General features: G+C 51.1%; 1 protein-coding gene and 2 long non-coding RNA genes across 5 annotated transcripts in view; all 3 read right to left on the bottom strand.

Moving 5' to 3' along the window:
- Positions 1-10,238, bottom strand: part of LOC128311084 (uncharacterized) — an 11,554-nt gene extending 1,316 nt beyond the window's left edge. Inside the window, exons 1-2 of the long non-coding RNA XR_008289027.1 lie at positions 9,405-10,238; positions 8,311-8,405 (exon numbers count right to left, since the gene is read on the bottom strand). This is a non-coding gene — a long non-coding RNA (uncharacterized LOC128311084). The remainder of the gene's footprint in view (positions 1-8,310; positions 8,406-9,404) is intronic.
- A 12,758-nt stretch (positions 10,239-22,996) lies between these two features.
- Positions 22,997-50,382, bottom strand: CTCFL (CCCTC-binding factor like). Of its 2 annotated transcripts, none has more exons than XM_027046714.2 (11): positions 50,072-50,382; positions 48,922-49,469; positions 47,995-48,220; positions 44,164-44,334; positions 43,712-43,845; positions 40,837-40,957; positions 39,334-39,483; positions 37,022-37,182; positions 34,027-34,209; positions 28,310-28,433; positions 22,997-23,576 (listed from the first exon to the last, which is right to left on the bottom strand). In XM_027046714.2, the coding sequence occupies exons 2-11, from the start codon at positions 49,456-49,458 to the stop codon at positions 23,422-23,424; spliced, it is 1,962 nt and encodes a 653-aa protein (XP_026902515.1). In that variant the 5' UTR covers positions 49,459-49,469; positions 50,072-50,382; the 3' UTR covers positions 22,997-23,421. The 2 variants fall into 2 exon arrangements, with proteins under 2 accessions (XP_026902515.1, XP_053055761.1); XM_053199786.1 differs by having other exon boundaries at positions 48,955-49,469.
- Positions 50,383-52,614: 2,232 nt separating this feature from the next.
- LOC128311083 (uncharacterized) lies at positions 52,615-54,672 on the bottom strand. 2 transcript variants are annotated; one of them, XR_008289026.1, is made up of 3 exons: positions 54,167-54,672; positions 53,512-53,703; positions 52,615-52,997 (listed from the first exon to the last, which is right to left on the bottom strand). It is a non-coding gene; the product is annotated as an uncharacterized LOC128311083 (long non-coding RNA). The 2 variants fall into 2 exon arrangements; XR_008289025.1 differs by having other exon boundaries at positions 53,512-54,672.
- Positions 54,673-70,064: the final 15,392 nt, after the last annotated feature.

Here is a 70,064-nt window from a genome sequence, read left to right as displayed (position 1 = left end):
CCGTCCCAGACCCACCACACCAGGACCCGCACCCCGACAAGGCCTTGGGCGTCCAAGCGCAACGTGAAGGTCAGAAGCGAGCCCTGGTGTGAGGTCAGATGGCCCTGAGCTCAAATCCTCGCCTCGGCATTTTGCCCGCTCTTTTCATGGTGATTACTAATTGCTGGGGGTTCTGCCGCGTCCTTCGCACCCCACCAGCCTATGGCATTCTTGTCTACAACCCAGAGGCCCTCAACCAGCATTCCGTCCCCCGGGACACTTGCTGATGTCTGGAGAGATTTTGGTTGTCACAGCCGGGAGGGGCGTGTTGCTGGCATCTTGTGGGAATGGAGGCCGGGGCGGCTGTTATGCCCCCTCCGAGGCAGGACGGTCCCCACAGCAGAAAATCGCCCCGCCCAAGGGGCTGTTGGCAAAGCGAGTCAGTCACTCTCATGATCTGTCTCGCAGGGAAGGAAACCGAGGCTTCAAGAGGGGAGGGTTCCGAAGCCGGCCACCGAGTGGTAGATGGAGGCTGTGACAGTCGAAGGCTGTGACAGTCCCCGCAAGGGTTACTGTAACAAATCAACAGACCATTCAGTCGACTGACGTTTTACAAAGCATCTCCTCTGGGTAAGCGCTGGAATCATATCGGCGTGTGCCGGCACCCAGTAGGCGTCTAATAAATGCTGCTGGTCACAACAGAGGCACTTAACTGTTGTGGAGCATTCAGGACATACACGGGGATGTTATCCATCAGGCTCCAAGGACATCGTTCTGTCATCCCCATCTTATGTTTTCCTCGGGAGGGGCGGCCAGGTCCCCCGGGGCGACCGCGGGCTGGGGTTTTCCACTCCCTGCCGCCAAGTTCCAGGTCTCTGCGCAGAGCCCGGCTGCCCTGGGGGTTCCCGAAGCTCTGCGGTCCACGGCTTGGGCAGCACCCCAGGTGGCCCATCTGGGGAGTAGACTTGCTGTTGTCAAACCTCCATCCTTTGGCCACGCGATGGGACGGAGTGGGCAGGGCACAGTCCCACTAGTTGGTCTAGCAATTTCCAACCACCTTCCCCTCCTCTCCTCCCTTCCCTGCTTTATTATTTCGTGTAAACTTGTTATTGAGACACGAAATATACATACAGAAAAGGGTGCAAATCTTTTTTTAATAATTTTTTTTTAACGTTTATTTATTTTTGAGACAGAGAGAGACAGAGCATGAACGGGGGAGGGTCAGAGAGAGGGAGACACAGAATCCGAAACAGGCTCCAGGCTCTGAGCTGTCAGCACAGAGCCCGACGCGGGGCTCAAACTCACATACCGCGAGATCGTGACCTGAGCTGAAGTCGGACGCTTAACCGACCGAGCCACCCAGGCGCCCCGAAAAGGGTGCACATCTTAACTGACCGGGTGCATGAGACTTCACGAAGTACACACACGGGGTAACCAGCGGCCAGATTTAGAGACAGCAGGTGACCCTGGGTGCTCCCCTGGGCCCCTCCGGCCCCACGCCCCACCCAAAGGTAACCACTGTCCTTATTTGCAACCCCATACATTGACTTTCCTGCTTTCGAGATTCACGTGTGGGAGCGGATAGTAGGCTCTCGAGGTCTGGCTTCCTTCTCGTGACACCAAGTATGTGTGGCTGGGTGCCTCGCCTGTTCTCAGAGATCTAGAATATTCTGTCGTGATACAGCCCCATTTGTTTCCCCTTCCCCTGTTGATGAGCATTTCTAGTCTGAGGGTCTTCTAAGGAAAGCTGTGAAAAACATTCTTGCAGAACCCTCTTTAAATTTTACCCTCACCCGGGGTGCCGGGGTGGCTCAGTCGGCTGAGCGTCCGACTTCGGCTCGGGTCACAATCTCACGGTTCGTGGGTTCGAGCCCCTGCGTCGGGCTCTGTGCTGACAACGTGGAGCCTGCTTGTGATTCTTTCTCTAGTTCTCTCTCTCTCAAAATAAATAAACTTAACTAAAATTAAACAAATAAAAATATAAACTTTACCCTCACCCTTGACAGCCATCACCAGTCACTGTGACAGCCCCCGACTGTTCCGTAGGGCCATGTCCCCCACTGGCGGGCGAGCCCAGGCTGTCCCGCTCTCCCTGGTAACCCAGCTCCCAGCTCACTGCCCGCCCAAAGCTGGTGCTTAGCATGCATTTGGGGGATGAAAGGTCACCAGCTCTCTGGAGCATGTCAGAGACAATGCCCATCAAGGATTAACTTTGCGGCACAGAACTTGGATTTGCATGCATTTTGACTGAGGACCCCAGCAACTGCCATGCAAATGTTAGGGAAATGTCTCCCTTAGGCCCTGGGAGAGGACCAGATTGAGTGCGTGTGGAGCAGAGACCTGCTTTCCTCCCTGCAGCCACCTGCCTGCTGGGCTCCACTGGCACGGGCTGTCCTATTTATGGCCACCGAGGGCTGCCTGGAACCCCCCATCCCCTCCCGCCCCGGCAGTCACCAGTGGGAACATTCCTGGGCTTCTTGAAGGCCTGCAGTTCCCCGCTCTGAGCCCACGCAGCGTTGGAGGATAAAGGATAATACAGGATCCAACCCCAGCACCGACCCGTCTCCTGGCCCCTCAGACCTGTGCTATCAGAGTCCTGCAAAAATAGCCCGCTTGTGGCTATTTTGGGTCACGGGAGGCCTCGGGGAGGCACAGTGTTCTAAGGAGAACCAAGAGGGAACCCAGAGCAGCCAACGGAGAGGGGAAATGGAGGTCCCCAGGCAAACCCAGCCGCCGATGGCGTTTTCTAGCAAATGGGGACGTTTCTAAAAATTGCAAATTAGCGTCCAGGATGTCAGTATTATGAGTATACTAATGCTAATTACTCAGTATTGTGAGTAATGGGCAATGTTTGCACTCTGCCTCTCTCTGCTGCCCATCCTGGTTGTCTGCCTGGCCTGGGAGGCATTTGAATTGTGGCCCTGGAAGGTTTCCATCCCGTGGGGTGGCGGGGGGGGGGGGGGGGGAGTGCCCAGTAGCTGGGGGAGGGCCTTAGCAGGAATGTGGTCACACGCTAGCTGGGCAGGGAAGGGCACCCAGGGCACCCGTGTGTAGGACGGGTGATGTCTCTGCAGAACCCCCGTGGACAGCCCGGCTGAGTATTCTCTCTTCTGTTTAAATACCTCTCCCTTCAAGGGCGCCTCGGTGGCTCAGTCCGTTAAGTGTCGACTTCAGCTCAGGTCATGATCTCACGGTTGGTGAGTTCAAGCCCCACATCGGGCTCTGTGCTGACAGCTCAGAGCTTTAAGCCTGCCTCAGATTCTGTGTCTCTCCATCTCTTGGCCCCTCCCCTGCTCATGCTCTCTGTCTCTCAGTAGTAAATAAACATTAAAAAAAATTTTTTTTTAATAATAAATAAATAAACATTAAAAAAAAAAAAAGAAGGGAACTACGGCGTCTGGAATCTGCCCCTCACTGGTCTGAGGAGCCCCCGCCGGTCACTGAGAAGGAATGCCTGGGTGATGGAAGCTTCCAGAAGCTTCCAGCCAGCCTTCTGCTATCTGCAGCGGGAAGTGGATGCTCAGGCAGCAGAGGCTCCTGGTTACAGCCATCGGCGTTTCACGAATGGTTTCACAATCTTCACATGTGCCCTCTTTTTCTCTCTGGGAGGGACGGCCGGGGATAGAGGCCTGCTCCACAGTTGTGCTGAGGTCGCCTGAGCCCTGACGGCCTGTGAAGGTCTGTGAACGCCCCGGTTTTCCGGCTGGCTGCTGGCCGGAGTTCTTGGGGAGCTGTGGCAATGCTGGGCCGGGCCCCACGCCAGATGTCCTGGTGAAACTGGTCCGGACGCTGAGATCCGTAGAAGTTCCCTAGGGACATCCCACGTTGAAGAATCGCCATGTCGATGTGTCTTCTCGAACAGGGGAAATACTAACGACCCATTTACTGGGGAACTTCTGCACCCTGAGATGCTTTTCAGTAAATGTTACAAACTGCGTTCCCTGCGGGGGTCAGGCAGGCCCCGTGCCCAGAGGCAGCAGACTGGGCGACAGGCGATAATGGAGGGTGAGGACTGCGGGGAAGCCGTGGCCTGTCCTCGAGGGGCGGCCACAGCCCACGCAGTTGATGTCAACGTCTTAGGAAGCAGACCCAGGGTGCGGGACCCGCTATTGAGTCAAGGGAAACAGGAACTGTGAATTTTCATGTGAAAGTAGCCAGTGGGACCTCAGCAGCTGATTCAAGGTAAAGAAAGCGGGGAGGACCAGGCGTGCCCATTGGTGGGACCGAGCCAGCAGGTGGCCGCTTTGAGGCCTTTGCTTCACATCCGGAATCTTCTCTCTTCACTGTAGTATCTGTGGGACTAGGACATCCCTGCTCTTTTAGAGGCAGAATAGTGCCCCCGTCCCGAAATGTCCCCATCCTGGTCCCTGTAACCTGTGATGTGTCACCTCTCCTGGCAAGGGGAATTAAAGTCACAGATGGCAGGAAGGTTGCTAATCAGCTGATTTTTCAATGAGGAGATTATTCTGGATTATCCGGAGGAGCTGGGAGTCATCATAAGGGTCTTAAACGTGGAAGAGACAGGCAGGAGGGCCAACGTCAGCATGAGAGAGACAAGGCCGGCCTTTCCTGGCTTTGAAGATAGATGGGAGAAGAGACCACGCATCATGGGGTTTGGGTGGCCTCGCCAGGAAAGGCAAGAAAACAGAGTCTTCCCTAGACCTTCCAGAGGGAACACAGCCCTGCTAGAGAGGCTTCACAAAGTTTTTAAGGTCTCAGGCTTCCTCAGCGTGTGACTTGGCCATCCTCATGCTCCAAAACTGTTGCCTGAGCTCCAGCCATCGTATCTTCTTTCCAGCCAGGAGGAAAGAGACAGGAGCAGAGGAGGGTGTCCCCTGCTCCTTTTAAGAACACTTCCCACACCGCTGTGTCACATGGCCGTGCCTCACTGCGAGGGAAACGTCTTTGTCCTGGGTGGTCATTTGACCGGCTAAAATCATAACCGGGGTGAGAGAGGCACACAGATACGGGGGATAAGCCACACTTTCTGCTCTGTTCTGCCAAACCAAAACGGAAGGACTGTCTGATGACGGGTGGGAGCCCGAGGTCACAGCATCGTTCCGTTTAAGTTGATTGGCTGTGTGGCCTTGACCCTTCCGGGCCTCCTTTTGCTCATTTTTCAAGATAACTCCGGTGGAATGACAGAGTGTTCAGGGTCTCAGCAGAGCCCTGGGAAGGGTCTCAGGACTGCCTGTGTTTACACCCAGAGTACGTCGTGGTATACGAAGGAAATAGGGGTGCACGGAGGGTGTGGTGCGTCCGGCTGACCAGGCCTCCTCTTCGGAGGGGCGTGGGGAGACGGGGTCCCCGGGGGGTCCCCTCCTCCTCCTGGCCAGTCTCACATGCAGGTTTTGGACCACACGACCGGAGGGCACCTAGCAGACCGTGCCAGCCCCACCAGCAAACGAACGTTCTAACAGGAGTAAAAACAGGCACGGGGTTTCCTCCTGCTGCTGTACGAAATGACCAGAAACCCCGTGGCTCAAACGGACGGGTTTCTCCTCGTACAGACCTGGAGGTCAGAAGGCGCCCAGGGGCCTTGAGGGGCTAACGGCAAGGCGTCGGCCGGGCTGCGTTCCTTCGGGAGGCTCCGGGGGAGAATCCGCTTCCCGCTCCTCGGGGCTGTTGGCAGAATCCAGTTCCCCGTGGCTGGAGGCCTGACATCTCTGGAAGGCCACCGTCTGCCTGCCGCACGAACGGATTCCCGAGCGTCCGTGAGGTCCCTTCGGGACTCGTTTGCAGAAACCGAATCGCCATCTAGCAGCGACGCTCCCAGCTGCGTCCGGTCTGAAGGTGTTCAGAGGCCCACGCAGACGAGGAGGTCAGGCGTGAGCGGGGCGGCCAGGGGGGCACTGGGAGAGCCCAAGGCCCCAGTGTCACTTCCCCGAGTACGAGGCGTCCCGGACCGGTCTTTGTTATTTCCGGCCTCGGGAGGTCCCTCGCCTCCCTAGTTTGTTCCTGCCCCTCCGCACAGCTCGCCGAGGCCAGTCCACTCTTTGGGGCACACACTTCCCTGTCCGACGACGCCTCCTTAAATTTTGTGCCCAAGGCAACGCCTCTCCGCCGTCCACCCTCGGCCCGGCTCTACCAGAGGGCAGCCGTGCGTCTGAGGCTAAGGACCAAATGCCAAGGGTCGTTGTGCCATTGAGGCCCGGGTTGTGGGGTGCCCACATCAGCGCCCAGCTCTGGCAGCGGCCGGGGAGGCAGGCCACCGGGGGCTGGAGCACCTGGGCTTCGGAGCCGCACGGCCTGGATTCAAACCTTGGCTCCATCTATGAGCTGTGCAGCCTGGAGCATGTTTCTTCACTTCTCTGTGCCTTGCTTTCCTCTCTCGCAAAAGGTGAGTCACGCCGGCATTTCCCTCCAGGGATGGTTGATTAAACGAGAGAATCAGGGCCGACTGCTTGGACTGGGGAGAGCCTGGAACATTCCCCATGGGCCGGTAATCCCACTGTTATTAGCGTGATGGGGGCAGCAGAGTAGTAAATGCTTGACCCTCACACTCCACCTGTGGGCTCGGCGGGCGTCCCGCGTCAGCCGTGGCTCTGTCTGGGCCTCGTGTGTGCAGGGGCACGGGGTGCACGGAGCGGGGCGGGGGGGGGGGGGCTGGCACGGGTCTCCCCCAGGTTGCACTGCCTGTGAAGAAAAATTCTGAAAAGCAGCAACTTCAACCTTCTCTTCTCTGGATTCCGTTTCCCTTTTATAGTCCTTTTGAGGTGGCTTTGACTTTGGATCTCACCCCCGCCCCCTCCCCCTCAGCACAGCTCTGGCTGGAGTTCTAAGCTTGCTTCAAAAGGGCAGATGCCGTCCGGGGCTATGCCATGTGATCCCCAAAGCTCCTTGCAGCAAAAGGGGGATTACCCCCAGTCTATACAGGCAGTCATCATCATCGTCACCATAATAGGAGATACTTGCTTAGCACGCACAATCTCAAGAATCCAAGAGGTGACCTTACCGAGAGGGAAACTGAGGCAGGCAGGAACTGAAGCCCAGAAACAGTAACTAGCTCACCGTCCCTTACAAATGGGAGGAGGTAGCAGGAACCTGAGACCCAACTGGTCTCACTCAGCCTGCGCTTTTTTCTTTTCTCGCCTGATTAAACGGTAACTCCAGATTTTTCATTTTCCCCAAAGCCCCATATTGCTCGACACCACACCGAGCACAGTTGGAGGAGGGGAGAGATGGGGGAAAAAGTCATCTTCTCCTAGTTGAGGCGTGGCGACTCCGACAGATGTCCTTGCAAAGCCGTATCGCTCCGCAAAGAGAGGCTTCGGTTGGGAAAGGTGAAGGTTTGGCCCGTCTAGATCAGATTTAGAAAGCCCCACACTGGGAGCTGTGCTACTTAGAAATATTGCTCATTATTAGGTTGCTTTTACCATTTGGTAAGGAATTGAAGTTCCCCGTCAAGTCAGTGGATTGCTATGAGTTTAAAAGAATAGCCTTGGATTTCCATTTCTTTCTAAATAGAGCATCAGGACGATAAAAGGGACGTGTGGACATTTCGGGTGAATTTTTTTGTGTGCTTGTAAAATTCCAGGGCGGATGCAAATGAGAACAAACACAGCGACGTGGATATTAGCTTAAACTCGCTGTGAGGGTACCACTTCTGAACTCACTTTGAAAAATCAAATACATTGAAAAAAAACCACTTGGGGCGCCCGAGTGGCTCAGTCGGTGGAGCGTCCGACTTCGGCTCGGGTCACGATCTCACGGTTTGTGAGTTTGAGCCCCGCGTCGGGCCCTGTGCTGACAGCTCGGGGCCGGGAGCCTGCTTCCGATACTGTGTCTCCCTCTCTCTCTGCCCCTCCCCCATTTGTGCTCTGTCTCTCTCTATCAAAAATAAATAAAATATTTTTAAAAATTAAAGAAAAAAACACCTTTACCACGCTGCTATGGTAAATGGAAAACACCAGCACTTGCCAGAAGCAGTAATCATCATCCTCATTATGGGTAGTGACATTTTGAGCATTTCCTGTGTGGCAGGAACTACCAGAATGCTTTGGAGGCTGTGTGACATGTTTATCCTCATCGGTGTTCCTCTAGGAGGATGGCCCCATTATTCCCATTCTACAGATGGGGAAAACTGAGGTGAAATCCTCTTAGTATGTTAATAACGGGGATGTCATTGAAGACATGAATCCTACTTGATTCCATCTTTTTAACGGACCTGAATTGCCATGTTCCCTTTCCCTCTCCCCGTCCCTTATGTCACCTGTCTCCCACCGTCCTTCACCCAGCATCACCCCTTCACCCCAGCCCAGGCTGGAGAATGCCCTCTCCCCTCCCAGCACCCAGCTCTGAAGCCCCAACCACATGCTGGTCCATACACACCCTTCCCGACGAGCAGGCAGGCTCTTCCAGGGCAGGGACAGAGTCCTAATCCTCTCTTTCCCCAGCAAGGTCACACAGCAGGTGCTCAGCGAACACTTGTTGAGTAGATGGGTGAATCAGGCAAGAAGCAAATCAGATTCAAAGTCCGGCATAGGTGAGGTGCCCCGCCCATAGGCGCCAGGGTGACTGAGGTGGCCTCGCCTTTGGTTTCCAGGGTGATGTGTCCATTTTCAGGGCCGCCGCTCTGAGCCTCTTAACTCATGACAGAGGGAGGGGACAACACGGTGCCTCCCTTGGGGGACCTAAGCAACTCACTGAGTGAGTTATTATCATAGAGTCTAGAACAGCTCCTGGCACAGAGCAAAGGCTCAAAAAGGCTAATAATAACAACATTATTTATTATCATGGTCGATAATATCTCTATATAATTACTATGTATGACGGGTGATACTGATTTTCCATTTACTATAGTGTTGCGAAGTTTTATTGAAAAATAAACGTATTTGGGGTGTCTGGGTGGCTCAGTCAGGAACTAAGCTCAGCTTGATCTCAGCTCTCAGGTCTTGATCTCAGGGTCATGAGTTCAAGCCCTGCATTGGGCTCCACGCTGGGTGTGGAGCCTACTAAAAAAAGTATTTAATTTTAATTTAATTAATTAATTAATTTATTTATTTATTTATTTTTAATATAATTTATTGTCAAATTGGCTTACATACCACACCCAGTGCTCATCTCAACAAGTATTTAATTTTTAAAAGTGAGTTGAGGGGCATCCGGGTGGCTCAGTTGGTTAAGCATCTGACTCTTGATTTGGGCTCAGGTCATGGTCTCACAGCTTGTGAGTTTGAGCTCTGGATAGGCCTTCTCGCTGACAGTGCGGAGCCTGCTTGAGATTCTCTCTCCCCCACCCCCTCTGCCCCTCTCCTCTCACCTGCACGGACTCTCTTCCTCTCTCAAAAGAGAAAGAAAGAAAGAAAGAAAGAAAGAAAGAAAGAAAGAAAGAAAGAAAGAAAATAAACAAGCAAAAAACGAGTTGAAAATAAGTATCAGTAAAGCGGTACCCAGACCTGGTCCAAACCCTGCAGCGGTCGTACCGAGCGAGGAGGTCACGAGACCACAGCGGGGAGTGACTCCCTTTGGCGAGGTTTGGGTATTCCAGCCTGGTCACCTGGGGACCAGTGCCGCGCTGCCATCTGCGTGGCCTGGGGCACCGGTGTCGGCACAGAGAGTCCAAGGGTCTTAGGAGGGGACTGACGGTGCCTGTGGAGGACCCCGGGGGCAGCCTCCACCCCAGACCGGGGCTGGTATTTTTAGCACGCAGGCACCCTGCACGGCCTCTGACACTCTGACCAAATTTAGAAGTCTCGAAAGGTCTTCAGTAGGAGCAATGAATGAAAAGGCCTCCAGCTGCCAGTCTTGGCTAGAGTCACCCCTCGCGTTTGCAGGGCTCTCTCTGCTGACTGGGAGGGAAGCCCCAAGATTTAGCTCCAGCGGTGAGAAAAAGCAAGCTGCAGGGTCACGTGTGTGGTCTGGGTCTACTTCCGCAAAAGCGCAACAAAATCCCCCTCGTGCCCGTGCCCGTGTGTCTGGGAGGCAGAGCCCCGACGGGGCGCCCACGAGGGCAAGGGGGTTGGGGGCGTGGCGCTGGAGGCTGGGGCGATAACTGTGTTCGGATCCACCGCTTATATTTACTGTTTCTTTTGTGCAAACAAACACGGATTACGTCTGGACTCTGAAACGCTTGAGCACCGAAAGTTTGAGAACATCCCAAGACTGCAAAGCCTCAACCTGAATGCTTCTGAGGGAGTTCCGGTTACCCAAGCGCCTCCGAGGCTGTGCGTGGTAGACCCTCGCTGACCAGGGGACCCCCGCGCCCGTCACTCCGAGGTTTCCTGACGCTTGCTCTGGGCTCCGGTCCCCTGCTGCTAACTCCACCCCCTGCCCCTCCGGAGGGGGCGTGGCCAGGGCTGGCCAATCAGAGCCCTGCAGGCCCCAGGCTCTCCCAGGCTGGCCGCTCGCCCCCGCAGGGAGCCAGATTACTGTAGACGTTGTTGAAAACAGAGAACCCAAGACCCCTTGCTGAAGAGTTACTGTGGACCGTCCTGCGACACGAACCAATTCGGTCCCTGCTGGGGGAGCTTGTCTGAGCCTTGTCCGAGTCGGGATCGGGTCTCTGTGCACCTCTGAACCCGCACAGCTGATGGCTGAATTATCAGTTTTGCATATCGGTTGGTGTATGTGGCCAGGATTAAAATCCAATAATATAAGCTTATAATTAAATGAATTATATTCAAACCCAAGGTGATGAAATACTCAGAACTTATCACTCCCTGCTTATTTTTGCGACACTTTCCTATTATCCATGCCCTCGAGGTTATCGACGTCTGTTGTTGCCCTACAGCGGAAATGCCGGATGACGGTGCGCGCCTGGGTGTCTCTTCTGAGTCACCCTGGTAGCTTGAAACGTGCCACGGAGGGGGTATTTCCACCATGGAATCTGGGCAAACACCGCCAATAGGGTTCTCCCACCCAAAGCGGTTGTTAAAGGTTTACCAGCAGAGAGGAGGCAGGATATCACACGCAGGGGTGGAGGGTGGAGGGTGGGGGCTGGTGTGTTCTTCAGGGAAAGAGAGAGTACACCGGGACACCGGGGTGGCTCCGTCGGTTAAGCTCAGGTCATGATCTCGCAGTTTGTGGGTTCAAGCCCCACCTCAGGCCCTGCAAGTGCAGAGCCTGCTTGGGATTCTCTCTTTCTCCCTCTCTCTCTGCCCCTTCCCCACTTGTGCTCTCTCGCTCTCTCAAAATAAATAAATAGACTTAAAAAAAAAAAGAAAGGAGAGGGTATAAGCATCTTCAAGGCAAGAACCACACTTTATGTCATTTGGTTTTCCCAGCATCCAGTAGAAGCATTCAGCTTATGCGTGTTGAGGGACTTGAGGAAATGGGGGTCCAAGAAGCCGAGGGCTCTGCCTGAGGTCACCTGGGGTGGGGTAAGGACGTGAGCGCGGCCGCTCCAGATCCTGAGTCCCAGTTTAGAATCAGTTCTTTTTATGCAGTGACCTCCCCCACCTCACTGACTGAAAGGCCCTACGGGAGGCTGGCCCCAAATGCTCTGCCACCAGCAGTGAAGGAGGGTCGGCTCCTCCCGGCGCCTGGCGGCTGTTATGTTCAAGGCCTCCGTCTCCAGCCCTCATTTCTCAGCACCATGCAACTTTGCGAGGCAATTTTAGCAAGTGCACGGGCACAACACTTAATAACATGGAGACCGAAGTGGAGGCTGGCTTGCCTCTTCAAAACATATGCAGCAAAAACCCGAAGGATAGGGGGAGCTGGGTGGCTCACTCAGTTAAGCGTTTCGGCTCAGGTCATGATCTTGTGGTTTTGTGAGTTCGAGCCCCGCATGGGGCTCTGCCTTGACAGCACAGAGCCTGCTTGGGATTTTCTCTCTCTCTCTGTCCCTCCCCTATTCATGCTGTCTCTGTCTCTCTCAAAATAAATAAATAAGCTTAAAATGAAAATTAAAAAAAAAAAACAACCCAAAGGACAAATAGACAAATCCAGAATTATAGTTGAAGGCCTCAACACTCTCCTCTCTAAGGTGTTGAAAGAACAAAAAGACAAAAAATCAGTAAGGATATAAAAGACCTGGCCAATACTATCAACTTGACCTGACATTTCAGAACATTCCGCCCAACGGCAGGATACACATTTTTCTCAAGGGCACACAGAACATTCTCTGAGGTAGACCTTACTCTGGACAATAAAACAAACCCTGACAAATTTCAGAGAAATGCTATCAGACAAAGTCCATTCTCCGATCATAATGTAATAAATCTGGAAATCACCAACAGAAAGGTATCTGGGAAATTCCCAAATATTTGAAAGTTAAACATACGTCTAAATAACCCAGGGATCCAAGTGGGAATCTCAAGGGAAAGTAGAAATTATTTTGAGCTGACTAAAAATAAAAATACAACATCTCAAGATTTATAAAATGCAAATAAAGTGGTGCCTACAGGGAATTTTATAACATCAAGCATTAGAAAATGACAATGGTCTCAAGTGAGTTACCCAAGCTTCTACCTGAGGAAACCAGGAAAAAGAATGGCAAATGTAAACTGAAGGAATGCAATTATAAAGATAAGAGCAGAAGTCAGCAAAATTAAAATCCAGAAAATGACAAAGAAAATTAATGAAAGAAAAAACTGGTTATTTGAAAAGATCAACAAAATTGATAAACGCCTAGCCGGACCGACCACGCCATATGATTTCATTTGTATGTGGAATTTAAGAAACAAACAAATGAAAGAGACAAAAAAAAAAAAAGAGAGAGAGAGAGAAACAAAAAAGACTCTTAAATACAGAGAACACACCGGTGGTTGCCAGAGGGAAGATGGGTGGGGGGATGGGCTGGGAAAAAAAAAAAGAAAAGAAAGAATAGATAACCTGAATAATCTCATAGTTATCAAAGAAATGGAATTCACAGTTACGGCTTTCTTTTTTTTTTTTTTTAATTTTTTAATGTTAACTTTTGAGAGAGAGACAGACAGAGCACAAGGAGGGGACAGACAGAGATAGAGGGAGACACAGAATCCAAAGCAGGCTCCAGGCTCCGAGCTGACAGCACAGAGCCCAAAGCAGGGCTTGAACCCATGAAGTGTGAGATCATGACCTGAGCCGAAGTCAGACGCTAACCAACTGAGCCACTCAGGCACCCCTACGGCTTTCTAATAAGGAAAACACCAGACTAGGTGCCTTCACTGGTAAATACCACCATTCAAGGAAGAAATAATCCTAATTCTACACAAACTTTTCTAGAAAACAGGAAAGGAGGGAACATTTCCTAAGTCATTTTATAAGGCTAGCATTATCCTAATACAAAAGATATCACAAGAAAAGAAAACCATAGGCCAATATTGCTTATGAACCTAAATGAAAAAATAAAGCTCGACAAAACATTCTCAAATCAACTCTGGCAAAATATAAAAAAGGATAATACATCACAACCAAGGAAGGTTTATCCTGAAGGCAAGGCTGGTTCAACATGAGAAATTCAGCCAATGTAATCCATCATATCAGCAGATACAGAAAAAACATACAAACATCTTAATTGATACAGAAAAAACATTCGACAAAATTCAACATTCATTCATGATGAACTCTCAGCAAACTGGTAAGAGAAAGAAATGGCCTCAATCCAATAAAGGGCATTTACAAAAAACTTATAGGTACCATCATACTTAATGGCAAGAACACTCAATATCCTTCCCCTAAATTGGGAACAAAGCAAAGGTGTCTTTTATTACCACTTCCATTCAATGTCATACTGGAGATCGTAGATGGTGTTATATGGCAAGAAAATAAAAATAGAGACAGACTGAAGAGGGAAAAATAAAATTGTCTCTATTTGCAGATGGCATGACTGTCTATATACAAAACATAAAGGAATCTACAGACTACCAGAACATATCATAAGTGAGTTTAGCAAGGTTGCAGGATACAAGGTCAATATACAAAACTCAACTATGCTAACAATGAACAATAAGAAGTCAAAGTTTTAGAAACACTACAATTTACAATAGCGCCGAAAAACAAACCAAACCAAAAAAACCATGAAAAACTCTGGTATGTATCCAACATCTGTGCAAGTTCTATATGCTGAAAACTACAAACAATGATGAGAGATATCAAAGAAGACCCAACTACATGGAGAGATAAACGGTGTTCATGGACTGAAAGACTATATTGTTAAAATGCTAAATTCTTTCCAGAAGGATCTATAAATCTACGTCTCGGCAACATTTTCCTGTACAGATTAACAGGTGTATTTGAAAGGCTATTGGGAAAGGCAAAAGATCTCAAATAACCAAAACAATGACGGAAAAGAACAGTGTTGGAGGACTCACGTTTTCTGTTTCGATATTACCGCGACGTTATAGGAATCAAGGCAGCCTGGTCCTGACAAAAAGCTGGACCAGTGGAACGGAATGGAGTCGAGAAATAGAACCCCACATGTGTGGCCAATTTGTTTTCAGCACAGCTGCAAAGGGGGATTCAATATACAAAGCATAGTTTTTTCAATAAATGGCCCCGGAACACCTAGTCATCCACAGTGAAAAAACGAACCTCGATCTGCACCTTGCATCGTAAACAAAATCTGACTTAAAATGGACAGCAGACTTAAACGCAAAGCATAAAATCACAAAACCTCTAGAGGCAAACCTAGGAAAACATCCCGTGACCTTGAGTTACGCCAAATATAGGACACTAACAGAAGGACTCATCAAAAACAAAATAAGTTAGATTTCATCAGAATTTAAAAAAAAATCTGCTCTTTGGGGAAAACTGTTAAGAGAATGAAAAGGCAAGACACCAACTGTGAGAAAAGATCTGCCAAACATGTGTCTGATAGAGAACTTGTGTCCAGAATCTATAAATAACTCTCCAACATTCCTGTTGTAGAACATTATGAGAAGATCTGACCAGACATTTTGCTAAAGAAGCTAGGAAGGTGACAGTGGGCCTATGGGAGGATTTTCCAAATCACAAGTTATTAGTGAGATGCAAATCAAGTCCGCCATGAGGTATCACTACGTACCAAGTAAGATGGCTGTAAACAAAACGGAACAAACCCTCACAAAACCTGGTGAGGATGTGGGGCCACTGGAATACTCATTCCTGGAGTGCTCATTTCCGGCTGGTGGGGGGACCAGATGGTACACCCACTTGGGGAAACAGTTTGGCAGTTGCTGGCACTTTTTTTCTTTTTTTTTTAGTATTTATTTATTTTTGAGAGAGAGAAAAGGGCAGAGAGAGGGGGACACAAAATCTGAAGCAGGCTCTGTGCCGACAGCAGCGAGCCCGATGTGGGGCTCGACTCACAAACCGAGAGATCATGACCGGACCGGAAGTCGGATGCTCAACCGACCGAGCCACCCAGGCGCCCCCATGGCAATTGCTTATAAAGTTAGACATACATCTACCTTAGGACTCAGAATTCTCACCGCCAGAGAAATGAAAGCACATGTCTGTGCACAAATGTTGATAATGGCTTCGTTCATAATCTTCCCCAACTGGACACGACTCATGTGTCCTTGAGCTGGTGAATGGAAACGCAAATCGCAGAGGGTCATACAGTGGTACACGACTCAAATAAAAGGGCGAAGAGACCCACACAACAGCAGGGTTGAATCTCAGAGTCAGACTGTTGAATACGAGAAGCCGGGCCCAAATACATAGCGTTTAGTTCCATCTCTGTGACACGTTGGGAATGACAACCCCAGGGACCTAAAGAAAGCAGTGGTTTTGCTCGGGGCAGGGCACGGGGGAGTGGCTGGCTACAAAGCCAGGTGGAATTTGGGGAGAGATGGGCGATGCTCTGAATCTTGGCCACGGTGACGGTTACATGACCATTCATTTCTCATAGAATCGTACACAAAGGGGGATTATACCGTATGCGTGCCGCACCTCAAACAAAATAAAAACATGCAAGCAAACGAAAAAGAAAAGCGTTCTTGGAAAATAGCACGAAGAAGAATTCTGGTATCCATTTCGCTTAGATAAAACACGTGATTAGTAAATTAAGTTCCATTTGGCCACATTTGGAGTCCCCACCTTCCCATCTAGTTTCTGATTCTTGGTGGAATTTTTTTTTTCTTTTTTAAACAGACAGTTGCAAAAATAATGAACAAGTATCAGGAGACATCCATCCATCCATGCTGAGATCCTACCCGTTGAAACAAAAGGTAGGAATAATTTTTAAGAAGAGACAGCTGTTTGGGGCGCCCGGGTGGCTCAGTCGGGTGAGCATCTGACTTCAGCTCGGGTCACGATCTTGCAGTTCGTGGGTTTGAGCCCCGCGTCGGGCTCTGTGCTGATGGCTGGGAGCCTGGAGCCTGCTTTGGATTCTGTGTCTCCCTCTCTCTCTGCCCCTCCCCTGCTCGTGCTCTGTCTCTCTCTCTCTCTCTCTCTCTCTCTCTCAAAAATAAACATTAAAGGGGCGCCTGGGTGGCTCAGTCGGTTGAGCATCCGACTTCAGCTCGGGTCAAGATCTCGAGGTCCGTGGGTTCTCGCCCCGCATTGGGCTCTGTGCCGACAGCTGAGAGCCTGGAGCCTGCTTCAGATTCTGTGTCTCCCTCTCTCTCTGCCCCTCCCCCACTCATGCTCTGTCTCTCTCTATCTTAAAAATAAATAAAACATTAAAAAAAATTTAAGAAGAGACAGCTGCTCTTATTCTGAAACGGGTCTGTGTTACTCAAAGCGGCACATCGCTCCGACATGGGACAAAAACCTGGCCAGGTCAGACGAACGCGCTTTCCAGCGGTCAATTAGACTCGTTCGTGCTTTGCATGACGTGGGTCCCGTCAGCCTAGAAGAGCAAAGCCTGTGCCGGCGACAGATCCCAAATCTTGCGGCCGTCCCCCTCCCCCGCCCACGGGTTATGCTTTGTCACTGCCAAACTGTTGTCACATTTGCTGCCAGGTCACCTGAGCGCGTGATCTCAGGGCCAAACCACGGAGGAGGCCCAGCAAATTCCACAGCACGGGCCACGTGTCACTTCCCGAGCTCTGCCTTCTTGCATTCCTTCTGGAACGAAAACCAGTTGGTAGGCCACCAGAGAGAGGCCGAGCCCCTCTTTTGGGGCAGAACCACCTAGAATGAGACGCTCGGGGCCTGGCTACCAAAAGCATCTTCAGTTTTTCCAACATCTGTGGAAACAGGGGAGAAACCCGGCCTGGAGAGCAGGTCCCCCGCCCCCCGCTCCAGGGCCCCAAACTGCTATGGAAAATGCTGATTCTCAGGTGCTGTTCCCCAAGATTCCAACTCCGTGGGCCTGCAGGGCTCCGGTCCAGGAGTCTGTATTTTTCACAAGCTCCCTAGGTGATCCCAATGCCCAGAGATTTCTGAGCCACTGCTGTGGAGGGCCTCGAAGGAGCCAGAACTGCCCCCCTGCCCAGGTGACGGGATCAGATGGAGGTCAGGTGTATTGTGGGGCAAGACAAACGCAGAGCCACACTTCAGGAGGACCCCTGCTGGCCAAGGCAGATGGAGTGAGCAGGTGACCGGCACGACGACAAGTACATATCCAAGTGCTGACCTGGGCGCCCGGCACAGGCTGCCGCGGGAGCAGGAAGCACCCCCAGAAGACGGGGAGCCCCTGTAGGCACACACATGTGGAGGTGCCGCCCGCTGGCTCCTGTCGCGGACTGGGTCTCCCTCTCTGTGCTGCCCAGCAGCGTGCCCAGCACCTCCTTCCTCTCCCTGCAGACCTCTGCTCCCCCCGCCAGCCCCTCCAGCCGACGCACCAGATGGCAACCTGGCAACTTGTGCGTAATCTGGCCCTTCTCGGTTCCTTAAAAACTTGCGTTCAGAGTTGGCGCTTCTGAGGGACTGGACGCTCGGTATTCCGATACAACACGGATTCGTTCATCCACAGGGTGTTGGATATCGACATTTCTTGGGATCACGTTCTCAAATCCAGGCTCGCAAAGTCAACAAAGAGCGAGGTCAGCCGTCGCGGCCGCTTCGGGGAGAAGTCACGCGGGGCTGACCCTGCGGTCGCCAGCGTTCATCCTGGGTCTCCCTGCTCAGGGGGACACATCTACCAGTGAAGTCTAATTTTCTCCACCTCCTCCAAAAGCGTCCTGCTTTCAAATACTAGCCTTTTTTGTTTTCTTAAGTTTACTTAATTATTTTGAGGGAATGCAAGAACCAGCAGGGGAGGGGGACAGAGGATCCAAAACACGAGGCTTGAACTCACAAACCGTGAGATGATGATCTGAGCCAAAGTCAGATACTTAACAGACTGAGGCACCCAGATGCCCCCCACATGCTAGCTTTTTAAAGGAGCTGGTATCCGAACTGTAAGCTGGTCTCATGAGGCTCCGTGGCTGGGACAGAACACACATGTGCGTTCCCGGATTTCATTTAAAATCAATCTTTGAACTCCTGGGGGCAGCTGTATTTAAAACCTCCTCTCCCAGCAGCAAACCTGGGCGTGCCCGTGTAATGAAACTTTTTTCCCTGCTTACGACAAATTATTTAACTGACAAAATGGCTGTTTTTATCTAATAGAAGAATCCTAGAATCTCTTTAAAAATTATTTTTTCAGTGGGGCGCCTGGGTGGCTCCGTCTGTGAAGCGTCCGACTTCGGCTCGGGTCACGATCTCACGGTTCATGGGTTCGAGCCCCGCGTGGGGCTCTGCGCTGACAGCTCGGAGCCTGGAGCCTGTTTCGGATTCTGTGTCTCCCTCTCTCTCTCTGCCCCTCCCCCGCTCATGCTCTGTCAAAAATAAACATTAAAAAAAATTTTTTTTAAATCTCTGTTTTGTCTGATACACTCAATTAAAAATCAACTGCCATCAAAAGATAGGGAAACGTGGAAACAGCCGAGGATTTCAGTCGAGGGTCCTAAGGCTTTCACTGGACGTGTTTAACAGCCCGGCCCCTCAAGGATCGATTTGTCCTGAAGAATACATTCGCAGGGGCTGCTCAGTGAGGTTCTCAGTGGTTATCGAAATGTGTCAGTGTTTCTAGCGGAAAGAACATCTGGAAAAGAATTTCTCGCCATTTTCAAAAGGTAGGAACTTTATAATACAAACTGCTTCTATTTCATCAGGACTGACCCCTCCCTCCCCAACTCTTTCAGTGACCGACCTCGAACAATAGAGGCATCTGTCAGGCCTTCGGTTTGTTGAAAAAGCATCCTTCATACTGTAGCGCTGTTGTCAAACAATGTTGCAACCTAAACACCCTTCCCTGCAAACGGAGACGTTAAATTGTGCAAGTGGTGTACATTCCAGGGTGGTTTCCTGCTGCATCTCAAAACCATTTTATTTTATTTTTATTTTTTAAAGTTTATTTACTTATTAAGAGAGAGAGCATGCGCGTGCGCGCACAAGTGGGGGAGGGGCAGAAAGAGAGAGAGGGAGACAGAGGATACGAAGCAGGCTCCAGGCTCCGAGCTGGCAGCACAGAGCCCGATGTGGGGCTCGAACCCACGGACTGTGAGATCGTGACCTGAGCCGAAGTCGGAGGCTTAACCCACTGAGCCACCCAGGTGCCCCCAAAACCATTTTAAAAGCATTCGAAAATGCAGAGCCGAGGAAAGTGTCCTCACACGAAGGTTTTGCAAAGGCCCCTCTCTTAGCAACGTCAAGTGCAAGAATCCTCCTGCTTCTCTTGAAGGCAGAGCACTTTTTCTTCATTCTTCGGTGCAGTACAAAACCCAACAAACTAATCTCCAGGACTTTGTTGTACCTGGAAAGTCTAATCAGTCTCCAGCAGCTCAGGAGCCTGTCCCGATGCTGGAAAAGAAAGCCATGCCTGCCCTCTTGTGGGGACTATTGTCCTTGCTCCTGTCACAGAGACCCAATCATGCACTTGAGGAGCTCATGAGTTTCTCCTTTTATCCGGGTGTCTGGTGGGAGTCTGGGCACATACCTGAACCAAAGCCGAGCATCTGAATTTAATTCCACGTAATATCTCATCCACGTGTGATGCATGCAACATACTGCAAATTACCTACAAAAGACGGCTGGAGAGTTGTTGGTGGGGCTTAGATACATACTGGTCTTGTACTTTCCAACATGTTTCTTGTGTTCTTTTTTTTTTTTAACTTTTTTACAAAAATTTTTTTAATGCTTTTTTTTCATTTTTTATTTTTGAGAGAGAGACAGAGTGTGAGTGGGGGAGGGGCAGAGAGAGAGGGACACACAGAATCCGAAGCCGGCTCCAGGCTCCGAGCTGTCAGCAAGAACCCGACGTGGGGCTTGAACTCACGGACTGTGAGATCCTGACTTGAGCCGAGGTTGGTCGTCCAACCGACTGAGCCACCCAGGTGCCCCTCTTGTGCTCTTTTTAAAGCAAAAACATTTAATTGTAGTAAAATACATAAGAAGACATTTACTCTCTTAACCGTTTTTTAGAAGCATTTATTTATTTATTTTGAGAGAGAGGGCATGCGTGGGAGGGGCGGGGTGGGGGGCGGGGAGAGAGAGAGAATCCCAAGCAGGCTCCAGACCGTCAGCGCAGAGCCCGACGCGGGGCTCGAACCCACGAACCGGGAGATCGAGACCTGAGCCGAAATCAAGAGTTGGACGCTTAACCGACTGAGCCGCCCAGGCACCCTAAGTGTACAGAGCGGGTCAAGAAGGTGGAACAGCATGGGAGTTTTTTTGCGTCTCTCATCCTTGAAATGCAGCCAGATCAACACCAAACTCTCCTGCACACCATTTTTTTTTTAATTTTTTTTAACGTTTATTTATTTTTGAGACAGAGAGAGACAGAGCATGAACAGGGGAGGGTCAGAGAGAGGGAGACACAGAATCTGAAATAGGCTCCAGGCTCTGAGCAGTCAGCACAGAGCCCGACGCGGGGCTCGAACTCACGGACCGCGAGATCATGACCTGAGCCGAAGTCAGCCGCTCAACTGACTGAGCCACCCAGGCGCCCCCTGCACACCATTTTTAAGGGTACAGCTCAGTAGTGTTGAGAACGTTCACGCTGTGGTGCAACCAACCTCCAGAGCTTGGATTATTGTCTTGCAAAAGTGAAACCCTACCCCACTAAACACTAACTCCCCATTCCCTACCCCCAACCCCTGGTCGCCACCGTTCCGCTTTCTGTCTCTATGAACTGGGTGACTCTCAGTCCCACACACAAGGGTATTTGCTCGTGCCTGGCTGACCTCACAGAGCATAGTAGCCTCAAGGTTCGTCCGTGTTGTAGCCTGTGTTAGAATTTCCTTCCTTTTTGAGGCAGAATTATATTCCACCGTATGGATAGAGCACATTTTATTGATCCATTCATCCACTGATGGACATTTAGCTTGTTTCCACCTTTGGGCTATTGTGAATGACGGCGCTGTGAACGTGGGCATACAAATATCTCTTTGAGACCCTGCTTTCAATTCTTTAGGGGTATGTAACCAAGGTACTGGCTCTTAGGGTGATTCTATTTTTTTAAGGTTTATTTATTTTTATTCTGAGAGAGGTGTGATGCATGCGATATCCTGCAAATTACCTACAAAAGACGGCTGAAGAGTCGTTGGTGGGGTTTAGCTACGTATCGGTCTTGTACTTTCAAACACGTTTCTTGTGTTCTTCTCAAAGAACAAAAAAACTTAATTGTAGTAAAATACAGACAATAAGAATTCACTCTCATAACCATTTTTTCAACACTTATTTATTTTGAGAGAGAGAGCATGCATGGGAAGGGCAGAGAGAGAGGCGGGGAGAGAGAGAATCCCAAGCAGCCTCCACGCTCTTAGCGCAGAGCCTGAGACGGGGCTTGATCCCGTGGACCCGTGAGATCGTGACCTGAGCCAAAACCAAGAGTCGGACGCTCAACCGACCGAGCCCCCCGGGCGCCCCTGCTAATTCTATTTTTAATTTGTTGAGGAACCTCCATACTATTTTCCATAGTGGCTGCACCAGTTTACCTTCCCACCCAACAGCGCCCAAGGTTCCAGTTTCTCCACATCCACGTTTTTAAGAACCGCCATTCACGTAAAACAAAGAGAGCCATTTTGAGTCATTTCATTTTATTGAGTTATGCAAAACATCTTGAAACAACAAAGAGGAAGGAAGTGTTACAAGAGGTCAAATAGTCACAATGACGGCATGCAAGAGACCACAGGGTTCAAGTCTTACTATGTGAACTCAACTATTGTGCTACCATGAAAAGAATGCCCTTCCCGCTGGAAAGTGCTTCTAGTTCCCGGGACGCCGCGCTCTGGGCTTAGGAGAGCAGACCAGCACTTTAAGAATTTGAATTTAGTTCACCGATGGGAGGCGTCGCTTCCACAATGTACCCATGTATCAAATCATCATGATGCACGTTTTTAATATCTCCCAATTTTATTTGCCCATTCTATGTCAATCAAGCCAAGAAACTGGAATTTGGGACCCGTATCAATGATGTTAAACTAAGGGGGGAAGTTCAGAGCAAAAGCAGCTGCTGAGCTAAGATGAAAAGTATGAAAAATATATCTCTATGAAGGTGGGTATTAGTTACTTTTAGGTTCTAACGAGGCATTTCGCTTAATGCTTGGCGTTGCGAAAAGCCTCGTCAACTGGCGAAAGAGAAACACTCCCCCGCCCGTTACAGGGCATCACAGAGTATAAATTCTTTACAGGTACACATTTCATCACGTTTTCTTCTCTCTCTGCTAATTACTTAAAAAGTATAAACGAAGTAGTTTCAGCGAAACAAAAGAGAGACGAGCTGACCTGCTGGGCAGTGACAGTGAATGTCCAAAGGGAAAATTTCACACCCGCCAAAAAACATAATTTAGGAAGAATACAAATTCTCAAACTGTACCTTGCTCAGTCACCAAGCTAAAATAATTAGGCATCACTCTCTAACCCAGAGGTTGTCATTTTCCACTCGGTTATTTTTAAAACATTAAGATCTCTCTTGTTGAATTGAGAACGCATTGAAGGTATTACGGTGCCTTTAAATTTTATGGAAAATTCATTTGTATTTTAAAAAACGGCATCAAACTAGTTGTTTAGGTTTAAAAACTCATGTTAGGACTATAACGGTGAGGGGAGTCTGGGCGGCTCAGTCAGTTAAGCGTCGGACTTCAGCCCAGGTCATGATCTCGCGGTTCATGGGTTCGAGCTCTGTAGCTCAGAACCTGGAGCCTGCTTTGGATTCTGTGTCTCCCTCTCCCTCTCTCTCTCTCTCTCTCTCTCTCAAAAATTAATTAAAACTTAAAAAAAAAAAAAGAAATGTAATGGTGAAAGTACCCAGCTTTGGCTGTTTGCTGAAGCACTAAATAGTCTTAGTGCTACAACTGCATAACTATTATGGCCCCAAATCACGGCCCCTTCATTGCAGGCCACCTTGGCAGGATCAAGTGAGTGAATTCATAGCTTTGAGGTTTTATCCTCCAATTCAAGATTTGGGCCTTTTATGAAACACCTGCAGTGTTTTTTGTGTTTAAATATCCAGTCCAAAAAAATAGGCAAATAATTCTGGGCACTAACCTCACACTTGGGAAAAACCGAGACCGTCCATCGTCATGAACTTGTTTCAAAGAACGTGCCGCAAAATTCGAACTTGTTGGAGAATGGGCTGCTACGAACACGAACTGGGAAGCTCTGTCACTTGTCCATCATTTGGAGGATCATTTCACAGCTCAGGTCTTCGTCCAGGCCCTTGTTTCCGACCGCGACGCCTCCGTAACAGACTGGAACCATCTCTCCCGGGTACTGCTTCACGCTCACAGCAGAGACCTCCTTAGTGGCGTCTTTTGGGGCTGGGGGTGGGGGGTGGGGGGGGAGGCAGAGTTTTGGCAAATTTAAAATAAAGTCCAAAAAATCAGTGCATTTACATTTTGGAAACAGTCCTTTGATTTGTAACATAGCAGCAAACATTTTAGAAAATGATTCTTTCCATTTATAAGACAGAATAAGTAATCTGATGAGACCTATGGGCGTGAAGTCAGGGGTTTCTGAACCTCAGCCCTCTATGCTTTTAGGGCTGGACCAATTCTCCACTGGGGGCCTGTCCTGTGCGTTGTGGTGTTTGGGGGCACACCTGGCCTCTACCCTCTGGAGGCCAGAAGAACGCTCCTCCTCACTTGGGACAACCGGACACGTTTCCGGGCATGGCCATACGTCTGCTGGGAAGCAGAAGAGCCCCCGCTGACAGCCACTGCTGTAGGTTGAGGGCAGATCCTACAGACCCAGATGGTGGCTGAGCCCCTCACCTGTCTCGCCTCAGTGCCCGTGGAACGACACCACCAAAAGGAAGACAGCCAGCAGCTCTCAGGGCACTCGTCCTTACCGCCAGGGAACTCGGGCAGAGTCGGCTGGGTGCACCCTGTGAGCCGCGCCCAGATCCACAACCAGCCCACCCACCCTCCTGCGGCTTATAGCCAGCCCAACCCGGGGCGCTTAAAAATAGAAGATCGCTGTAAATCCGAGTATTTTCATCCCTCTCCCTATTTCCCAAATTACTTCCCAAGAACACCCACGGAGCGGCAAAGAGCCCACGCCTACCGGAGCTTTACCTCCTGTCGGTTCAAGGTCATTTGAAGATGTGTTTGCTTGTGGTTTTTTTTGGGGGGGGGGGTGGGGAGTGTGGGGAGAGCACGAAGACCGAGTTCTTACGAAGACGGAGTTCTTACAAACGCAAAGGAACTGCCACTTGCAAAGACCTACCCTGAACAGCCAGGTGGCCTACAGCTGACCCACCAGCCCAGCGGAGTAGACGCCAGACCATTATCTGGATAATACAGGTGCGAAACCTTTGATGTGCAAACAAAGTCGTAGTTTTTGCTAACATTAAGCTGGGTTACTCGTTTCAATTCACGCTTTGCTTGGGGTCCAACAGCTGACCATCCACAATATGAGGGGCGCCTGGGGGGCTCCGTCGGTTAAGCCTCCGACTTTGGCTCAGGTCCTGATCTCACGGCTCGTGAGTTCGAGCCCCGCGTCGGGCTCTGTGCTGACGGCTCGGAGCCTGGAACCTGCTTCGAATTCTGGGTCTCCCTCTGTCTCTGCCCCTCCCCTTGCTCGTGCTCTCTCTCTCTCTTTCTCTCTCTCAAAAATAAACATTAAAAAAAGTACGAGAAATGTTTTCATACGCGCCGCGCGTCAAAGTAAACCCGGGAGGGCCTTCCTGTTTCCGTCCTTCTGGAAGGTGAGCGTGCCAGGCAGGCAGCATTCCCAGGTGCCCCTGGTGCCCAGGTGACCTGCTCCAAGTGGTGCTCCTGTTCAAACACCAGCCCGAGCCCCAGCGGGAGGGGGCAGAGATGTGGACCCGCTTTTCACCCCTGTGACTTCACTCTTTGTTTATTTCCCGGCCAGTGTCCAGGAGGCTCGGGGTCAGTGCTGGCAGGGGCAGTCACCCAACCACGGGGGCTTGTGACCAGCCCGGAGGCTGTGACGCTCTAACTCTGCCCCACTGCAAACAGGTCACGGACCACGGGCGACATTTTCAAAAACCTTTAGTCCGTCCCCCATCATTTGATCTTCTAGGGAAGGCTTATTCTGATGAAATTTGGTCAAAGGTGTTTTTAAGGACTTGGTTTACTAGATAATGAAAAGAAAATACTGCATTTAGGTATGAAGCGGGAGCCAGTGGGTGCCTAATTAACCGGGAAGTCATACACGTGTATGGACGCTTTAGGGTCCGTCCCAGCGGGAGCAAGGATCCCAGCAGCCTGGCCTCTGCATCTCTATACGGTGGTTGGAAGATCTGAGCTGGGTTTCACCTACTTGTCTTGTCCCGTAAAGGGCTGTGCTCATTTTTCGATCGTAAGTGGGAATGGATGAACCCTGCTCACGCCAGGCCTGGTGTGGACCCGAGGGCCAGGCCCGCCTTGGAGGGGAGCTCAGTGCGGGTGGGAGCGGGCACTGAAGAAGCACATAAATGTGACGCTGAGCACCAGGTGGGGGTGTGCAAAGCAGAGGCCCGGGCCCGGGGTGTACATGAGGCAGGGCGACCTGGTCAAGGGTCAGAGCTGAGATCTTGGGGGTCCGTGGACGAGTTATCAGGAATGCCGGGCAAAGGAGAGGGTGAGTCTGGCCTGGCTGGGGTGGGGGGACCAGTATGGCTGGCTGCCTGGGAGGGCGGGGAGCGGCTGGCCACACCCAAGGCCCCGTCTTCAGAGCGCTGGTGCACAGAGAAGGGGTTCAGGTGGTGGGCAGCGAGGATGGGGGACAGGTGCTGAGACAAGGTCCCGGACCTGGGGAGACAGGTAGACCTGGTCCACAGCAGCAGGGGAGGCAGCCGCCTGGGTGCCCTGGCTTCCAACACTAGCGTGGATCAGGCCTGCAGGAGAGAATGAGGCTGAGGGTGGGGGCCGGGGCAGCGGCGGGGTGTCAAGACTTCAGTTTTAGACGAACTGGATTTGAGACAGCAGGGGGGAGATGCTCACGAGGCAGCGGGACATTCGCTCCCAGCCTCTGGAGGCTACATGGGGGCTGCAGTCCCAGACCACCAGTGACCTGCCACGGGAGAGGGTGAGAGTCATGTATGCAGGTGTGGATGTGGTACTGAGGTGGACCGAAGGCGAGAAAAACTGTGGGGAGGAGAAGAGGCGAAGGTGAGATGGCTGGAGGAGCCAGAGAAAATTCCAGAAGGATGGATGCCTGTTGAGCAAGCAAGGGAGAGGGTCAAGAGGGGGACAGTCGGTGGCCCTATGGCTACAGCAGGGAGAGGCCAGCGGGACGTGGTCACAGGGAGCCCCTGGTGACCCCAGTGGTGTGCTGGGGCCGGAGTCAGATGGAGGGACCCGGGAGGGGCGGGGGCGAGTCCGTGGTGAACGTGATGGGAGTTCTGTGGACCAGGAGGGGTGGGCGTCGTGCGGGGGTTCGTTTCTCTTTAGGCCTCTCGCGTGTGTTCCAGGCTGGCAGGCAGGCAGGCAGGAGGAACTTCTCCAGCAGGAGAGGGAGGGGAAGTGTGGAGTCGGGAGCGGGGACAGGGTCACCGCGGGGCCTCACACCTGGGACAGGAGGGGCGGTGGCGCTCCTCGGGGAAACCACGCAAGGTGGTATTCATGACACTGTCAGTTTTATATCCATGCTGTGACCGTCACTTCTCTTCTGGGTCACCCCCCAAGCACCACGGGCTGACCTGCCCCTGCTGCTGGAGAAGCCGGGAGCTGGTGGAGGAGGGCTGGAGCTCCGGCCCCCGGTAGGAAGACTCAGGAACACTGAGGAAGGCCTGAGCAGGTTGTAGAGCCCAGGTCAGAACTCCAGCCCGGCTGTCCACGTTCCAGGCACGATGTGTAACTGTTTAGTACGAGTATATCTCAAACAGCGCACGGGATATACTCACGCTAAACGCGTATTCACTGTTTACCCGGAATTCAAATTCGGCCGGGCCATTCCCTTATTGTACCAGGTGACTCTGAGGTAGGGAAAGGGCTGACTGCCAACCGCGGGAACATTCGCTGCTCGAGGATTGGGGCTGGGATCAAAATATAAGGGATTTTAGAATAAGGAGGCCACGCAAACATTTTCCGTTTGTTTTTGCGGGAAGGTCGTGTCGTCTCAGTCTAGGATCTCTCCAGTTCTAGGATCCTCATGAAGGGAATAGAGGACGTAAACGGAACGCCTGCATGGAGCACTGGGTCTGTCCCCTCGTGGAGCAGAACATCTTAGAGGGCAGGCTGGACTCAGACCCATTTTGCTCTAACCTGGGAACCCACGTCGGCTCCCAGAGGCCAGACGATAAAGACTGTGATGCCCAGAGCGACCCCCCAAAAAGATACGTCCACATCCTAACCCTTGAAAGCTGTGAATGTAACCTTATGTCTTTGAAGATACAAAGAAGTTAAGGGTCTCAAGAACAGATCATCCTAGCTTTCAGACAGGCTCTACATCCAGTGACAAGTGTCCTTAGAAAGACAACGAGAGACAGAAGAGGGAGGAAAGCCCTGCAAAGACACAGGCAGAGACTGGAGGGATGTGGCCATGGGCCAAGAGACCCCGGGAGCCACCAGAAGCTGGGAGAGGCAGGAGGGCATCGCTCCAGAACCTTCAGGAGGAAGACAACCTTTTCCGACACCTTGAGTTGGGACTTCCGGGCCCCAGAGCTAGGAGACAGTGGGCCTGTGATGCTCTGAGACACTCAGCGCGTGGCCGTTTGCTGTAGCAGCCCCAGGACACGCACACGGCGCCCCAGAAGTTCCGCCAGGCAGAGGTGACAGGCCACGGACTTCCAGAGGAGGGCGGCCTTCAGCCTCGCTAGACTGTCTGCCAGGAACCCCGGTGACGAGAGCCGTGGACGCCTCCTGGGGCTCTCTGCACCTGCACGAGTAATCGCTTCCACTTTGCCCATGACCCAGAGGGGGCAAACTGAAGTTCAACACCTGCCCGAGGTGGCAGGGAGCGGCAACAGGACTGGGCCCAGGACCTTTCGGGGACAGGCACTTAGGGCTTCTGGGTGAATCCCCTGCACGGGACCACTCAGCACCCGGGAAGCGATAACAAGGAGATCACTCTCAAATTAAAACCCAGTTTGTTTAAAATGAGTTACCGTCTTCCTTTCCTGCCTCTTTCAGGATGGCCAGCTTTCTCCTCTTCACTCTTCTCACTTTGCCCGAGGCGGCCGGCTTTCCCTGGCCCGCGTCACACTTCGCGCAATGTCTCTGCATATTATTCTGTCGGCAAGACGACACAGAGCACATGGGAGTCAGCATCACCGACGGAATGTCATTTCAAATTCCGCAGTTAGAGACCCGGGTACGGGAAAATGGGGCAACATGTACCTGGTAGAGTCTTGCACAATAAAAGGTGGCTTTTAGGGGCCCCCGGGTGGCTCAGTCAGTTGAGCGTCCGACTTCGTCTCAGGTCAGGATCTCGCAGTTCCTGAGTTCGAGCCCCGTGTCGGGCTCTGTGCTGACAGCTCAGAGCCTGGAGCCCGCTTTGGATTCTGGGTCTCCCTCTCTCTCTGCCCCTCCCCTGCTCACGCTCTATCTCTCTCTCAAAAATAAATAAGCATGAAAAAAAATTTTTTAATAAAATAAAAGGGGACCCCTCTGTTGTGTTTAGGTCTAGCCAAATTTTTTTATCATAGAGGTCAATGAGAAGACAAAATCTATTCTTCTAGAATGTGTCCCCTGTCCAAAGTGAGGTTTGATGTTGAGCCAGAAATTCAATAGATTGTCAATTTTAAGAAAATATGTAACACACCATGTATATTTTACTGGCCTGCCAGCTCCTCTCCTGATCTAACATGCGTGGGGTTATTTTTTTAATGTTTGTTTATTTTGAAAGAGGAGGGAGTGCCCAAGCAGGGGAGGAGCAGAGAGGGAGAGAGAGAAAGAATCCCAATGTGTGCTCTGAGCACACAGCCTGACTTGGGGTTCGATCTCACAAACTGCGAGATCACGACCTGAGCCGAAATCGAGAATCGAACACTTAACCGACGGAGTCACTCGGTCACTTGCCCCCACAAGGGGTAACTGAATGTATATACAACACTCAGAATTAAAAGGGAAGTCAGAGATTTCTCGGTCAAGACTATTCACCAATGTATTCTTACATGCGAACACTTAGGATGGTTTAAATTAAGCTAGAAATTTTTCATCGTTTGGAAAGTTCATATGCTAAAGTAAGATACTGCTGACGTGCCATTCAATTTTCTGATTATATAAAACCTCGCCCCTAATTTCCACTGCAGCTTCAGTGGGTGCTCCACTGGACCGTCCTGGTTTATGGGCACAAGGGAAAGGATTCACGTGTAAGGAGAAGGGGGATGTTACAGGTCATTTAAACTGGTTCCATTCCGGGTGGGAAAACAATGACCCAAGGGTTCAATCCAGCTGGCCAACTGGATTTTGTAAAGCAAGTTTTCTGCAAGATTGCCGTGTCTATTCATTTATGAATTGTCCGTCTATAGCTGTTTTGGGGGCTCCAACAGACTTGAGCAGTTGGGACAGAAAATGGTCTGCGAAGCTGAAAATATTACTACCGGCCCCATACAGAAGAACGCTGTCCAGTCCCTGGGTTTATATGATGACTGTGCACAAACTAAGCCTTCGGGGGCCACAGATTCGAGACTATGACAACAACAATGGCCCCTTCCCCAGCCAAGCACACACATACACATGCACACACACACCACCTTCCTTCAAATTCATGAGGCTCCTGGCTAACGACTCCGGGCGTCGGTTTTGGATTAATAAGCAAAAACACGTCTAGCCTTTAAACAGTAAATGGGCTAAGATTTTAAGTAAACCGATATGACGTTTAGATTAGTTGCGACTCAGAGGGCACAGCGATAGGACAGACACGTGTCAGAGGAATGTTTCTCAAGAGAGGAGGGAGCGAGCATTTGGAATCCAGGGCACGGGTCCTTTACTGGGGAGGCAGGGGGCCTTGCCCTATGACATTCAGGCACGGAGATACACTTGCCTGTTGCGTGTTAAAGAATGGAAGTTTGCAAGTGATTTACTTTCTAGAAATTAAATTGGATTCAAATATCCCGAGAGGCACTTATTTATTTTTAAAGACTTCATGTTTTAAAGTAGATTTAGGTTCATGGCGCGTCTGGGAGGGAGGTCAGAGATTTCCCTTATACCCCTGCCCCCACCGGCACAGCCTCCCCCCCCCCATTATCAGCACCCCCACCAGAACCGGGGGTACATTTGTTACAACCTGATGAACTTCCTTAGACACGTCATAATCGCCCAAAGTCCACGGTTTACACGAGGGTTCCTTCTTGGTGTTGTTCATTCTGTGCATTTGGACAAAGTATAATGGCAAGCATCTACTGTTCTAATATCACACAGGTTGGTTTCACGGCCTTAAAAAACCCTCCGTGCTCCATCTGTTCATCCCTGCTCCCCCACCCCTGGAAACCACGATCTTTTTACGGTCTCCACAGTTCTGCTTTTTCCAGAACGTCGCATCATTGGAATCATAGCGCATACCCTTTCCAGATTAGCTTCGTTCACTTAGTAATACGCGCTTAAGGTTCCTCCCTGTCTTCATGGCTGCATGGCTTGATGGCTTGTTTCTTCTCAGCCCTGGATAACACTCCATCGTCTGGATGGACCACAGTTCACTTATCCATCACCTACTGGAAGGCGTCTTGGCTGCTTCCGACTTTTGCCAGTTAGGAATAAAGCTGCTACGAACACCCACGTGTGGGTTTCTGTGTGGATTTACGTTTTCTACTCCTTGGGTGAACAGGAGTGTGAGTGCTGGACCGTACGGTAAGACTACGTTTAGTTTTCTACGAAACCATCAAACTCTTCCCAAGAGGCCGTGCCACGTCGCATTCCCACCAGCAACGAATGAGAGCTTGTGCTGTTCACATCCTCGCCGACATCTGGGGTCGTCAGGGTTCCTGATTTGGGCCATTTTGATAGGTACGTGGTGGGGTCTCGTCCTAACTACATTTCCCTGATGACGTACGACGCGGAGCATCTTTTCACGGGCTTATCTGCCACCGGTGCGTCTTCTCGGGTGAGGGGTCTGTATGTAACAACGTCCCTGGCCCATTTATTAACCGGGGTGTCTGTTTCCTTAGGATTTTAAGTTTTAAGAGCTCTTTGTGTATTCTGGACGACAGTCCTTCATCAGAGGTGACTTTGGCATATATTTTCTCCCTGTCTGTGGCGTGTCTTCTCCAATCAGAAATTGTTCAGTTTATTTTATTTTTAAGTTTTTAACTGTTTTTATTACTGAGAGACAGAGAGAGACAGAGCATGAGTGGAGCAGAGAGAGGAGGAGACACAGAATCCGAAGCAGGCTCCAGGTTCTGAGCTGTCAGCACAGAGCCCGACGCGGGGCTCAAACTCACAAACCGCGAGATCATGACTTGAGCTGAAGCCAAGAGTCGGATGCTTAACTGGCTGAGCTGCCCTGGCGCCCTGGTCTGTAACCATTTTGAATTAATTTTTGCGAAAGGCATAAGGTCTTGGTCTAGGGTTTTTTTTTTTTTTTTCCATGTGGATTCAAGCTCCTCTAGTACGTTGGCTGAAAAGGTGGTATTTTGTCCACTGCATCACCTTTGCTCCTTGGTCAGAGATCGGCAGACTGTGTTCACAGGGTCTGTCTGGCTCTCTGCTCCATCCATGTGTCTGTTCTTTCACTAACACACCCTGCTGTGATTACTCTAGCTTTATTATTATTTTTTTAAAATTTTTTAACGTTTGTTCATCTTTGAGAGATAGAGTGAGACAGAGCATGAGCGGGCAAGGGGCAGAGAGAGGGAGACACAGAATGCAAAGCAGGCTCCAGGCTCGGAGCTGTCACCACAGAGCCCGACACGGGGCTCAAACTCACGGACCACGAGATAGTGACCTGAGCCAAAGTCGGACGCTCCACCGACTGAGGCCCCCAGGAGCCCCAACGGCCTCACCTATTTCAAATCCCACCAGCAACGGAGGAGGGTGCCAATTCTTACAATATTTCAAGCTTTTTTTGTTATTATTATATTTGTTACGGTGATCAGTGATCAGCTATCACAATTTGCCGAAAGCTCTGGTGGTTAGCATTTGTTAGCAGTGAAGTATTTTTAAATTACAATACATGCTTTTTTTTAAGGCATGTTGTTATTGGACACTTAATGGACTACAGCACAGCATCATCGTAGCTTTCGTATGCCCCGGGAAACCAAACCATTCTTTTGACTCACTTTATTGTGACGTCTGCTTTACTGCAATATCTCAATATCTTAATCTGCAATATCTCCGAGGGATGCCTGTATTCTAGATCCAAGTCCCCATGCGCTCTCTTGAATGCAAGAAAAACTTTCAAGACTTCTGACTGTTTGCTCTGAGGAATTCTATGAGGCCGACTCAACCCCTTCTCTGTTTTCTTATTCTTCCCACCAAAAGGTAGAATCTTTCCAATGTTGACTCTTGACAATGCTAAGTCTGTATGAATGCTGTTTTCGGACTATTGTCACAACTTGTATTTGAAATTTTGAACTAAGAGTATTAACACTCTGGAATTACCCCACTACACTACCCAGAAAAACACAAAGAGAAAAGGTATAAAGCTTTCCCCACAAAAATAGTCAACTACAGATAATTCAGAACTTTTATGAAGTGAGCCTGGAGCATATACACTGTCTAGAGATCTGGCTCATCATCTGTGGTATTTTTTTCAATGTCCACGAATTCTCTGACACTCTTTCTTTCAAAGGGAACTTCATCCCCCACCTCTTGGGTGTGGGCGGGACCTAGTGATTTGCTTCTTTTTTAAAGTTTTTAATGTTTATTACTTTATTTTGAGAGAAAGAGATCGAGAGCGTGCACAAGCTGGGGAGGGGCAGAAAGAGAGAGACAGAGAAAATCCCAACCAGACTCCACACCATCAGGGCAGAGCCTGCTGCGGGGCTTGAACTCCCGAACCGCGAACCACGAGATCGTGACCTGAGCCCGTCGGTCGCTTAACCGACTGAGACACCAGGGCACCCCTAGTGATTCATCTCTAATGAACAGAGGTAATGGGTCGCTTTAAAAAGTAGGTGGCAAAAGTCACAGTGGCCTCCCCCTTGCTCCCTCTCGCTTACTCTGGGTCATGAGACCCCTTGAGCAGCCCAATGGAATGGTCCACGTGGTGAGGAACTGAAGACTCTTGCCAACAGCCATGGGAGGGCGCCATCTTGGGAGTGGACATCCTGATGACATCCTGACCGTAACCTCCTGAGAGACGATGAAGCAGACCCACCCAGCCGAGCCCCTCCCAAATTCCTGACCCACTGAAAGTGTGAGGAAGTAAATGTTGCTTTAAGCCACTAAGTTTCTAAACGATTTGTCATATGGCAACAGATCACTCACACAGCACCTAAAGAGAATAATGTCGAAGAGTAAACGCATTTCTTAGCAGAGTACCAACAATACTATTTGAAGAGCATCTCTGAGACATTTCGAAAATTGCATTCTCTCTGGGAAACAGCCTAAATCTAATTCACAGGAACAATGTTAAAATGTTACATTTAAGAGCAGTGGTTCTTGTGGACTCCAGGGAGTATGAGAATTCTCTAAAACCATTTGCAAGGTTTTGTTTGTAGAGCCGTCTTTTTTCATGGAAAGGGGAGACCACACTTTCATACGATTTGCAAGAGCTTTGTGACTCCAAAAAAACGAATAACCACTTCCCCAAGGCCAGGCAGATGCCGTCTTAAGCCCTGGCAAGTTTCTATAATTGGGTTTAAACTCCCTGAGTGTGTCAGAGCCTGTGAAACAGAGGAATCTTTACAAGAAGTAAGGTTTACTGTGAGTTAAGTGAGCTTACCCAGCGGGAGAAGCTTTTGCTACACTTGGGGCATTGGTAAACAGTCGGGATGAAGTCTGCATCATGGTATTTCCTGAAGTGCACATTTAGAAGTTGCTTCTGTCGGAAACATTTATTGCACGAGACGCAGGTAAATGGTTTCTCTCCGGTGTGGGTACGTATGTGAACGGTCATATGGCGTTCCTAGGAGAGAAGGGGAGGGAAATGAGAGGTTTAATATTTACAGGGATTTTGTTTTTAGTCCTTGACGTTATTTCTTATACACCTTTTTCCCTCCCTAAGGATGAATGCATGATTACGAAAAATGATGGCACACACAATGTCAATGTGGTTAGTGATGCAGGCAGCACGGTCTGGCTATCTAAGAAACAAACTTGTCCACCATCAGGCCACTGATGAGGGCCTCGCGGGTCCCACAGCCCCTCAGGGAATGTGGTAGAACATTCCTTCGGGAGGGAAACGATAATCATTTGTCCCTCCAAGAGGCCTCATGGACTAGCAGCCCTTCTTCTAGAACTATCTGCAATGACCCGACTTTACAAAGGGCAGAAGGAACCTGCAAACTTAAAATCTAACATCAGAGTTTCAATTCCATGGCTATTTGGCGTTGGAAGTACATTACGCCTCTTACCTTCCTGATAAATATTACAACAAACCTTAATATCCATTTAAAAGCATAAAGCTGATAATAACTGTTCTTAGCAAAGAAATAATTAGGAATTTTAACTAAGATTGACCCAAGTAAATAACCTGGAGAAGCCGGGGCACCTGGATGGCTCAGTCGGTTAAGCATCTGACTCTTGGTTTCCGCTCAGGTCATGATGACACCGTTCGTGAGTTCAAGCCCCGTGTCAGGCTCCGCACTTAGTGTGGAGCCTGCTTGGGATTCTCTCTCTCCCTCTCTCTCTGCCCCTCCCCCGTTCTCTCTCTCTCTCTCAAATAAATAAGCTTTAAAAAATTTTGGAAAAGCATGACAAAAATATATATAAAGTCAAGCGAAAGTACCCATTTTATTTGTTTTATTTAAAATGCTATGACCGGGGCGCCTGGGTGGCTCAGTTGGTTGGGCGACCGACTTCGGCTCAGGTCATGATCTCACAGTCCGTGAGTTCGAGCCCCGCGTTGGGCTCTGTGCTGACAGCTCAGAGCCTGGAGCCCGTTTCAGATTCTATGTCTCCCTCTCTCTCTGCCCCTCCCCCGTTCATGCTCGGTCTCTCTCTGTCTCAAAAATAACTAAACGTTAAAAATAAAAAAAAAAAAATTAAAAAAAAATGCTATGACCATGCAGAGGAAACACACACCCACTTCTGTGTTACTGTTCATAACCAAACTATATTTCTACAAGGTTTTCTCTTGGGGGTGCTCTCTTCCCACACGTCTTGCCTCCACCCCCCTTCCAGGACAGCGTGGCCTTGGTGGGACATTGACTTTCAACGTGGGACTGAGCGATGCTGTCCTGGGAGGGAGGGTGAGAGGAAAGACATGTGGGGAAGAGGGTCCTTTTAGTACTCCATTACATGAAAATTCATTGATCTTATACTTTGAGTGAATCTTCTATCTATGCATGATTTTCTAAAATAACAGACTGGTCATTTGGAAAACTATCAGTTTACCGAGTTATGGACGGCTTCTACACATTGTCACACTTCACTACATAAAAAAATGCTTTCTTAAAATCACTCCCATCTCATTAGAGAAGTCTTCAAGTGTCAGAAAGCTTGTCAAGCTCATGGTGGTGGATGTACAGATTTCTAATTGTAATTTCCTCCTGACAGATGAGATTATATCTCTGGCAACCACATTTTCCTTGAAGTGACGGACTCACTTCATTTACTTTTTTTTTTTTAATGTTTATTTATTTTTGACAGAGAGAGAGAGACAGAGCATGAGCGGGGGAGGGACAGAGAAAGAGGGAGACACAGAATCTGAAGCAGGCTCCAGGCTCCGAGCTGTCAGCACAGAGCCCGACGCGGCGCTTGAACTCACAGACTGTGAGATCATGACCTGAGCCGCAGTCAGACACTCAACCGACTGAGCAATCCAGGCGCCCCTCACTTCATTTACTTTCAAGAAAAAGGCACTGCATGTTGCCAAATGTCCAATGACTGAAGCAGCAGAGTTTGCCTATCCCTTGTTCTCCCAAGTGAAAACAGCAGTTCACGAAAAAAGTGGCTAGTTGGGCTGGCAACTCACACAATGCCACAGGTGATTCCCTGCAGACAGGTGCTGTGCTTTGGAAGACAGCACAGGGGCTCTGTTATTCAAAGATGAGTAACTAGGGGCACCTGGGTGGCTCAGTCAGTTAAGCGTCCAACTTTGGCTCAGGTCATGATCTCAGGTTCATGAGTTCGAGCCCCGTGTTGGGCTCTGTGCTGACAGCTGGGAGCCTGGAGCCTGCTTTGGATTCTGTGTCTCCCTCTCTCTCTGCCCCCACCCACTCACACTCTCTCTCTCTCCCTCAAAAATAAATAAACATCAAAAAAAGAAAACAAAAGATGAGTATCCTGGGTCAAGACTGAATGAAGTTGAGAACTGTTACTCTCTATCAAGGACATTCTTAAGTAAAACCACCCTTCACTTTTGCGGCTGTGCATGAAGGTGAAGAACACAGCAGACGCCAGACCAGCCTGGGGTGACTGCTCTGCTTGTTCTCAGTCACCTCTGCTGCTGTGGCGCCTTCACAGCCGATGTCAACACGGTGAAAAGGGCAAATAATGTATCGGCATGAATCAGTCATCTAATGACAAGAACTTTGATCTTACGGCCCCGACTGGCTGCAGGGACCTCCAGGGGTCTGTAAACCACACTTTGACAAAGTGCTGCTTCAAGTATTGGCTCACGGCTGCTTTCGGGTTATTCTGAACCGTCTCTCTCACCAAAGCATGATCTTTTTTTTTTTTTTCACGATTTTCAAAGCGATGGGGAACCCCAACGCTCCCTCCCTCCGTACACCACTGCCTCCCACCGCCTCCCCAAACTGGCTGAAACCGAGTACCTGCTTGCAGGCGTAAGAGCAGTATTCACACTTGAACCTTTTCTCATTTTTATGGGTTTTCTGGTGCTGAACGAGGGCGTAGCGTTCGTGGAAGACGGCGGTACAGTAACGGCACTTCATTTCTGTGGCTTTGTAAGTATGCAGGTTGCGCAAATGGACACCTAGAATAGTTACAGAACGTTATACGGCAGAACGGTGTTCGGTCAGCTACTCTCCCCTCCCCTCTGAGTCAGGGCTTCTAGACCTCAGCGCTATGGAGCTGGTTTCTTCTTGGGGGGGGGGGGCGGGCGTGTCCTGGGCACTGAGAATATTTAGATACCAGTTAAGATTCCTTTCCTCCCCAGCTGTGACAACCAAAATGCCTCCAGATACTGCCAAGTGTCTCTCAGGGAACAAAGTCATTCCCTGCTGGGTGCTGTGCAGCACTGCTCAGAAGGAACCACAGGCTGCCAAGCCCAGGAATTACTCTTCTGACGTGGATTTCAATGTCACTTAAGGCACGGCACGTCCCACCTATTGTGTTCATTTAACAAAGCGCCTTGAGAACCTTATCAGCGAGGCGTGGGCAGATTTTTAGGGTAACCTTACGGTGGTTTTACATAACAAAGACACAACCTCTGGATTTTAACTGAAAAAAAAAAAAAGTCCACGTGTCGTGTTAAGAGTCAATGTGCTGTTTTTGCCTCTGTCCTAACGCATGCAGGACTCGCGGTAAGGTCTGATTGGACACGCTCTGGAATAATTTCTGCTGAATGGAGTCTGAAGCACGGTGGTTTGTGATCCTTTGTGTAAGAGGCCAAGCAAAAAGGGACAGCTGGAGGGGGTGCACCCTAGTCGTGCTGTCTCAGGCATGTAAGAGTCTGATTTCTCCCACGGCGGCAGGAAGGGAGACTTCACTCGCTCACAAAGCATCTTACAGGAGTACATGGGGAGGGCCACCTGCTGAAAGGAGATGTAACCTACATCACTCTGTCGAGCTGTCAGAGACTTGTTTCCTTTCTCGGCAACAGGCTTGTGACCCTTGTGCCCTACAAAGTCCCACTGGGCTGTGTTTTGTGGCATGCTGGTAACTCCAGTAACGTTGACAGAATGTTCTAGATTTTTAAAAGTTAAAGCTTCTTGGGGCACCTGGGTGGCTCAGTCGGTTGAGCGTCCGACTTCAGCTCAGGTCATGATCTCGCGGTTCGTGGGTTCGAGCGCCGAGTCAGCTCTGTGCTGACAGCTAGCTCAGAGCCTGGAGCCAGCTTCGGATTCTGTCTCTCTCCCTCTCTCTGTCCCCCCCATGCTTTCTCTATCTCAAAAATTAATAAAATGTAAAAAAAAACTTCAAAAAAAAATTTTAAAGCTTCATTAAACACCCTCACCCTTTCAGAAATGTTTTCCAAACAGTGCACCTCGTCTCCAGGGTTTTCTCCGGGCAAACCAGCGACTTGTACGTCTGCTAACGTGTTTTGAGCATCACAACGTTACATACTTTGGAAAGAGAAGGAAGTTCACGGAAAACGGGAAGCCCAGGGACCCCAAGACAAAGCAGGGATGCTCATTCGCTGACGGCTGTGCCCACCACGACCCCACTGCTGAATATGCCTGGTTTCCCCTGCGGGCAGGGTAAAACCCCGAGTCCTAACCCTGGCATTCGGAGTCGCTCACGGCGGGGTCTGTTCTTGCTCTGTGGTGTTTTGTGCCATGAAGGGGACGTAACCATGTCACAATAAAGGATTTCAGGCCCTGGCTGGCCTCCTTTGCTGAAGGGAATTCCTTAAGGGGAGGACTGGTTTTGGTCCTCACTTTTGCCACTTTGGCCGCCAGAACTTTTGAGGATTACAGCAAGATCCTAAGAAAAGTCTGCGGAGCGTCACTGGTGGGGACATTAACAGAGTCAGAACCTATAACGAGGCCACCTACGGGCTCCCTGCACCTCCGGACTCGGGGGACTTGGGGACAGATCACTCTATGTCTCTAAGCTCCTGCATCATCTGCTTCATCTGTAGAAGCAGGCCTAGGGTGGGATGAAACGAGACCTGTGAAAATGCTGTAGGAGCTGAAATACCTGTGACTGTCATCAGGTGTACCTGCAACGGAACGGGCCCTCGGCCAGCGCTCCGAGCCCAGCCATGAAACCGCACCTCTTCAGTCTCGCCACTAGATGGCGCCACAGGACCGCTGGGGAAAAAAACCTCCCTCTTCCGGAGTAGGTCCTGCAGCCCAGCTGCCTCCCTGTAACCAGGCCCAGGGCTCCAGGGTCCAGGATGCGCCTCCGAGGAGCCCGCAAATACCGTAGTTAAAGGAAGCTCATTAAGCCAGACACTCACGCAGGTCGCTCTTCCTTGCGATGATGGTGGCACAGTGTGGACACTGGTACTTGGGGACATTCTTGCTGTGCTTCTGCAGAACGTGTATTTTCATGGTGCCGCTCTGCGTGAAGCGTGTGTGGCACACGTGGCATTCATAGGGCTTCTCACCTGTGACACGGATGACAAAAGTGACCCTCTGCACGGCGGCTCCGCCCAGCAAGCCCTGAACCTCCCCCAAGGTCTTGGGAGCCGAAAGCTTTTCTGCTGTCCCCAGGGCTCCTTTCTCCACCCTTCCCTCAACCGTTTAGCCCCACAGTTTGTGCCAGGTTCCTAAATCAAGCCCAGACAGACAGCGTTGGGTCGAGTAGGACTGTGTGGACAGTGGCCCAGACGGGTGGCTCTCCTAACATCTGGCGGCTGACTCGTCACTTAGCTATCTGGTTCCTGCCGTGGCATCAAGACCCGAGATGTCCACGGAAACGTATTCTTCGTACCAAAAAGACAAACAAACAAGCAAACAAACAAAAAACCCCACAAAGCGAGTACTAGAAATACCACACGATCCACGAATGCCACTTCTGGGGATTTATGCGAAGAAAACGAAAACAGTAATTCGCAAAGACATGTGCCCCCGTACGTTTACTGCAGCATTATTTACAAACACCGAGATACGGAAGCAGCCCCAGGGTCCGACAGATGGATGGCTACAGAAGATGTGGTAAATACACAACGGAATATCGTTCAGCCACAAAACAAGAATGAAATCTTGCCATTTCCAACAACATGGACGGACTTAGGGGGCGTCAGCCTCCGTGAAAGAGGCAGATAGAGAAAGACAAATACCTATGTTGTCACTTATATGCGGGATCTTTGGAACAAAACAGACAGAAACAGACTCATAAATACAGAGAACTGGTAGTTTCCACAGGATGGGGCGGGGGGGGGGGCAGCCGAGGGACTAGGCCAACAGGTGAAGGGCATTACGAAGCACGAAACCAGCACACTTTACATTTTGCCTTAAAACTGAAGGGTCCCCGGGGCGCCTCGGGTGGCTCAGACGGTTCAGCGTCCGACTTCGGCTCAGGTCACGATACCGCGGTCCGCGCATTCGAGCCCTGCGTTGGGCTCTGGGCTGACAGCTCGGAGCCTGGAACCTGCTGCGGATTCTGTGTCTCCCTCTCTCTGCCCCTCCCCTGCTTACTCTCTCACTCTCCATCTCTCTCTCAAAATAAAATAATAAACTTTAAAAAAAACCCTGAAGGGTCGGTTAAGCATGTGACTTGGAGCTCCCCAACAAACCTCGCCAGCAGGCACTGGACGGCGTCCTACTTAGCCCCGCGGGGTCCCAGCACGGTACTCACGTGGCCTCCCTCCGCGCCAAACAGGCACAGAAGTGCGGATCCGGATCTCCGTGTCGGAAAAGCACAAAGAAATTCACTCTGCCGCCCGAGCTCTAACTGGGTGGCGGGGAGACAGGGCACTGGCCGAGCCTCCTGGGCTGCCCGCAGGGCCCGTCCTCACCTGAGTGTGTCCTCATGTGTCGCTTCAGCTTGTAGGTGTCTTTGCTGGCGTAGCTGCACAGGCTGCACTGGAAAGGACGCTCCCCCGTGTGTGAGCGGGTGTGTCGCTTTAGCTTGCTCGCCTGGTGAACAGAGGAAAGGCCGCTGGTGCCCCCGAAACCTCAGGGCGGTGGCTCAGTCGGCAAAGCGTTCGACTGCGGCTCAGCCCGCGATCTCGTGGGTTCGTGGGTTCGAGCCCCGCGTCGGGCTCTGTGCGGATGGCTCGGAGCCTGGAGCCCGCTTCGGGTTCTGTGTCTCCCTCTCTCTGCCCCTCCCCTGCTCGCACTCTGTCTGTCTCTCTCTCTCTCTCAACAATAAACATTAAAAGGAACAAAAAGAAAATAATAAAAAGTGGTAGAGTCTTCAACTAATCAGAGTCATAAAAGATGCAGAAATCGGCCCGAGTTTAACCTCAGAGTGTATTTCACACACTGAAAAACATGAACCAGTCGTTATTTTTATTTTCTGTCGTGGACGAAGTTTCTCATTTGATTGTGTGTGTGTGTGTGTGTCTGTGTGTGTGTGTGATCCTTTGTGGATAACGAGCAGTCATTTCGAGAGACTCTCAGGTTCAACTTCACTTTTGTAAACTTCAGTTTACAAACTGAACTCTAGCGGCTCAGAGCCATACATGATTTTATTTGCATTTCCAAGGCAACATGCATCCGATAGCTGTAAAGTTTAGATCAGGCTGCGGAGCACAGAGGGCAGAAAACATCTGTCTGCGTAAGTAAAGCAGGAAGCTTGAGGCATCAGGTCTTTGATGGGACCTTTCCCTACGGGCCCTTCAAGTTCACAGTTCTGTGGACCCCCATGGCACGTGGACCAAGGGAGGCCTTGCTTTCTATCAAGGGCAGGTTCTGTGTGTTAGTGATTTGTTTATAAGATGAAACTTGGAAGTAAAAGGAAACAAATTCTAATTTGATTAACTACATATCCCAGGCAATTAGTTAAAAGGCAAACCACACACTCCCTTCCATCTGATCATTTTTGGCCTGACTGAGCACCTTCTAGAACTGCTCTTTTTCTGCGTGTGCTGACGGCAGGCCCATATCTGCCTTTAGCGGACACGGCCCCATCAGCCACACTCGGGCGATAGAGGTCAGAAAGCCCGCGTCAGCCCTGAACACCATCCCAGGAAGGCTGAGCTCGGGTCTGGCTCCCCAGTATGGGATAAGCATACAGAAGCCTGGAGAACATTCAAGAACAACAGAAGACTTAGGACGGAAAACAAGGCCCAAACCGAAAAATGCAGCTTGGATTTTTAGAAGAAAAGTGGACGTCTTTGGGTATATTAGAAGGCAAAGCGAGATGTTTTAGCAACAACAGCACAAAAAGTTTGGCGAGCGGTGAGAGGGAGCGAAGGCGCTGTGACAGATGTCCCCCGTGGCTGCAAAGGGAGGAGGGGACAAGGCGCGTTGACAAGGTGTCAGGAGCGCTGTGATCTGCCTACGGCTCCGGTACCTTCCTGGTGGCCCAAGCGTCAAGGGATGGCGAGGGGGGGCCTAGGCGGCTCCCCGCTCAGAACCGAGCAGCAGGGAAAGGCTTGGAAACCGTACAAAAGGGGTGATGGCAGCGGCTGGGGGTCCCTCTGTCGAGGCCGACCAGCCCTCGAGCTGCACGCGGACTGCCCACCCCCGAGAAGGGCCTCTGCCAACACACAAGCTTGCTCTGAGAGCCAGGAGGACACCAACGACGGGGCCACTCCGGGCCTCGGGTCCTCAGGAGGCTTTGAGTTCTGAAACCTCCTCTCGGGGTTTCCACACGCAGCCACCACCTTTAACTCCGATGGCAAGTCATTTTTAAAAATAGTAACAGTGGGGGGAAAAGAATTCCTGGAACCAAATCCTGACCCCGTGCGCGAACTTTCCTAGTTGATGAAACACGGTTGCACCATGACTGTATTTAAACTTGAGGCCTCCCCTTTAACTCCGTTCCTTTTGCGCGTGTGATCCCTTCCCAACTGGGCTCAGACTCAGGACAGAGGGCCGAGTCCTTAAAGGGTGACCGCAGAGACCTGACGTTGGAAAGGAAGTGTCACATTCTTCTGTCATTTCATTTAGGGTGCGGCTAGGCCTGCCAGAAAGTATAAATACAAGAGAATTCAAAGGAACACGACACATAATTGGAAATCTGAGAAAGGTGGTCTGTCTGTAATTAAGACAGGAAACGGGCCGTGTCTGAATGCTCACACAAGTCGCTTTATATCTGACCAGGGGCCCCGGAGGTAAGGTCCAAAGTTGCAGCAAAAACCCACACTGAATCTGTGTTCTATGTCAGAGCAAATACATTTTGATTTTGTAGAACTGACTACACTCCACAGAACACCAGACAGAAGTTAACACACTTGAGAATTATTTCCCAAGTAGAAGTGGTTGTATTTGTAATTCGTACACCTTTCATGTTGCTTTCACGAGTTGGTAATCAAAAAAAAAAAAAAAAATCCAATTTTCTATTTTAAACCTATAAAATAAAAACGAGTATCATTTCCCACATAGATTTCCTACCAATAATATCTTTAGCGAAGCCTATTTTGTAAGAGATTCTGTTAGTGTGACTTAACTTTTGCGTCAAGTTTTTAAATTTCTTGTCTAATGTTTATTTTTGAGAGAGAGACAGAGTGTGAGCAGGGGAGGGGCAGAGAGAGAAAGGGAGACAGAGGATTTGAAGCAGGCTCCAAACTCTGTCAGCAGAGAGCCCGACGTGGGGCTTGAACTCACAAACCATGAGATCATGAGCTGAGCTGAAGTCAGACACTTAACCAACTGAGCCACTCAGGCACCCCGTGTCAAGTGAGAAAGAATGCCACAAAGCTCTACGGACAAGGACGGACTTACTTCCACACTGGCATACTTGCAGATGGAACATTTAAAGGGTTTCTCGTGAGTGTGTTTATAACGTCTGTGTCGGACAAGTTCTCCACTGGTGACAAATGCCATGACACAGTCACCACACTTGTAGGGCCTGGTTCCTGTAAAATCACATAGTTCAGCCTTTTCAGATAAGACTTCACCACAAATATCCCTAGGGATTTATAACCTATCAATTAGACTCCGTTTCAAAACGCTCTAACAATGAAGAAGAGGTCCTGTAAACCCTAACTACCCCCAGACACATGTGAGAAGAAAATCTTTGTAACATTCGATGTTTTTAAGCACAATGGAAGAAGACAAAACCAAAGGGGTCGAAACAGACACGTTACTCTCAAGTGCAGATAGGTGGATTCGCATTCGTACGTAAACCTTAACACGCATCCTTCATGGGAAATAATTCTTCTCCCCTGGTTTACCTGTGTGAGTGTTGATATGATTCCGCAGAAGAGTGACCGTGCGGAAAGCTTTCAGACACAGGTGGCACATGTGGGGCTTTTCGGTGCTGTGAGTTTTCATATGACGATTAAAACTCGAAATTCTAGAAGAGGTGAACACGCAGCTATCACAGCAGAAGGGTTGTTTTGCTTCTGCAGGAAGAAGATACAGAGTTTGTGTATTTGTAAAAATCTTTTGTTTAGATGTTGAAATTCCACTAAAACACATCAAAGTCGCTTGGTACATCCTTTTTTTTTGTTTTTTTTTTTTTACGCGTAATATGGTAACCCAACAGGAGACGTTCCATGCAAACGGTGACCGGAAGAGCTGAGGCAACTCTAGCGATAGACAAAACAGACTTAAGGCAAATACTGTTCCAAGAGACAATTAAGGACGTTATATAACGATAACAGACTCGATCTATCACAAAGGTAGAACAATTATAAACATACATGTGCCCAATAACAGAGTCCCAAAATACTTGAAGCAAAAATTGACAGAAGTGAAGGTGGAGAGAGGAGCTTGGAGATTTCAACACTTACTTTCTACAATGGAGAGGACAACTAGACGGAGGATCAGCAAGGAAACAGAAGACCCCCCGCCATCAACCAAACAGACGTAACAGACATCTACAGAACACCACTCAACGCCAGCACAGTGGACATTATTCTCCTCACGTGCAACCAGAAACTTCCTCAGGAAAAGCCACGTGTCAGGCCACAAAACAAGTGTCAATAAATTTAAAAATATAGAAATCATATGCTCTCTGACCATGATGGCACTAAAGTGGCAATCGGTAACAGAAGGAAGTTTGGAAAATTCACACATATGTGGAAATTAAACAACACGCTCACAGGTGACCGATGGGTCAAAGAAGACATCACAAAGACACCGCGAGATGCTCTGAGCTGAATGGAAGTGACACACAGCACACCAAAGCTTATAGCATGTAGCGAAAGCAGTGCTCGGAGGAAAAGTTTTAGGTGTAGACACCTACGTTAAAAAAGAAAAAGCATTTCGGGTCAATAACCTAACTTTACATCCTGAGGAACTAGAAAAATAAGAGAAATCTAAACCCAAAGCTAGCAGAAGGAAGGAAATCATGAAGACTGGAGTGGAGATAAATGAGATCGAAGACAGAAAAACAACAGAACTGACGAAAGCAAAAATAGGTTCTTTGAAAAGATCACCACTGACAAACCTTTACCCGGACTTGCAACTGGGAAACAAACGAGACAAGTCAAATGAGCAAAAGCAGGAAGGGAAAGCGGGGACATTGCTACCAACTGCACAGAGGGACAGAGGTTATAAGAGAATACTGTGAGCCACTGTCTGCCAGCAAACCAGATAACCCAGAGAAAATGGAAAATTCTTAGAAACACACAAACCACCATAACCGGCTCCAGAAGAAACAGAAAATCGGAATAGCGCTATAGCAAACAAAGAGATTGAGTCATTCATCAAAAAAACTACCCACAAAGAAATCCCTAGGACCAGAGGGATTTACTGAAGAATTCTACCAGGTGCTTAAAGAATTAACATCAATCCTGGGGCGCCTGGGTGGCTCAGTCGCTTAAGCGTCTTGACTGCGGCTCAGGTCACGATCTCGCGGTCTGTGAGTTCGAGCCCCGCGTCGGGCTCTGTGCCGACGGCTCGGAGCCCGGAGCCTGCTTTGGATTCTGTGTCTCCGTCTCTCTCTGCCACTCCCCCACTCGTGCTCTGTCTCTCTCTATCAAAAATAAATAAGTAAAATGTAAAAAAAAAAAAAAAAAAAGGAATTAACATCAATCTTTTTCAAAGTTCAGGCACAAAAAAGTAGGACCCTTCCATGAGGCCAGCATTACTCAGACACCAAAGACACCAATGTTCAAATCTTCAGTAGAATTCCAATAAAGCAAACCCAGTAGTAGCTCATTAAAAGGATTGTGCACCAGGACCAAGTGGAATTTATCCCAGGAATGGAAAGGTGGTGGAAACCAATCACTGCAACACGCCATATTCACAAAAGGAAGGGGAAGGAAAACGCGGTCATCTCAACAGCTTCAGAAAAAAGCACTTTACAAATTCCAACAACACCCAATAAACTTGGAATAGAAGGTTCATGGGTTGACCTGCGTTCCCCAAAAAGATACACTGAAATCCTAACGGCAGATGTCTGTAACTGTGACCTTACCTGCAAATAGGACCTTTGTAGATGTCATCAAGTTTAGATGATCATGCCGGATGAGGGTGGGTCCTAATCCACTATGATTGGTACCCGCGTGAGAACAGAAGAAACCACAATGAGATAACTCTTTACATCCACTAGGATGGCTATTATGGTTTCAAGATGGGAAGTTAAGTGTTAAGTGTCAGCAAGGACGTGGAGACACTGGAAACCCTCTGACACTGCTGGTGGGATTGTAAATCGGGGCAGCTGCAACCGTGAGTTGCAACCGGAAGAACAGAGAGAAAGCATTCCAACAAAAGCCTGTGCGCGAATGTTCACGGCGGCACTCTGGCGATGGGTGGACGGAGGGGAACAAAATGGGCTGTACCCACGACGCAGTACGACTCAGGAATGAAGGAACAAAGCCCTGATAAATGCTACAACGTGGGCGAAGCTTGCAAACATCAGGCCAAGGGAAGACACCCAGACACAAAAGGCCACGTGTTTTAGGTGCACGAGTCCATGTAAGGGAAATGTCCAGAACGTCCCAATGCTACGTGGGAATACTTTGGGGGATGAAAACAGCCTGGAATTAGTGGTGAGGGTTGCACAAAATTGTGAACATATTAAAAATAAAGCGAGCTAGGAATTGGGAATTCGGGGGTACAATCTCCTGCTTTCAATACAGGAGAAACGCTATATACGGGGACACACATTATAGCAAAGGTTGCAAACTCAACACCCTGCTGAGGCCAGAGGCGATAAACCCAAATGAATGCTTCTACCCACAGGTTAAGATCAGGTTAAGTGACTTTCGAAACTGAGTCACCTCCCCACCCCGGCCACCTGCGGCTGAGAGGAAACAGCCGAGCATTGGAGGAAACAGCCGAGCGTTGCCAGATTTGACTTTGCAGAAATGAGCTAGAAACTGAGATTTGGGGGACGAACTCTCTTGATTTAAGGAAGCGAGACCCTGGTATTTTCTAAAAAGCTCAACAATTTTTGAGGGTCAATTTATTTCGTGGGCGGCCGCCAGGCAACCTCGGTTTTAATGTGACTCTAAGAGAGCTTCAAGGTCCTTCTTAACCTGCCTCATCACCCCCTTTGAGCACCCACCGTGGGGCTCTCTGGGAGCTGTCCACTCTACGAAGGCACGTACTTCTGGAGCTACCCCCACGGGCCATCTCCTGCCGCCTGGAATGGTGATCCCGTCTTAATGGTTTCTGAGTCCTCTCCCTGGGCCTCGCCTAACATCAGATGCTCTGCTGCCTGGTGCTCTGGTGCCTTGTCACCCCTTCTCCCGGCCCTGAGGCTCTCGCCCTCACCTCCATCAGTCCTGCATCCCCCCGCCCCCGCCTTCCCCTGCTTCCACCCGCTGGCTGCAAACTAGGGGCAGATCAGGGCCCACCTTCTCTGTTCTCACGCAGCACTTGTCAGAACTAATTTTATAATGCCTTTAGAACGTTTCTGTCCGAGACACAAAGCTCTTTGGGGTTCGATTCCCCACACAGACCATTAGCTTAAATTTTCTGCCGTTTCCTGACATTTTGGAAGCCAACCGAAAGGCGACCCCATAAAACTTCAACCCCCATCCCGTTCCCCTGAAGGAAAAGCGCAGCCCCCCTGGGACGCAGGGTCTCTTACGCTAAACGAACCGGCCTACCCTTTGCCTTTTTCTGATTGTTTGTAGAGTTGGCTTTTTCAACACGGCCTTGACCGGAGGCAGGTCTGTCTTCCTGTTCTCCCACGTTTAAGTTTGAAATTGTCAGAACAATTTCGTCACTTCCTTCGTCTCCAGGCTTGGCTTCCACGAGAAAGAACTGCTCCTGGGTCTGGGCGCGGAACCCTCCTTCAGCAGACGGCTGGTCCTCCCCCTGACCTTTCTCAAGCTGATAAACAAAAATGAGTATTCACACAAATACTATACTCTCGATGACAATCGATAAAACTCTTTGACGTGATGAAACCGCAGAATACGTAAAGAAGTACAAAAAACTGAAGAAGCACAGATTATTCAGTGCAACCAAAATGCTTAAGCCATAACTACTAAGCATCAAGGGTTTTGGTAATAAAATGTCACACAATTTTAAAACAAAACAAAACAAAACACACGCACAGCACCCTGTAGTATTCTAATCTAATTATTTAAGCTCTTAGAAAAGAACATGAAGGGGGCACCTGGGTGGCTCAGTCGATTGAGCGACCGACCCAACTTCGGCTCAGGTCACGATCTCACAGTTCGTGGGTTCGAGCCCCGCATCGGGTTCTGTGCTGACAGCGCGGGGGCCTGAAGCCTGCTTCGGATTCTGTGTCTCCCTCTCTCTCTGCCCCTCCCCACATTCTCTCTCTCGCTCTCAAAAATAAACATTCAAGCAAAAAAAGAAAAAGAAAGAAAAGAACATAAGGTCTCCCAAGATCTTCCCAGGGCATTGTTTTTACCGTGCTTAATGTTAAAGTGCGATTTTTAAACTGCTTGTCCATACCTAATACCGCACCAAGAGCCACTTTTTAAAAAACAACCACAAAAAAAGAAAAGCCGCTGGGAGTTTTTCCTCTATGTACAGGGTCTGTTTATTAAAACCGGCCGTACCTTGACCCACCCGGTGCTTTCGGCCAAGCTCACCACAAACTTGGTGTCTTCGCTGGCCGCGGCCACACTGACTTCCAGAATGTGAAGCTGCATCACCTCCAGCTCTTGCAAAGTGTACGTGTCTTCCTGGATGCTAATGGCCACGCACTGCTGGGACCCGTCGTCCAGCCACAGCAGAGACTGCTCCCCGCCGCTGGCCTGCCGGACCGCCCCCTGCACCCCTTCCCGGCCCTGCGGTGTCAGCCAGCCGACGTCCTGTAGCTGCACGTCTTCGGAGGAAAAGTGCACTGTCTGCAGGGTCACGATGTGCTTCTCGCTCTCCTCCGTGGTGAGCACCAGCCCGCGCTCCCCCTCCAGCATCTTGGCCTCGAGGAGCCCATAGGTGCCCTGGGCCTCCACATTTCCGGGGCCCAGGTGTTCCCTCCCTCTGCACGCTCCCTCTTCCTGCACCACTTCCAGGGCTTTTGGTGGCATCAACTCCCATGCTTTGATTTTGGTAAACTGCTCAGAAGGGACGGAGAGCTCAGTCCCTGCCATCGTGACGTGGCCTGTGTAAGAAAGAAGCGAGCCGTCTTGGTAGGGCACAGAGCGGTTCGATCAAGGCATGCCAAGGTCCTGGCCTACGAGTCAGGACTAAGTTGATTCAGCCTAGGCCTGGAAGGGGCTGAGCCTAAACAGGGTTTACGCTAAAGCCGGCATTAGTCCAGAAGATTCTAGAACCCACGGGGTTGGGCCTGAAGTCGGCTTTTGGCAAATGCACGTTCCAGGCCTAGCAAAGGGTGGGGAGGGGGGGCGCTTAGCAGGGTCCGAGGCCGTGCACGCCGCTAGGCCTAGAAAGCTCGGGTCTGAGCGGGCTTTCAGCAAACACACGTGCAAGGAGGGGGGGGGACCTGAGCAAACTTTCCACCACCAGGCACGTCCAGATGGAGCGCCGTCTGTGCTGCGTGCACTTTGGGCCTGGAGCTCATGCAATCTCGGCGGAGCTTCAGCCCCGGGCACGCACACCCTCGGCGTTTGGGGCGCCCCACTCCCGGTCCCACCCGACCCCGGCCCTCCACGCCTAGCCCCCAGCCCCGCCCGCCCACGCCCACCTAGCACCAGCCTGTGTCCCGGAGGGGCCTGGCGTCCAGCCCCCGGGGCGGCCCCTCACCCGGGAGGCGTGGCCTGGGCGCCAAGCCCACCCCGTCTGTCTCGACGCGGGGCGGCCTCCGCCTCGAGCCAGCCGCGAGCGAGCCGTGTGCCGCCAGCTACCGCCTGCAGCTCGCAGGCCGCTTGGATGTGAGGGTCAATGCGGCAGGCAGCGCGCAGGCGCTGGGCTGGGCGGGAAAGAGGGGCTCAGCGTGCAAGGGGCGGAGCCAGGGGAGAGGGACGATGCAAGGGACGATGGGGGCGTTGGATGGGGAGGGGCACCCTCAGGGGGAGCTGAGACCCGGATAGATATGGAGCGGAAATGGGGGCCACCTGCAAGGGGCACACGGGGGACGGATAGGGGGGAAAGTATACGGGCACCTGCAGGGGGCGCTGAGAGACCCTAGGGACAGAGTAGTGGGGGCACCTGGGTGGGGGAGGGACTAAGATGGGGGGAGGGGGAATGCACGAGGGAGGGAAATGGGACCTGCAAAGGGCGCCGAGAGACCCCGGGGGCAGGTGGATGGGAAAGGGGAGTGGTGGGGGCACCTGGGGGGGGGGGAATGCACGAGGAGGGAACGTGCAGCAGGACCTGCAGGGGACGCCGAGAGATCCCGGGGGCAGGTGGATGGGAAGGGGGAGTAGAGGGACCACCTGGGGGGGGGTGCAGAGACTTGGGGTAGGAGCGTGGATAAGGTGGGGGCGTGCCAGGGAGGGAGAACTCTGAGGAGTTCGGAAGCACGGAGTGGGTAGATGGGCAGGGGCGGTGGATGGGCAGTGGGGGAGCCCGTGGGGGGGGGGGGCAGCTCCGGAGGTTCTGGTGAGCTGGACGGAGAATGGCAGGGAGCCCAGACAAAGGTGGGGTGTAGAAGTCCATGGAACAGAAGGGGAGAGGTAGGAAGGGGCGCCGGGGAGGAGATACAGGGGGCACGAAGGAAGCAGAGCGGAGCCGGTGGAGCCGGTGGGGTTGGTGGGAGCGTGGAGGGGAGGGAGGGCTGGGCTCGGGCGGGAGTGGGAGCTGCAGGTCAGCTGGCGTCTTCTCCGGATCTCCAGACCTTCCAGACCTTACCAAGTTCTTTCCCCAACATCTCAGGGCGGGCGGGAGAAGGCGGGGGGAAAGCGAAGGAGAAAGGGACCAGGCAGGAGCGCACCGTGCGCCGCCGGGCTTTTCGCTTAAAAGGGCGGCTTGCCTGTTGTGCGAATTTCACCTCAATAAATTCTTTTTAATGGAAATTAATAATTTTGATGGTCTCCAGAAGGAGTTGGTTGGTGTCTTCAGCTAGGTCCAAAATCGATGCAAGTTTGGAGCAAAGGGTGATTAAGATAGTCTGCCGTACGTTGATTGTTTTTTTTTTTTTTAAGGTAAGGTTTTACAACATTCCAGGAAATCATCCTATTTTGTTTTCGCTTTTTTCAAGATTTGAATACAATTTTAATGGAATTTTCTTGTTTGCTGATTGCGGATAAACTTATTTGGATGATGGGGGGAAGGGGTTCTGTACAGACAACTCAGGAGACGACAGTCTTGAGGAGAAGGCTCTGATGGGTTTCCAAAGCCTCAGAAGAGAAATAGTTTCTTTCTTTCTTTTTTTTTTTTTAAGTTTATTGTTTAATTAGAGATTGAGAGAGAGTGCAATGGGGGAGGGGCAGAGAGGGAGAGAGAGAATCCCAAGCAGGCTCCATGCTGTCAGCACAGAGCCTGATGCAGGGCTCGAACTCAGCAGTAATGCCTTTGTGACTTAGATTCTCGGATCGCCGGTTTTAAATACTACGTCTGGGGTTTCTGTTACAATAAGTGTACTCCACGGGGGAGATAGTTCTTTGAAGGTCGTGGGAAAATAGTGCGTTCTAACAACCGCTTTTAGATCATTTAAATGAGTTTTTCTGCTTGAACAACCCCCACCTACTTAGTGCCTTCTCTGGTAATTTTGCGTTATCGCTCCAACACTCTTGCAGCTAGAAAGTTTTGCCAGTGTTAGGCCACAAATCTGTGATTAGAAATTTCAACTACTAGGGCCCCTGGGGGGCTCTGTCGGTTGGGCGTCCGACTTCGGCTCAGGTCACGATCTCATGGTTCGTGGGTTTGAGCCCCGCGTCGGGCTCTGGGCTGACAGCTAGAGCCTAGAGCGGCCTAGAGCCTGCTTCGGGTTCTGTGTCTCCTCTCTCTGCCCCTCCCCCGCTCGTGTTCTGTCGCTCTCTCTCAAAAGTGAATAAACGCTAAAAAATATATTAAAAAAGAAAAGAAATTTCAACTACCAATTAAAAATGAAAAGTTTAAAGGAGATATAAGGCCAAGTGGGAGGATGGCCATGGCGAGGGGAAACCAAGGTAGCCTTGGAGGAGAAATGTAGGGGCTTAAGGAGAGACGGGGAGAGATGAGTGGAGGGTAGGGGGGTGGCAAGGAGATACAGCAGGAAGAGAGCTGCCTGGGTGGGGCGGGGAGGGTGACATGGATGGAAGGGAGGCAGGAGGTAAAGCAGAAGAGACAAACCTACGGTTTTCTAAACTTTGCTCCTGAAGTGGGAAGTTGCCCCAGAGATTGTATTTGTTTTCTTTCCTCTTGGCAGACGTTCTTGGGAGCCACCAGGGGAAGCCATCTTGGAACCCATTAGGGGGCTTGCCAAGGAAAACCCCTTTGGAGCCTCTGAGGGGCCCTGTTTGAGGGGCCTCTGAGGGGACACCTCAGAAGGTCGCCTTCCTTCAGGAGGGTCCAGGCAGCCCCACTGACCAGGGAAAGGAGAGGAGCCTTTGCGAGTGGATCACGACGAAGGAAAACCACCGTCGGGGCCGTGGGGTGGCCGACGTTGAAACAGCGTTCCCGGGCCAGGCTGCCAGCCTGACTGTGCCTGTGGATGGGGTTAAAAGATCTGGGCAACGGTGTTTGGAGCCGCCGTGTAGCCGGACTCGATCCCAAGGCAGTGGGCACGTCTGGCAGTCTCTGGAAGAATCTGGAAGGCCAAGGTCACATTTCAGCAGTGTCGGCGTCTTTGGGCCGCAACTGGCTGTAAGTACGGGCCGCCTCCGATCCCCGTTCCCTGTGGAATCTGAACTGACTCTTCCCTTCGGACTCCACAGACCTCCCTGTGTTGGCGGATAGCATTTGGAGGGAGACACCCCAGGAGGGAGATGCTGGCTTTCTGCCAAAAGGCCTGGGGAGCCCAGGAGACTAGAAATGTAAGAGGTGGGATCCCATTTGTCCCTGAGCGTGTGCAGCGCTTTCTGCCAGGTGGACTCATGATCCCTGCTGCTTAGGGCATCGAGATAGAGCACGAGGCAGGTTGCCTGCATTTAGTCTAGAATGAAATAAACAATTAACTCCTGGGCCCACGACCTTCTCATCCAACCCACACTCCTCAGATTCGCCTCCGTTCCTTCCTTGATCTGCCCTCCCCTGTCCCTCTTTGCAAACCTTTTTCCAGCGATTCCCGGTCCCCGCTCCATTATGACCCGCCTCTTACTTACCCCTCAAGTGACCTCGACAGAAGTAAGCTGGGCTGTGTGTCTGCGGGGCCTCGAACCCGGAGCTTTGCTTTGCGCGTCGTAGGTGGCCCCCGGTGCGCCCGCGGCTATGGCATCCTCTCCCGGAAGCAAGTGCTCCTTCGTCTCCTCACGGTGCCCAGGGTGGTGATGGGTCAGCCCGGGTTCACCCAGTGCCTGTCGTACAATTGTCGGTCACTTGCCTCCCCCTGACAGTGATGCTTACAATGCGTTTTGTCCTGGGTCCCCTGCCCGCCCGGCGGGTTCCTTGAAGGTTCTCGCAGCCCTCTGTAACGTTGTTTTAGCGTTTGGGGCGGTATTGTTCCCTGGGGGGGGGTCCGTGTCATTAGCCCTCAGTCAGCCAGCGTGGCTCCAAGCGGAGAAGGGTCCTGGCCGAGTATATGGTGCATAGCACACAAAATACAGCGAGTGGGGAAGGCCACGCTAGGGCTTGGCTGCAGGAAGCAGATGTTCGAGTACCTTCTGTTCAGACGGCTCTCTTGGCTTACCAGCATTACCTCCAGGGCATGCTTGCGACCAAGCAGGCATGTCCCACGTGTGGGACGGATATGATCCATAATGCTACTCAGAAATGTCATAGATTTAAACAGAGATAGGGAAACGGCCAATATAAAACTACCTTGGAAGTTAGAAATAAGTCAGGGTCCTGTAGGGCAGCAGGGAACGAGGGAGGCCAGCAGGTGCTACCACCGTCTTTCGAAATTCTTCTGTCTGCTCTGTGCTTCCCAAGTTTAGTGTCACCAGCCTTGCCGCTCAACAGCTCCCTAGGCCCCTGACCTGAGCGCAGAATCTTCCCGAGGCACGTGGTAAGCGCTTCGGTATCTGAAGTTCCCAAGGGGAAAAAGAGCTCAATGATGACATGGTGTGAGAAGGGCTGGAATTGTCAGCAGGTCTACACCGGGAAGGGGCCGTGAGCCGCGTGAGCTAAGCACTTGGCCTGAGTTAGCTCTCGAATCATCCGGGTAACCTAGGAGGGGGCGATGTCACAACGCCCTTTTTTCCAGTGAAGAGAACAGAAAGGCTAAGAAACGTGCTACTATGATCAGCTCAGTTCTCAGGAAGAAGGGGAGAGTTAATTACTACTTTGTCCGATACTAGAATCGGAGAGGAGGCCCCAACTTTTTCTTCTTTCCGCGCGGCTGGCTGTTTATTTATTTATGTTACTCTGAAGCCTGATAACAACTGGTATGTGAACTGTGATTTAATCCACTCTTAATGATGCGTTGGGCTTCCCCTAAGTCATAAAGATAACTTGTACCCAAAAAGTACATAAACAGCCTAGCTCCTCTGCAGCTAACCTGTTGGGCAAACGCTGTTTTTTATACGGATCGTTACACTTTGAACTTTGGTGTGAACACAGAGCGTATGTACTTTTATTTAATGAGCAGTTCGGAATCTCTCATGGACTTGGCCACAGGGGTGAGGAGTTTGGGGACACAGGAGGCACAGAAAAGAATTCTTAAAATTGTGTAGAATGTTTCTGAGAAGGGAAGAGGCAGGGTCCAAGCAGGGGAATGTGACTATCGTGCAAACGTGTTCCAGGTGTTCCGGAACTCTCTAGAACTTTATCCTTAAAATTTCTGCCTTGTCCTGCTTGTACGAGAAGCAGCATTGGGGAAATAAATAGATCATAAGTAAAAGCTTTATTACATTTAGTCTGGTGAAAGGGAGTCTGAAAACAAACATCTTGGGGGAGAAATCTGGATATGAGTACTGCAGCCCATTAACGGTGGTTAATTTGGGGGCTAGGGGGCTGAAGGAGCCCATATGAAGGACTTTTTTTCTCTGCATAATTTCTTTAAGTAGTACCTGTGGCTGGTGCAAAAGAAGAGGTGCTCTCCTGGGGCGCCTGGGTGGCTCAGTCGGTTAAGTGTCCGACTTCAGCTCAGGTCACAGTCTCACAGTCCATGAGTTCAAGCCCTGCGTCTGGCTCCACACTGCCTGTGCGGACGCCGCTTGGGATTCTCGCTCTCCCCTCTCTCTCTGCCTCTCCCCCGTTCGTGCTTTTTCTCTCTCTCAAAATGAATAAATAAACTTTAGGGGCGCCTGGGTGGCGCAGTCGGTTAGGCGTCCGACTTCAGCCAGGTCACGATCTCGCGGTCCGTGAGTTCGAGCCCCGCGTCGGGCTCTGGGCTGATGGCTCAGAGCCTGGAGCCTGTTTCCGATTCTGTGTCTCCCTCTCTCTCTGCCCCTCCCCCGTTCATGCTCTGTCTCTCTCTGTCCCAAAAATAAATAAACGTTGAAAAAAAAATTAAAAAAAAATAAATAAAAAAATAAAAACAAACCGACAAAACCCAAAGAACGCCATCCCTAAATCTCCTGGCATAGGGCAGATGGAGAGCTCCTTTTTACATTTGTGTATTTCTCAAAGAGGTTCAGCACTAGAGAAAGGTCTAGATTTGGTGGCAGAGTTCGATCGTGCCCGGCTGTGTGCTAACCAGAGGCTGATACGCCGAGAACTGGAAGGCGGTGACACTCGACACCCGTTGGCGCCGAGGACGCTTCGGGGATGTCCTCCTTTCCACGGAAGTTGCTCCTGCCAAGGTCAGAGGTGAGCCCGAAGTCACGGCTTTATGCTCAGTTCCCAGGACTCACCTTACTCGACCTTCCGGGGCCATTTAATACCGTGGGCCACTTGCTCCTCTCTCCTACGTGGCTCTTCCCTCGCGTGTGTGACTATGTGAGCTTACACGGCAAAGGGGACTTTGCAGACGTGATGAAGTTAGGGATGTTGATGCGGGGAGATTTCCTCATCTCTAGCTGGCGGGGGCGGGGGGGCGCGGTATCATCACAAGGAGCCTTGTAAGAATGAGGCAGGAGGGACAGAGCCAGAGAAAAGGACACGTGGTCATGGAAGCAGAGAGAGATGGGTGGGGGGGGTACTGCTGGCCTCGAAGGAGGAGGAAGGGGCCAGGAGCTAAAGCCTGTGGACACCTCGGGAGGCTGGAAAAGACCAGGGAACAGATTCTGCTGTAGAGCCTCCAGAAGGCGTGTGGTTCTGCTGACTCACTTTAGACTCCCGGCCTCCAGAATGCGAGAGAACAAACGCGTGTCCCTTCAGGCCACTCGGCGGGCGGCTCTGTGTTACATCAGCAGCACAAAACTAGTACCCTTGCACCCGGAGACCCCATCGCTCTGGTCCCCGGCTCCCTCAACAGGGTGGCTGTTCCTCTACCCCCTGCGGGACGGTGTTCAACCTTCCCCTCCCCGCGGCCTTCTTGACTTCCCTGTGGCTTTTTTGTTGTGTTGTTGTTTTAAAATTTTTTTTAAAAATATTTATTTACTTTTGAGAGAGGGAGACAGACCGCGAACGGGGGACAGGCAGAGAGAGAGGGAGACACAGAATCCGAAACAGGCTCCAGGCTCCAAGCTGTCGGCTCAGAGCCCGACGCGGGGCTCGAACTCGTGGACCAGGAGGTCATGACCTGAGCCGACATCAAGTGATCAACTGACTGAGCCCCCCAGGCGCCCCTGATCTCCTTGTTTAACACCAAACCCCCATAGTCCTTCGGCAGCCCCGTTTTCTTCAGCTTTTGAATGTTGCTGGCACCTTCCCCCCAAACTGAATGCTCATGGTCTGCTAATGACAAATGTTGCCAAAATGCCAGCTCCGCCCGGTGCCAGGGGCCTTTCCGTGTCACCTTCTGCTGTTTGCTCCCTCCCCGGGACTGGATCGACGCCCGCCACCTGTGAGGCACTCGCCCGCTGTCTGCCGAATGAATGAACACGAATGGAGAGTTGAGAAATCATTTTACACAACAGTTTTACCTGGTCCTGGGAGCTGAGTGTCCAAGACAAACGAGTGGTGGGTTCGGTTTACCGTTCCGTTTCGCTGTCAATATTGTTTGACGTCAGAGGCGTCTGACATTCCTTCACGATCTCCGTTTGTAGAAGGGGTAAAGGCCGCGTGTCACAATAAAACAGTATGATGTGGACTCCCCCTGACTGAGCTGAGAGTATGTTCAGAGGTAGCTGCCCAGGGTAGCTCTGGCTTTTGACTGACCCACGTCCCAACATTCATTTCTACAGAATTAAAAGTCAGGATCGTTACTCTGGAAAGGCGAAGGGACGGTTTTCGCTCGGGGCAAGGGTCTACGTTTAGGGTGACAGCGGACTCGGGAGAGACGGCTTTGCCCTCCGTGGTTGTGGGCTGCCTGCCGAGACACTGCTCTCTCTCTTTTTTTTTTAATGTTTATTTTTGAGAGATAGAGACAGAGTAGGGGAAGGTCAGAGAGAGAGGGAGACACAGATTCTGAAGCAGGCTCCAGTCTCTGAGCTGTCAGCACAGAGCCTGACGTGAGGCTCGAACTCACGAACCATGAGATCGTGACCCGACTGAGTCCCCAGGTGCCCCTGTCCATGGCTGTGGACCGCTTGCTGAGATGCTGCTCTTCTATTGTGAACAGTCTGCTTTTCACTCGGGGGTCCTCAGGGCTGTGCTCCCAGCCAAATATTTGTGGGAGGAGGGAAGGAAGAGAGGGAGGGAGGGGGAAGGGAGGGAGGGAGGGAGGGGGGAAGGGAGGGAGGAAGGGGGAAGGGAGGGAGGGAGGAAGAGAAGGAGGGAGGAAGGCGGGAAGGGAGGGAGGGAGGAAGGGGGGAAGGGAGGGAGGGAGGAAGGGGGGAAGGGAGGGAGGGAGGGAGGAAGAGAGGGAGGGAGGAAGGTGGGAAGGGAGGGAGGGGGGAAGGGGGGAAGGGAGGGAGGGAGGGAGGAAGAGAGGGAGGGAGGAAGGCGGGAAGGGAGGGAGGGGGGAAGGGAGGGAGGAAGGGGGAAGGGAGGGAGGGAGGGAGGAAGAGAGGGAGGGGGGAGGGAGGGAGGGAGGAGTGAACACTTCGGAAGGCAGCTGGAGGGGCACCTGGTAGCTCAGTCAGTTAAGCGGCCGACTTCGGCTCAGGTCATGATCTCACATTTGGGGGTTTGAGCCCCGTGTTGGGCTCTGTGCTGATGGCTCGGAGCCTGGAGCCTGCTTCGGATTCCGTGTCTCCTTCTCTCTCTGCCCTTCCCCCTCTCATGCTCTGTCTCTGTCTCTCAAAAAATAAATTAACATTAAAACATATATACATAAAAGAGAAGAAAAGCAGATGAAAACTCTGGATGGGTGTGGCGGCGCTGGCCGATAAACGGGGGTCGCAGAGGCTGCCGCTGACCCGAGGGGAGAGGACTCTGTTTAGAGCGACCCGGGTCCGCACTCCTGAGGCGGAGCCGTCCACGTACTGCGGGTGGAAAGGGGACCTGTCTACGCGGTAACGGAGCTGCTCTGGTCAGAAGGGAAGAATTCACCTGTTTTGGGTTTGCGTTTGTTGTCGGTTTGTTGTTTGAAGGGGTGGGGCGTGGGGGGGAAGAGCAGAGGGGAAGGGGGCACAGGGAGGGCCCAGGGATCCTGGGAGATGGCTCGAACATCGCTTACAGGGCTATGTTGGTAAACAACAGGCGGTGGGTATCTCCTCCCAACCGCCAACGAGCTCTGCACACACAAAGGCCTTGGGCCATGGTTTGGGGTGTGCCTGTGTGCGTGTGTGTGTGCACGCGTGCAGGCCGGGCCCCACGTCTGTGAGGTTGCACGGAATTAGCCCGGACTGGGAGCTTGGGCCCAGAGACCACCATAAGAATTCTGGCTCTGTTTCTCAATTTTTTGGTTGTGAAAATAGTTACAGGTTCACAGAACGTTGCAAAAAAAAGTCCCCTTTGCCCACTCTCCCCAGACAGCGACATCTTCCGTATTTACTGTGCAACATCACACCCAGCACGCTGACGTAGGGGCAGCTCAGTTTATGCAGAGTTGCACCCTTACACACACTCCTTCGTGTGCACGCGTGTGTGGTTCTGCGGCACGTGTAGATCCGTGTAGCCGGCAGCGCCATCCGGTCACCCCCTCGCCCCGGGGGCCCCTCGTGCCCCCTCACAGCCGTGCCGGCCTCCCCGGGACGCCGCGACCTGTGCGAAGCCTCCCGCCGACTCATTGAGATCGGAAGGCCATCTGGGCTCCTGCACGAGGCCCGATGTCACTGAAATGACACCGACCGGATGCTAAGTAGCTCATGTTCTAGAAGACTCTCAGCTCGCAGAATCAGGGGGTGCCCAGCCCTCCCTGTGCAGGAGGCAGCCTCTGACAACGGGGCGCACCGGGGCCGGGGACTGAGGGCGGGTGTCCCCGGGGACCGGGAAACAAGGCGTCACGTTGCCGAGCCCCACGGAGGTGCAGATCCACTTCTCTGCACCCCAGAACCCGACCCGGTGCCCCGTGGCGGTGACTGCTTGCACAAGGCACCCCAAGGTTACGGATATGTTCTGGATTAATCACATATTTTTAAATGCAGAGAGCGGGAGACAAAGCCGTTTGCCTTTAGGGACCAGGCAAGTCTCTGACCCTTGGCCGCTAGAGGCGGGATCGGTGTCCTCCCCCAAGGGGATTAGTGCTCCCGGCTCGTCCGCAGCCACAAAGAGGTGCACACGTGTATTGTTCTTCTGGAGAAGCCAGGACCTGGTGTAAGCAAATTCTCCTGATTTTTAAGCAGTGGCAGCTAATTAACAGAAATGTGATGCCCTCTTGTGAACCAAACAAAATAGACGCTGGAACCAGATTTGGCCCAAGCCAGCTGGTGACCTCGACTCTGGGACCTTTTCCCATCGGCGCTCATTATGCAGTCGCAGAATGAGAGAACACAGAGAGAGGAGTTGGACGGTTGGCGCCTCGGTAGCACTTGTAAGCGCTCGATTAATTCATTAAGTTGTTGTTTTTCTCAAACGAGGGCTCTGAGATGACAATAATGAATGTTTGTATAGCGCACCTCGGCTCACCAAAGCCGCGTTGGCATTCGCTTCTTCTAGTCACCTCCCGGGGGGCGGGGTGTGGATAGCTTGGCTGAGGGCGCAGGGCTGGGAGGTGTGCACGGAATCAGGGTGACGAGGGGCACCCAAGGGCTCCTGCCAGGCCCCCCACCCCCACCCCGCTGCATGGCGGCTATATCAGCGGTTCAGACCAAAGACACAGTGAGCTTTTCCCACTTGGGCGATGCCAGACCTATGGACTTGAGACTGAGAGCCTAGTGAAGCGTCTTGAGGGACTTTCACGCGGAATTTAGACTACGTACCGTTTCTACTGTGTTCAGAGCCCAAGCCCCTCATTTCCCGTCGGCCACCCAGGGGCCCCACAATTTACATGTCAGAAGCGCCTTTTCTTGGAGCGCCTGGGTGGCTCAATCGGTTAAGCGTCCGACTCTTGATCTCAGCTCAGGTCTTGATCTCAGGGTCCTGAGTTCAGGCCCCTGCGTCAGGCTCCATGCTGGGCGTGCGGCTTACTTAAGGAAAAAAAAAAAAAAAGTCCTTTTCTGCCTTTAATTCTTGTCTCGTGGCTCTTTGTCCCCTGCAGAGAGCCTAGGGCAGTGCTTTAGACTTCATAATTGTAATTGTGATCGCCGCTGATCCGGAGATTTGTCACCCTGCCATCTGCTGATGGCAAAGGTGTCGCTCTGTGGAGGGGGTGTCACCGGACTGGCCAGGTGGAGGCGGGGCAAGCGACCGTCTGCCTCTGCAGGTCTCAGGGAGCTGGGATTACTTTCTTATCCGGTTACCATTTACGGAGATGCTCCCTGGGCACGTATTTAGTCTTGACTATTTTATTTTTATTTTTTTATTTTATTTTTTTATTTTTTAAAAAAAATTTTTTTTTTCAACGTTTTTTATTTATTTTTGGGACAGAGAGAGACAGAGCATGAACGGGGGAGGGGCAGAGAGAGAGGGAGACACAGAATCGGAAACAGGCTCCAAGCCATCAGCCCAGAGCCTGACGCGGGGCTCGAACTCACGGACCGCGAGATCGTGACCTGGCTGAAGTCGGACGCTTAACCGACTGCGCCACCCAGGCGCCCCTATTTTTTTATTTTTTTAAACGTTTATTTATTTTTGAGACAGAGAGAGACAGAGCATGAACGGGGGAGGGGCAGAGAGAGAGGGAGACACAGAATCGGAAGCAGGCTCCAGGCTCTGAGCCATCAGCCCAGGGCCCGACGCGGGGCTCGAACTCACGGACCGCGAGATCGTGACCTGAGCCGAAGTCGGCCGCTTAACCGACTGAGCCACCCAGGCGCCCCTAGTCTTGACTATTTTAAACAGCCCTGGCTGAGGCGTAAGGAAATCAGTCTTTGGTTTGTTGACCTTGAACATTTGATCCAGAAGGAGGCCAAGGTGCTGGCTCCTTCGTTTCAGGCTGCAGGCTCCACCCTGGCTCCCAGCGTCTACCCCACCCAGCTCCCGCCTCAGCTCAGACCTCACACCAGCTGTCTCTCCAGTGGTGCCACGCTCCAGCCCTGTGCTTCCTCAGAAATGCCAAACTCGTGCCCACGTGGGAGGCCTCCTCCCTCAGAGGTCAGCGTGATGGCTCCTTCTTATCACGACTGCCCTCTCCCTGGTCCGACTGAGAACTAGAACGCTCCCTCCCCAACGTATGATTTCGAACACATCCCGTAGTTTAAAATCTCCTTTATCTGAATCCTGTTTATTGTTGGCTTGCCTTTGGGACGTAGCCCCAGGAGGCCAGGGCTGTCTTCTTCAGCCCCGTCGCACAGAGCCTTGAACAGTGCCTTGAACAGTCATTCTGACTGTTTGCACAGAGCCTTGAACAGTCATTCTGCGGAATGACCTAGAAGAATCCAAATAGCAATGTGCGTTTAAGTCCTGAGTTCCTGCCGTGAACCGGAGTGAGGCACAGCTGATGCTCTTGGCCTTGACGACAGTAGACCTCACCCAGCTCACCCTTCCCCCTGGTGCTCCCTGTGCAAAGGAACAAACGCGCCCTCTCCCTGTCCCGGACACGCAGCGTTCCGGAGAACCGGAGTGGAGGCCTCGGGGTTCAAGTGAACCCGTACGCCTTTTGTCCTACGGCCTAACTTAGAGCCTTAGGAGTGCTTGCTTCCTGAGCGTTGTCTCTGGCCTGTCTCCAGCAATCTGTCAGGAAGTTATGGACCGAGTGCCCTTCAGCAATTAGGCTGGACTTGGGTTGCTTTCGAAAGATGAATTTAGAGGCAATTTTCCAAGCACCAGCAGCCATTAAATAAACGGAGACAGAAGACTACTGACTCCTTGCCCGGGCACCGAAGGGGCCCTCGCGCCAGTAGGAGCTGGGTGCCGGGTCTTAGTGACTAATGCTGGGAATCGGCGGCTTAGAAACCGGTTCGCTTCCTGCTGCTTTTGCTGACACGGGGGAGTGCGGGGCAAGGTCTGGCTGCTTGAGGGTGGAGTTCGAACGGGGCCAGGCGTGGAAGTTAAGCTGAGCAGAAGCGACGGAAGGGACAGGCTTCAAGGACATCTGTGCTCTTAGCGGCATCGCGATGTTCATCTCCTGTGATGGAACGCTTCTGAGTCTGCATTGTCAGTACAGACGTTAAGGCTGTAATGACTATTGACGTCTATTCTAGGTAATCACGCCTGGAGATACCACGGGGCATTTTTCATAGGGGCTCTAATCTGTGAGTGGAAGTTTCTCGGTACGGTCACTATCTGCAAAAATGTCAAACTTACACCCGCTAATATTTATAAGGTGGCATTTGTGGGTTTGCATTTTTTTTTTTTTTTGCCGTTGTTTGTGTGACATTTTGCTTTGTTAATTGCTGCGTTTTGTCAGGGGGTGATGTAACGGGATGACTGATGGCGCAGGGTGGTGGGGCTGGGGATCACCCTGGAGCTGTTGTGCAGGCTCCGGGTCTGACTTCCAGCCTTGAATGTCCAGAAATATGATGGTCAGGACCCCATGGTGGAACATCCCAGACTCAGAAGATATTGGTGTATCAACCAGGGTGCCGATGTCTTTATTTCCAATAAATGCTCCCTTCCTAGAGGGCCAGACCCCTCTCTGCCATCCGGGTGCCCCATTCCTCACAGCTACCGGGGGTAGGGACGGCCATGATGGGATGGAAGGACAGACCTGGTACAGAATCCCAGCTCCAGTAATGACCCTGGTGACACCAAAACCTTTCCTAGCCTGTTTCCTCAGTTGCATGACGGCTACCATGCTTCCTACTCTCAGGGCAGCTGAGAAGATTAAAAGAAGATGTGTTCAACTGTTGGGTCCAGGAAGAAGCACTGAATGGTTTTAATGCGACAGCCAGGCGCAGGGGTGACTTCGGAGCCCGTGTGTGGATTCCTATCCCAGCCGCGGTCCCCTGCAATAAGCTGTTTCGTATTTCTGAGATTCGGTTTCCTCATCTAAACGTTGGGATCAAGGGGCGCCCGGGTGGCTCAGTCGGTCGAGCATCCAACTGCGGCTCCGGTCACGAGCTCACAGTCCGTGGGTTCGAGCCCCGCGTCGGGCTCTGTGCTGACAGCTCGGAGCCTGGAGCCTGCTTCGGATTCTGTCCTTCTCTCTCTGCCCCTCCCCCGCTCGCGCTCTGCCTCACGCTGTCTCTCAAAATACACAAATGTAAAAAAAATAAATAAAATAAACGTGGGGACCGGGATGTTGTCTACCTCACAGACTTGCTGCTGCCTTGAACTCGATACGGTGCGGAAAGCAGGTGGCACAGTGACCATGGCGGCTGGACCCGGTAAGGAAGGGCTCAGCTGAATGGAGGCCACCATCGTTATCAGGATACTTCCAGCCGTGGTGGTAGAAATTGGAGCAGCTTCGTGGCACCACCAGCACCAAAAGCAAAACAGCCTCGAGACGAAGGTCGCTCAGTGAGAACAGAATCGAGCAGAGAGGTGGACTGTCTAGGACAGAGCTTCCCGATGCTGGCACCATTGACGTTTGGGCTGGATGATTTTGGGGGAGGGGGACGTCCTGTGCAAAACAGACGGTTTAGCAGCGTCCCTGGCCTCGGCCCACGCGATGCCAGCGGCAGCACCCAGTTGTGACCTCCAGAGATGTCTCTGGGCACTGCCAGATGTCGTCCCGCTTGCAAAGCACCGGGCTAGGCGACCACTTCACCCCAACCCCGGAGAAGCCTGTGGTCCCAGTGCGTTGCCCACACCTGTATACACTCTTACCTGCCTGGTGTTTTGCTCTAGACTTAACCTGTGCTCTCCTTTGTCCATTAAAAAAATTTTTTTTTAATGTTTATTTATTTTTGAGAGAGAGACGGAGAGAGAGACAGAGCGTGAGTGGAGGGGCAGAGAGAAAGGGAGACACAGAATCCGAGGCGGGCTCCAGGCTCCGAGCTGTCAGCACAGAGCCCGACACGGGGCTCGAACCCACGAACCATGAGATCGTGACCTGAGCCGAAGTCAGGCACCCCTGGAGTAACTTCTTTAGAGGGTGCATTCTTTTCCGTGTGTGGATGCCCACAACGGGCGGTAGCATTACAGCCTCGGGGACGGGAAGGAAGCACGCCAGACCACAGATTCCTGTGTACAATGGGGGCCCTGATTTACCCCCAAGTTGGGTGTTTGCAAGCAGATTAACTGAGATTCCATAGTTTCCCCCCTCTTCCCTCTCCTTGCCAGCGATAATCTTATTCTAAATTGCAGAGGCACCTTGTCTGGCCTCTCGCTGTTTACCGCAAAATGGCTTTTAAGGACAGAGCTTAACTTAATGTGTCTAAGCTCTGGGTTTTTGCTCTATTATCCCAATGCGTTTATTTGTCTGCATTACTGTCCAATTTAGAATGTTCCTTACCAGCGGAACGCAGTGGTTTGTAAATCTCTCTATCACGACTGGAATCGTTTGTCCCATTGTAATTTGGATTAACGTCTGAGTAGGCCTGGCTCAGTGGGTACAATTTTAAATTATTTGCCAATTAAAAAAAGATATTTTATTACTTTCAAACCAAGCAAGAAGTGGCCTGGCAAACTATGACTTCATAAAATAAATCCTTTAGGGAGATATTAAGGAAACAGACAAGAGTGACTCAGAACTTCATTTTGGGAGCTCTGTGTTGATTGCTGATTCTATGTCCGTCTACAATACCCACGGAGAGAGAAGTGTGTACGTCGTCCCTGGTCTGCCTAATGTGTTTGGAGACAGCCTGTGCTCCTAAGGAGTTTCAACAGTCACCAGAAATTTTGTTGACACTGTTAATTTGCTTAGCAAAGCCTTTCCTAAAAGATCTTAAGAAGTAAACTTTAGGGGCGCCTGGGTGGCGCAGTCGGTTAAGCGTCCGACTTCAGCCAGGTCACGATCTCGCGGTCCGTGAGTTCGAGCCCTGCGTCAGGCTCTGGGCTGATGGCTCAGAGCCTGGAGCCTGTTTCCGATTCTGTGTCTCCCTCTCTCTCTGCCCCTCCCCCGTTCATGCTCTGTCTCTCTCTGTCTCAAAAATAAATAAACGTTGAAAAAAAAAATTAAAAAAAAAAAAAAGAAGTAAACTTTAACCCAGCCTCTGTCAGAATTACTAGCAGTGGATATGGAGCTGATGTGATTTGCCAGCTCACCGCTGTTTCGTCCTATTCGCTAGGGCAGTCGTTCCACATTTCTGAGCTGTGCAATGTTCGTATCCTGACACCATTTTTGTACCCAGTGTTAATTCGGTCCCACTTTACCTACTGATGTTTCATTGGAAGATAAGTGATTTAAAAGGAAATTTTAATTCCCGTTCACACACACCAGCGCTCTATCTGTCCCCAGTGAGTTGAATCATTGCTGTGAGGTCCACCGGAGAGCTCGCAGGACTGGACATCAACAGACCCGGGCCAGATTCAGGTTGTGTTTCGAACAAGCTATATTAATTTCTTGGATATTCAGCTTCATTATTTTTGAACAGCCTTTGATTTTCCTACTTCTCCCAGTGGCAAAGATTGAATCTGGGAAGCGAGCGGGCGGGGGGGTGTCCGAAGACGGAAGGCAGAAACGTTCCGTACGAAACCCTGTCAACAGAGTCTCGTGGGTCTGCAAAATGAGAATGGATGGGTTGGCATATCAGAATTTTAAAAAGATCTTTAAGCGGGTGTACAGAAAGGGAGCTGTAGAGGAAAAACAGAAATGTCACGGAGGACATTTCACAAAACATGTTGCCATTTAGAGATAATGTCAAGTTTAAGGCAGAAGAGCAGTGCCTGCTAAAGAGGATTGGAGAGGGGGTGGTCGACCCAGAGATACTCAGTCTCTGGTCAGGTCAGGACTTAGGGCCAGACAGGCAAGAGAAGGCTGGGCCAGCTGCAGTTGGCTAAGTTAATGGAGCATCGTTACAAGATACAAAGAGAACGGTCTGTAGCATGAACTGTTATAGCCCCCGAGTCGAAGCCACCCCAGGGTCCCTCTGCAGAGGAATGGATAAACAAAATATGGCACATCCATACAGCGGAATACCATCCAGTCATAAAAAAGAGGGAGGGACTAATAATGTTACAACATGGATGAACCTGGAAAATATTATGCTGAGTGGAAAGAAGCCAATCGCAAAAGACCACACACTGTATGATTCCATTTACATGAAATCTCCAGAACAGGCAAATCCATAGAAATGGAGAGTGGATTGGTGGTTGCCAGGGACGTAGGGGGAAGTAGGAAGGGAAGGTGACCACTCACGGGGGAGGCGGTTTCTAAATGTCCTAAAAGTGATCGGGGTGCTGGTTGTGCAGTTCTGTGAATGTAGTAAAAACCGCCGAATTGTATGTATACCTTTTTAAATGTTTATTTAGTTTTTGAGAGAGAGCGTGCGAGTAGGGAAGGGGCAGAGAGAGGGGGAGAGAGAATCCAGAGCAGACTCTGTGCTGTCAGTGTGGAGCCCGCCTCGGGGCTCGATCTCACAACCCGTGAGGTTATGACCTGAGCCAAAACCGAGAGTCGGACGCTTAAGTGACTGAGCCGTGCAGGTACCGCCCCAAAATGTGTAGTTTTAATGTGTTTTAGGGTGTGTGGGTTGTATCTCAACAAAGGCATTACGGAGAGAGAGGGAAGGAGAGGACAGACACCCCAGGGACGAATAAACGAGAGAAAGCAAAGGGAGAGAGCGTCATAGGACATTATGACCAGAAACCCTTGAGACAGGATTTTAGAAAATCAATAGAAGTTCTTCCACATCTGACTCTTGGTTTTGGCTCAGGTCGTGATCTCATGGCTAAGAGTTCGAGCCCTGCATTGGGTTCTGCCCTGACCACACGGAGCCTGCTTGGGATTCTCTCGCCCTCTCTCTCTGCCCCTTCCCCACTCATGCATGTGTGTGCATGCTCCCTCTCTCTCTCTCTCTCTCTCTGTCTCAAAAATAAATAATAAACATTAAAAAAAAAAGTTCTGCCTCCAGGTGCTGAGATGCTGAAAGAGTTTGGGTTTTAGAGCCAAGACAGCAGGCTCCACGCCTCATGCAAGCTTCTCACCCTCCCTGGGACCTCAGTTTCCTCATCCAAATATTGAGGAGTCGAGTCCTGTGCTCCTTTCCAGCCCTTCCTACCCATCGACGTCCAAGGTTCTGTTGCCAAACTCTTCCTTCCCTAGCAGCCCCTCTCCCCAGAAAATCCCACCCCAACACCTTGTTGCTGTAGCAACAGAAAGAGAACGCACTTTGTTAGGGAACTGTGATGTTTTATATTTTGGGTTTCCTTTGCGGGGCGGGGGGCGGCATCCTTAAAACAACAAGATTCCTCATTCTTAAACTGTCGCCCACGATTCTAAAAATAGAAGCCCACGCTCGGAGGGACCGTTGGTATGGTGACCGTTGACCTGTACTTGCGTAACCTTCTAGGCTGCGCGGTCCAGCAAGGTCAGGCTGAAAACAGCAGTGTCTTGACTTGAGTCTTGGGTCTAATACCTGCCTGTGGGACCCATCGATTCCCTTCTTTGCCTCCTTGGTTCCTGTTTATCTCTTCCGATCTTATTCAAAAGGACTTGAAAGCATTAAGTACCGAACTTCATTTGATTAAACTGATTGCTCAGTGAAAAACAAGACCGTCACCTGGGGGCTGCAGATCAGACTGTTTTCCAGGCCTTAACTGAAGCTGTCATCTGAAAGTTGAAGGTTGAGGGGGCTGGCGAGGAGGAAAGAACGACGGCGAAGGAGTTACGTTACAGTCAGTGAAGGTTAGAAATGAATCACAAGATCGGGGTAGGAAACCAAGTAATAAATTAAGTGCATAATAGCGGGTTGCCAGGTAGACAGTGGGCTAATACTGAAGTGACAATTGAGTACAGCGGGGGCTGAGCGACAGAGACGAGCAGGCAAGATGGAAAGCCAGAGCAAGACGTGATAAAAGCCGACACGGAGGGGGAGAGCAGAGGAGGCTGCTACGTTGTCTTAGGAGAAATTAAGAAGCCAGACAAATTATAAGTGTACTTTCATTTTGGAAACATGATCGGAGAGCCTGAGATTTGGCGCTCCCGGGGGTGGGGGGGCGGCGGCGGCGGTGGCTAAGTGGTGCCGGGGGGGGGGGGGGGGGGGGGGGGGTCCTGTGGGTTGCGCTCTCCGACGCGGCCGGGGGACAATGTCACAGCTCGCAGGTGTCAATGAAGCTCAGGGCCAGCGTGACGTCTGAGGTTGCGCTGGATCTGCTTGGTTCTCCACCGGGAGAGAGAATAGCCAAGAGAGATCAAGGCCGCGGCCATGATTGGCGGCCATGATTGCACATCCAGCACTAGGCTCCCGTGGGTGATCTCTCACCATGGCCCCACGCAGTACCTGCCGCCCCTCTCCCCGAGTTTCAGATGAGGACGCTGAGGCAGCTTGCTGGACCACACAGCAAGGGCTCTGTGCTTCCAACCTCCCTGGGCCCCCTTCTGAAGCCACTGCCCAAGTGGTTAAATGTGCCTTTCCTCACGAGGGCCGGAGCGGAGTTTCCAGGCACAGGGAGGGGTTTTCACGGACCGCCTAGACTTGGATGGCATCCGTGTCGCTTGGCACGTCACCAGAAAAGAAACGGGTGGGTCGCTCTCAACTCTTGGGACAAATTGCGCAAAGGACCCCGCCGCCCTCCAATGCCGCCAGTGCGCCCAGCCAGCCCGGGGGATCTGGCCAAGACCTGTGGTTCAGGCGAGTTTCAGGTGCACAGAGTGGTTCAGTCATGGTGTCCCGCCAAGAGTAGGGTCTGGAGAGACGGGGGCTCCTCCGTGTGCCCTTGAACCCACGCCGAGTCGCGCGCCGTCCGCGGCCGCAGTGACCTCTGTAGGTTGAGGAGAGACTCAGACTCCTTCTAGAAGGTTCTCTGCAGTTCTCAAAGGTCATGACCAAACGAACAGAGGAATACCGACTTCGAAATTATTGCCAGCTTCTAAGCCAGCACACTCGGGGGGGGTGGGGCCTGTGAGCTTCCCGGGGCAGGACCCAGTTCAGACCCCGTCCCATGTCTGTCTGTCTACCCCGAGGCAAGACCTCTGAGCAGGTCGGTGACAGGTCTCACTAAAGGAGACACACAGCAGAAAGAAGGAAGTTTCCAGCAGACTGCCCAGGCCAAGCACAGGTTTCACGAGAATAATAGAAGGCGTAATTTGTTTTCTGAGTGTAATTTTATTCTATCTTAATGCCAACAAGGTAAGATAGATTTCCTCTGATTTTGTACTCGCCCTCTTGTTTTTATAATACCGTGCTATTATAATAACCATTTTACTGCAAATGATAAAGTCCCTGCATTTCATATGTATTATCATATTCTAATTTACCACCAA

This window comes from Acinonyx jubatus, chromosome A3 (assembly GCF_027475565.1).
Source record: "Acinonyx jubatus isolate Ajub_Pintada_27869175 chromosome A3, VMU_Ajub_asm_v1.0, whole genome shotgun sequence".
Taxonomy (NCBI): domain Eukaryota; kingdom Metazoa; phylum Chordata; class Mammalia; order Carnivora; family Felidae; genus Acinonyx; species Acinonyx jubatus.
The sequence above is the reverse complement of the archived record's forward strand: the minus strand, read 5'-3'. Positions and strand labels throughout refer to the sequence as shown.

What these genes read in the sequence shown, in the direction of transcription:
- CTCFL (XM_027046714.2), bottom strand. Translation starts at nt 49,458, where the DNA reads ATGGCAGGGACTGAGCTCTCCGTCCCTTCTGAGCAGTTTACCAAAATC. An exon ending in ACACATGAGGACACACTCAG is followed by an intron (nt 39,484 to 40,836) that starts GTGAGGACGGGC and finishes TCCGTGTCACAG; the next exon opens with GTGAGAAGCCCTATGAATGC. An exon ending in AGAGGCAGGAAAGGAAGACG is followed by an intron (nt 23,577 to 28,309) that starts GTAACTCATTTT and finishes CCCCACCCCCAG; the next exon opens with CCCCAAAAGACGCCACTAAG.